Source organism: Numenius arquata, chromosome 8 (assembly GCF_964106895.1).
Source record: "Numenius arquata chromosome 8, bNumArq3.hap1.1, whole genome shotgun sequence".
Classification (NCBI taxonomy): domain Eukaryota; kingdom Metazoa; phylum Chordata; class Aves; order Charadriiformes; family Scolopacidae; genus Numenius; species Numenius arquata.
The window spans coordinates 759,926-830,054 of NC_133583.1; the positions used below are offsets into that span (position 1 = coordinate 759,926).

General features: G+C 48.7%; 2 protein-coding genes across 2 annotated transcripts in view; both read left to right on the plus strand.

Moving 5' to 3' along the window:
- Positions 1 to 2,271: 2,271 nt before the first annotated feature.
- On the plus strand, positions 2,272 to 49,357 carry RAD18 (RAD18 E3 ubiquitin protein ligase). The gene is made up of 13 exons (XM_074152407.1): positions 2,272 to 2,367; positions 2,775 to 2,856; positions 5,898 to 5,959; positions 7,378 to 7,448; positions 14,335 to 14,690; positions 16,841 to 16,940; positions 18,710 to 18,894; positions 21,996 to 22,072; positions 22,858 to 22,918; positions 28,191 to 28,325; positions 31,410 to 31,560; positions 43,537 to 43,599; positions 48,626 to 49,357. Exons 1-13 carry the CDS (start codon positions 2,308 to 2,310, stop codon positions 48,726 to 48,728), a joined length of 1,506 nt encoding a protein of 501 aa, XP_074008508.1. The 5' UTR covers positions 2,272 to 2,307; the 3' UTR covers positions 48,729 to 49,357.
- A 20,514-nt stretch (positions 49,358 to 69,871) lies between these two features.
- Positions 69,872 to 70,129, plus strand: part of OXTR (oxytocin receptor) — a 5,964-nt gene continuing 5,706 nt past the window's right edge. The window contains exon 1 of the mRNA XM_074151407.1: positions 69,872 to 70,129. This exon is cut by the window's right edge and continues 673 nt beyond it. Coding sequence (XP_074007508.1) covers positions 69,872 to 70,129 — 258 coding nt within the window.

A 70,129-nucleotide genomic window follows, 5' to 3' on the forward strand; every position in this document is an offset into this window, starting at 1 on the left:
ATTCAGGGAGGCATAAGGCCAGCAGAGACCATTATGCTCCTTTCTTCTGACCTTCTCCATCATGCAGGTCATGGAGTAACTTTCATGTACAGATGTGTGAATTATTGAGTGCCAGGTCATGGAGCTTGACTTTATTTTATCTGGCTCAAAAATAAGAGTAGCACAAATCAGGAGTAACCGTGGAAATTACACTGCTACAAAAACTCATCTTACAGGAAAAGCCAGGCGTGTGCGCATGGTTTTCAGGTAACAGCACATCTGAGGCGCCAGCAGCTACAAAAGCGAGGTGCTTACAACAGAGCTGTGAAACGAAGGAGGCAAAGCGAGGGATTATTGTTCTGCAGACTAATATATAAAATAGTTAAGTACATATTGTGTACATATTGTGTATGAGAGTGTAAAAATCTCTGCTACAACAAATTTAATCAGCAGAAATATTCATAAAATCATAGAATTGTCTGGGTTGGGAGGGACCTTTAAGATCATCGAATCCAACCATCAACCTAACTCTGATAAAAACCATCACTAACCCATGTCTCTCAGCTCTATGTCAGCCTGTCTTTTAAATCCCTCCGGGGATGGTGCCTCAGCCACTTCCCTGGGCAGCCCATCCCAAGGCTTAAGAACCCTTTCAGTGCAAAAATTTTTCCTAATATCCAATGTGACCCTCCCCTGGCGCAACTTGAGGCCGTTTCCTCTTGTCCTATTGCCTTCTCTTTGGGAGAAGAGACTGACCCCCCCGGCTACACCCTCCTTTCAGGGAGCTGTAGAGAGCGATACATAGCTGTGTGCGGAGTGTGCATCAGAGCATCGCCATAGAGTACCACTGAGAAGGGACTGACATCCCTCGGTGTGCACCCTGTGCCATGGGCACTGCCCGAGCAGCGGCGGCGGAGCCTTGGGGCGGGCCTCGGAAAATGCCTGGCTTCTGGAATCTGAATTGCACCCAGACAGCACCATTTCTGTTGCAGTTTTATCCTATGTGACTTTGGCAATGTCCTAAGTTCCCCCAAACTGCCGGGCAGTTATTAAACCTTCTGAAACCACGCTGGCAGCACTCGGCCATGGTCACCTGCCAGTTTTTCATTGTTTTTCATCCATAAGGCCGTATATTTTTAGCCTGGGTGTTGCGATGTCCCCTCTGTGGAAATCAAAGCGCCAGGCCTGGCGGTGCCTAGGACAGTGGGGATGGTGATGATGCCCATTTCCATGGCAACCCAGCACAGCCCTGGGCAGGCTGAGCAGAAGGTCGTTCCCATAGCAAGGGGCTGACGCACACCTGGACGGAGACAGGCAAACAGCAGCAGGGCTGGCGGGGAGGTGGGGAAGCAGGCTAATTGCAGAGGGAAGTCAGGTAGGGACCATGTCTCCCAATCTCACTGGCACAGCGTCTTGGATATGTTTTAAATGAACATCTCCATTTTTAAATGTGGAGACCCTCACATCTGGCACATGGGGCCACATCTCACTTGTCAGCCGAGCAAACAACTCATCGCCGCGGCTGAGAATTGTATGGTGTCCACCAGCTGTCCATGGGAGGTCAACGAACACGACGGCTGCTCAGAAATCCGTGCCGTTGCCCAGCTGCTTCGCGGGGGCTGCGGTACCAGGCGACTTCCATGGGCGCATTAAAAAGAGGAAAGGAAGGTGTTGAACATGCCCAGTAGATGACGCGCTCGGTGCTGAAAACTTAGTTAGCAGTCGTCCACAGGATTTTAAAATTTCCCCAGTAGGTGCTTAACCAGAAAATGAAACCCGACTATGTTCCAGCTGTGCCGTTCCCCGGTTCACAAGGCCCCTCAGGCCCAGCTCCTGCCCTGGGGGGTGCCACGTCCCCCGCGCCGCTCCCCGAGGCCGGGGACAGCCGCCGTCACCCGCCGCCGGTGACACCGCCTTGGGCGGCAGCGCCGGGCGCCGCGTCGGCCCTTCGCGTTCCTCCCTCCTCCGGGGGAGCGAGGGGCCGCGGCCACTGCGGGCCCGGCCTCCCCTTGCCCGGGCCGGGCCGCCCCGGGGAGGCGGTTACGGGCAACAGAGACGGTTGAGATTAACCGGCACGGCCCGGGCGCACGCTGACAACCGAGCGGCCGCGGCGCAGACGGGCTGAGCCGTCGGCCTGGCCCCGTCCCCGTTCCCCGCCCCGGGCGGCCCCGGCGCCCGGACTACAACTCCCAGCAGCCCCCGCGCCCCCGGAAGCGCGGCCCGGTGCCGGCGCGCAGAGCTCAGCGCGGGGGATTCGGACTCGCTGCCGGCCGGGCCGGGGCGGACGGGCGTGAGGCGAGGTGCCGGGCGGGACCGGCCTGGGCCGCCATGGCCCTGGCGCTGCCGATGGCCGAGCCGCCGTGGCCGGCCAGCCTGTCCCCGCTGAAGGTGCGTGAGGCGCGGCGGGGCCTGCAGCCGGCGCGGCGGGAGGGCGAGATGGCGGGCGGGGTGTCAGCGGGGCAGCGTCCCGCCGGGTGTCCCGGCCTCGGGCGGAGCCGCCCCCGGCCCCGCAGCCCGCGCTGCCCTCCGCGGTTCTCCGCGGCGGCGGGCGGGGGGCCCGGTCCGCTCCTCTGGGCCTGGCCCGGGCCCGGGGTGAGCGCGGCCCTGCCCTGCGGCGGCCGCCGCTCCTGCGGGGCTGCGGGCGAACGCCCCGGGCGCTGGATCCGCCCCGGCCTGATGCGGGGGATTTGCCCGGGCCCGCACTGTGCGAGGCCTTCGGCGACAGGCGGCGAGGGCGCCGTCCGCGTACCGTGTCCCACCGTGGGCCGTTCGTTGACCGCGGCTCCCCCTTGCAGGCGGTGGATGACCTGTTGCGGTGCGGGATATGCTTCGATTACTTCAGCATCGCCATGATCATCCCGCAGTGCTCCCACAACTGTGAGTACGGCCGTGGCGGCGCGGGCGCCTCTGGCACCGACTGCGCGCTCTGTACGTTTCTTGCTCTCGCGGGGCCGGCCCCGTCCTGCCCGTGCCCCGGGAGTTTAGGGGCCTGGAGCATCTCTCTTACGAGGAGAGGCTGAGGGACTTGGGTCTGTTTAGTCTGGAGAAGAGCAGACTGAGGGGGGATCTGATCAACGCCTACAAATCCTTAAAGGGTGGGTGTCAAGAGGATGGGGCCAGTCTTTTTCCAGTGGTGCCCAGGGACAGGACAAGAGGGAACGGGCACAAACTGGAACATTAGAAGTTCCATCTCAACATGAGGAGGAACTTCTTCACTTTGAGCGTGGCAGAGCCCTGGAAGAGGCTGCCCAGAGAAGTGGTGGAGTCTCCTTCTCTGGAGACATTCAAACCCACCTGGACATGTTCCTGTGGGACCTGCTCTGGGTGGACCTGCTCTGGCAGGGGGTGGGACTAGATGATCTCCAGAGGTCCCTTCCAACCCCACATCATTCTGTGATTCAGTGAGTACTGAGGGCAGGGAGCTGAACACAAAACTGTTCTGTCCTTCTCACTGTAAGTCTGTGCCTTCTGTCCCACGATTGACGTACTTTATGGAGGGTCAGTTAAATACCTCACTATTGACTTGGTGGTTGCAGTTTAAATTTACTTGAGTTGTGATACAAATTGCACAGAAACAGCAGTTTTAATAAAACTTGCTCAAGCAGAAGCCAAGGTAAGTGGGTCAATAAAGGGGCAGTGAGGTCGTTCTTCCCTCAGTCCTGTGACCTTGTGGAATTTGGAATTAATGTATTCCATGAAATTGCACCTTGCGATAGGTTCCAGGGGGTACAGGAGTGGCTGAGGTGGGAGTGTGCCTTGGCCTGTGACTCCGTTTAAGCCTGACTCGTCACCCAGCTGGCAGGGTAAGGCAGACAGGTAGGGCTAAAGAAGGTGTACTCAAAGAAATTTTGAGTGAATGGTTTGGGCTTCATACGTCTTTCCCAGGAAATGCAAGATTGGAGAATGACTTTGTGGGGGCCCTATGGGCTGGCTGAATGACAGCAAACTATTGAAAAATGTCCTCAAAAAAGAGTTTTCTCCTTTAGAGTTTCAGAGACAAGTCATCATTTGACTCTTTGTTATTTATTGGCATGTAGAGCAGAGGTTACTGATCCTTTATTTCCTTTAGAGAACACGTAGCTCTTCTTGCAGCTTTGCCAGCGAGGACGTTTGCCTCTGGATGCAAGCTGATAAGCAGCCAGCAACCTTCCCTCATGCGGTTACGGCCGCAACCTTCTGACAACTCAAACACATCGTCTGGATTAATGCACTTAAAACGCCACCTATTCCTACAATTCTTCATTTAAATATCTCTCATAACATCTTGAGGGCGGAACAAAATGCAAAGCTGTATGGGCAGAGAGCATTAAGTGCTATGAGCTAAAATTTTCCGTGCTGCTCTGTCTGCCTGGGGCTGATATCTGCTGGGACGGGGCAGTGGAGCAGTTCACTGAAAGTCAGATTGGGGGGAAGTACATCGCCTTTTCTCACGTTAAAATAAATGCTTAGAATTGTTTTGTTCAGAAACTATAGCACTTCCTCTTCCTTACATTAAGGAGGACTTTTTAGTTTGGCTTGGCAAAACTACCACCATTGAAAACGCAACATTTATGGTGGGGAGCACTGGAAGTTCTCTAGAGTAGCTGGTGTTCCAGCCCGCCTGTGGCACAGCTGGGCTCAGAGGCCCTTAACTTCAGAAAGAATCTGTTTCCCTTCTTTTAACAGATTACACATTTAGTTTTCCCCTGCAAATTGCAGCAAGCCTAAGTTTTCTGCAGTAAATCAAGATTTCTTGAAATATTTTCTACTCGGTTGCCTTTGTGTAGTCTCTTCAGTCCAGTGAGATTGTACAGTTGGAGAAAAACCCATCTGCCTTTAATGAGTGATTATTTGTGAATTGATGAAGATGAAATACATTTCCTTGCAGAATTTTTTCTGTTTCTCTTTTTCTTAATGATTACAGGGCTTCTAGCCATCTCTCTAACCTGTTTGCACCTATAGCCACTTAAAATTCCTCCTCTGCTCCTTCTGGGTGACTGGTGGCACTCAGCAGCTCTGGTGGCAGTAGTCATTGCCCCGGGCAATCAGCAGCTGGAAGGGGAGCCCTGCAGCCCTGCGTTGCTCGGGAGGTGGGCAGGGAAACCTGGGTCTGTTTGCTCATAGAAACTGGCTGTAGCTGTTGGAGGGAGCTCTTTTTTTTTTTTTTTCTGTCATCCAGGATTTTCCTTTCTTTAAATCTGTAATTGAAATTACTCCTGTGCTTCCAGCTAAGCAGGTTTCAGAATTGCTTGCTCAGTTAAAAAACCAGTTACGACCTTCGATGTGTGGTGTGTAAATTGTGGCATCACTGACTTTTCTCATGCCAACTTTGTTTGATTCCTCTTTCTTCTTACAACCTTGCTACTTCTACTTTAAACTCAATAGAGACTGCTATTTGCTGGCAGGGATTTTTATGCTTTCACTCTGTCATTGTCATTAAGCATCCAGTGCTGGTTCTCAGATTAAATTCATACTTTGGGATTCTCCTCTTTTCTCTCTGCTGAAATGCAGTGCTGTGCCTGAGCCTTATAGCTCATGTGGTAGATGTGGTTTTGCAGGTGGGTATGGTCTCTTGGTGCAGATGGAAGTGAACTTTGTGGCACCTTTACTTCTTGGTGTTTGTGCCATCTACAGCAGACAGAGACTGATTTGCTCCCCTGGAAATGGCCGGCTGAGACCGGGGCTGTGGCAGGGCTGCGTCCCCCATGGGAAGAAGGGGCAGGTGGGAGAAAGGGGGCTGGGGACAGAATTGTGAAGCTGTTGTCCTTTCTGCACAGGCCCAATGGTAATCTGAATTCTGTGGAAAAATGATGTATTTTCAATATTGGTATATTGTGGAATCGTTTGCGTACGTTGTACAAAAAGACAATAGACTAGTAAGGATGCTGAACTGCATTTGGAAGAATGTCTGTTTAAAAATTACATATTTCTTTTTCCAGATTGTTCACTTTGTATACGCAAGTTTTTGTCCTACAAAACTCAGTGTCCAACATGCTGTGTGGTAAGTGGTTTTCTTTTCCTCAGATTGTTTCTTGTTTATTTTTTGGCAAATCTCAGGAGCTTTCCCCTTTGGACTATGCTAAAGAATTAGTTTTGGTCGTATATTTCCACCTTTCCTTTGGGCGAGCAGCTCATTGGGCAACGTGTGGTGCCCTTAGAACTGGTATTCTCCTGTTCCAGAGCTGCCCTTCTCCCAGCATAGGCAGAAGTAGACGGAGCATGGAACCTGGGGTTTGGCTGAGAGCTGTGTACACAATCTGTCGCAAAACACTTAACATTGCCTCCACTCTGTTAAAACACACCACTGTTTAAAACATGAGTGCTGAAATTTAAGCACTTAAATTCTCCGTGATTGCGTGGCCTCATTTCATCTTTCAAGGAGTCTTTAGAAGTGTCCACAGACCACCCAGTCCTAAAACTCGCTGACTCTACTGGGTCGCCTTTTGGGGACGAGAGCAGGCATTTGCTGTGAGAATTAGGTTAAAAGCGAGAAGCACTAGAGGCAGGTTCAGCCCGCTCTGCAGGTGGGTGATTATTTCGCTCTGACTTGAAGGCCTTTTTTGATTAAGGAACACAGAATGCAATTTGGTCTAAGCCTGAATCTAACTTTTCATCTTAAACCCGTTGGGCTTTATTGAACTCCTAAAAATGGTAGGCTGCCTCAAAACAATGAATGGCGCTTCAGGAATATTGGCAAAATAGAATATTCTTCTGTGTTTCTAAAGCATGAACCAGACTGGACTTTTCAAGTCTGGAAAACAGATCTGTTTGTAGCTTTGACAGTTTTTAAACATTCAAATGAGTGCAGTCTGCTTGATGGAGTACATTTTACTGCCACCTTGTTAAAAATCACAGGTATTGATAGGAGGAAGACTAATAAAAGCTTTGTAAAAAAGAGCAGAGAGAGACAGCCAGAGAGATAAAAATCAGAAATTGTTTAAAAAGAATGAATTGAATGCACAAAGCCATCTCATAATTCATATTTTCATTCCATAATCAGAAGATTAACATTTTCCCTCATCTGTTTTCATGCCTTATTGCTTAAGGTTCTTATCACATTCATGGGATCCTCGGTTTGATTTTCCAAATAATTAGAACTGGGCTACAATAAAGCATTGTGGGAGACTGGGTACACTGGATTTTGTTGCTTTAGCTTTATGCTTCATTTTTATCTATTAAAGTTCTCAGGAAGTTATTTTAGTTTGAGGTATTTTTCAGGAAAAAATGTTTTTCAGGAAAAAAGATGTGTGCATCTTCATTCCCATAGCGATGTAGCGGGGGTTAGTTCAGGCATTGATTCAAGAAACGTGTTATTGATCACTTGAATGTTTTCTGGGTACTTGATGTTTTCACTGCATTTGAATATTTGTTGTGTTTGGGTTTTTTTTTTCCCTTTGCTTTTTTTTTTTTTGTTAATAGGCAGTCTCAGAATCTGACCTGAAAAACAACCGGACATTGGATGAACTAGTGAAGAGCTTTAATTCTGCAAGGTATACTGTCATTTTATGAGTACTCTCTCTGGTTTGGCGGCTGGAAAGGCGGGTGTGAGTGACTGTGTGTGACCGGGCTGGGACTCCTTGTAGAGGAGCAGAGTGAGGAGCAGTGGAAAAAAAACCCGGTGGTGTCACAGAAATGTTGTCAAAGACAAATGTTTACGCTTCTCTGGTGAAGGTTCCTGTCCGCTCTGGTGATGTGTGGAGGCTGTGTAAGCCTGTTTTCGTTTTGTTCTGGTTAACTGCCCTGTAAGTTACAGCCTCTTCCAAAAGGCAGGAAGTCCGAGCAGATATGTCAGAATTCTATGGGGAAAATAATGGTAATAAAGATTTTCTTCTAAGATCCTTCCTATGTGTGCAGGGGAAATGCTGAACAGAAAGATTTTGTCCAGTGGAAATGGCTCACTGGCAGCCATTCTGAATTCTCTTGGTGAAGTCATTGGATGGGAAAAATGTAGGTATTGAGGGACCACAAATGTGAGTTTTCCTGTATAAGAGAAGTAATGGAGTATTGTGTCTTCACCTGGATTTCTTATCTACTTTTCTGTTCATTTTTAATTCATTTTTTATCTCCTCATCCCTTTGAAAGACAGGAACGACAGAATAAGCGTGACTTGGTAAACACTTACCAGAGCAGATATATGAGATTTCTTGTGTTATCTGTCTGTTTTCTTTTGATTAGAAGCAGCTCAGTGATTTGCCAGGTATTTTATAGATATTCCTGTGTCCATGGGAGACAAATACACTGTCATCTTTCTCTCTGAAATGAACTTGGAGCTTGAAGTCAGGGAGATTCTTGGCTTCATAAGTGATAAGAAGCGGAGTTCAGTTGATGGCTTTGTTTCTTGAGAGAGTTTCTCTGTGATGAAGATCTAATCTTCTGTATGACCACTATCAGATTGAATTGATTTTATTTGAAGAACTGAAATTCTGTAGTTCCATTATTTTAGCTTGAACTCTGACTTTGGTGTTTCCTAGTGATAAATGGATTACTATTTTTTTTTTGGTAATGTCTGATTTCATAGGGAACAAGTAGTGCTGACTTGGATCCATTATGATATTGAATCTTAAACGTTAATTTTTTTTGACTGTTTTAATGGATCAGTATAAATCTTACCAGTCAGAGTAGTTTAATAATCTTTCCTTTTGTGACTTGGAGTTCAATCAATTTCTCAACATAAAGGTAGATCAATAAGACACAAACCGTAGTGTCCTGTTCCGCACTGGGGGGTGAGGTGGGGGAGAGCCAGGGCAGGGCTCTTCCTAGGTCCTGGTAAATTACAGACTGGTTTGGGTGGGAAGGGACCTTAAAGCCCACCCAGTCCCACGCCCTGCCCTGGGCAGGAACACCCCCCACCAGACTAGGCTGCTCAAAGCCCTTTCCAACCTGGCCGTGAAAGCTGCCAAGAACGTTGTTGGTTTCTGCCCTGGCAATGCTGGTACAGAGCTAATCTTCTGTCTCCCCCTCTCCTTCCCCAAGTTTCCTTTTGGCCCTCCCCAAACCAAATCCAAAGCCCGGGGGTTGATTTTTGAAGTGTGCTGAGCTCTTCAAGTCCATCCTGCCCTGACTTTGAGCCTCGGGTAGTTTAGCGCTTATGAAAATTAGGCTTTAAATCTTTTCACTATTTCACAAAATGCAAACACATTTCTTAAGTCAGGCCTGTAGGGAAAGAAAATGTTAATGTTGGTAGTACTTAGCAAAGTAAAAGCTCTGCTCCAAGGTCAGTGTGTGCACGGAATGGAAATCGTTCTAAATAGACCCGAGTGCTGATCCCATTTACCTCAGCACTGAGCCTGGGCACAGGAGTTTGCAGAATTAGAGCCTTTGTGATCAGCAGTGCGCAGTGAGTGCTGTCTGGGGAGTCCTGCTGCCTCCTGGTAAAAGTGCCGGACTCGGATGTTTCCCAGGAAAAGTGAAGATGTTGTGCTGTTCATCGTGGCACATTAATGTTCTATTCTGCGTGAGAGGGTAGAGGAGCAGTTTGGATAGGATTTAGCGTGTCTGAATTCACGTTGTCCTTGTGTCCAGGTGCCCCCGGGGCTGTGGAGCAGTGCAGGAGCGGAGGGAGTGCGTCGCTGTGATTGATGCGGCTCCTGGCAGGGCCAGAGCAGCCTCTGCTCAGCTTCCTCTGCTGCCCGTGCTCTGCAGGCAGGGCTCGCCACAGGGGAGCGGGGTGGGCAGCGCTATTTGTGCCACCTTTCCTTTATGAACAATATCTTTTTATCGGTTGCCATGAGGCCAGCATCTTCAAAACCAGTACGTGTAAAGTTTTGGGGTTGTGCTGAAATTAATTTAGTTGTTCTCTAATAAAGAGATTATTTTGATGAAAATTGTCAGTTTCTGCATCCCCTAATTAGAACATTCAGCAACAGAAATTAAAATTACACTTGCATAAGTAGAAAACTAGTCCTTGCTGAAAATGATCTGTGTGTTGTTTTTTTTTTCCTACACAGGGAAGAAAAATATGTTCTTACTTTCAAGTTTATATCTTAGTTCCTAATCAGGTTACTTGACAGCTGGTGAGTCAGAGCAGTAAACACATCTACTCCGAGCGCTTGAGAGAGCAGGTGCTGTCATTTCTAATACACTGATGACACTTCCAGGAGAACTGGAGCAGGAATTTCAAGGAGAGAAACTGTCCTTTAGTACAGTTAGGACTGTCCTGTGTGAGCTGTTCCTGGGAAGATTCACAACCCCATCTCTTCCCCGGAATTTATTTCTGCGGAAGCGCTCAATTCCCACCTACGTTCTCTGCTTCCGCAAGGGAGAAGTGAACAGACCATAAAACAGGAACCAGGATCTCGATGGAGGACACTGACATTTTTTTGGTGGGTCTTGCAGATCTAAAGAACAACATTTTTGCGCCGTGTTTATACTGTTACTAAAGCAGCAATTAAAGAGGCTGGGTCTTGGAGAAGGATTTGGGTGGTGGATGTAACACTGCATCCAGGGCTCACTGGCATCTTCTTGATTCATCTTCCAGCCTTCAGAGGTTCTGCTTGTGCTCTTAAACAGGTTTGTCAGCTGCAATGTGTTTGCTGCTTTTGTGCCAGGAAAGTAAAATTGTATCTGCTAAATCCTTTCAGAACCGATAGCACTCTGTGTTCAGTTCTTAACAGTGTAATAGATAATGTCGAAAACTGCTTGCAAAACACAGAGCTTTTTGAAAATTGTGTTGTCCCGAGGTTTACCAGTACAATGAGGTTCTAGGTGAGCTGGATGGTCTGGTGATGGTAGGAGTGGACTTCTCCATCAGCTGCACGCTCTCTCTCGTCTCTGCTGTCTGTGCCTGGGTGCCAGCTGAATCTCCCAGGGCAGTCCTGCTTGGCTGGGTCACTCCAATCACAGCTGTCAGAATTCCTGTCAATAATGAGAAATTTGAATAATTCACTCTGGTGTTGAGAGGGGGGAGCGGCAGTTGGTAAAGGTGCTGTCTGAGAGCCCAGGGCCATGCCAGGAGCGCTCCCGGTGCTCTGGCTCCTCCATCCCTGGGGTGCCCATCGGTGGGGTGTGGGTCTGTCAGGGCCACTAGATGTCATCGCGCAGCCAGTGAAGCTGCTCAGCAGGCCCAAAATACCACGTTCTGGAAAAAGCCAGTCTGGGACTTTTCTCTCCTTTCTTGAATGTAGTACCAGCATTTTCTGTATTTTCTGACCAAAAAAAGGCATACAGAGATTTCATGTGTGTTCTGGAAAAAAGTTTTAATATTCTTGTCCTAGTGTTCTTTCCATTGCTTCTGTGCCAGTATCAGTGCCCTTTGGAAAGCCTATTCATAAATCTTTATCCTTCAATACATGGAAAAACTTTGTATGATTACTTGTAGACCAATGCTGTAATTGAAGCAACTTTTATTATCAGCTTATTATTAGGATAGATTTTGGGTTTTGTATTGTTTTTCCAGTTTCTCTCTCTCTCTTTGTTTTATATCAGAGCATATTTTATTGAGATGGTTCTTATTGCAGAATCTGAAATTTCTGTTCAGACGATTTCCCTATCCTGGCTGCCTTCATGCAAATATGAACAAGTTCAGTGAAAAGGTAAACCGATGTGAAGTTTGACTTTTAGGAGCGTTGTCAGCTCGTATGAGCACTCTGGGAAGTACATTTTAGCTAGTGAATACATGTTGTAGAAAAATAAACAGATATCATTGGTAGTTACAAATAGTAAAACATGTTACTTTGACAAGAGGAGGAGTTCTCAAAAGCGCTAGAAAATACACTGAAAGGATGAGGGAGATCAGCTGCATTCTGTAGATGAAGGCAATGCATACAGCCAGCTGGCTAATGGTTCAGAGTTTTGCCTGTTTGGGCTGTATCGTTTATTTTATGGGAAAGCTGAACTGTGATATGATGCCAGATGATTGCATTTATGGATCTGCTTTATGTTTTCTGAGCCACGCAGATTTTAGCTTGCTGCATCATGGGATGCCGGGCTTCTGTGTAACAATGGGTGCTTAACAGCCCAAAGAATAATATGGTGCCGCTGTGTGTTGCCTTTGATTAGCTGCTTCAGTGACAGGCTGCCTGTACGAGAACCTGGGGGAGCCTGAAGAAATAGACATCTTTTTACATAACCAAAAGATAAATTCCTTGTTCAAAAAGGGGGAAAAAATTAAAAAAAAGTACATCTTTGGTGGAACACCCAGCGGCATCTTTTTGAGGATTACACTTTGCCTAAATGTACTAGGGACAAAAGGCAACTAATTTGTTGGCTTTTGAACCTGATTGTAGAATATGCCCATCTGTGATGTGACGCATCTTCTGAGGCTGTAGTTTACTACCTTTAAGTTGAAGGATTCTGTGCATTTATCTGCAGTAAGATGTGATACTTTGCCGATCACTGCTGGCTGTGTGGAGTAGAGCACAGCGTCAGACCCTGCTGATGCCTCTGGATGGAATTACCCCCCTGTAACCAGATGAGAGGCAGGAGCAGGGCTGTGGGGAGACACGCCATGTACATTCCCAGTAACTCGCCCCTGAGCTCCCTGTGCAGCTGATCCTGCGCCAGCAGTAGCTCCACCGCTCTGTGTCTGTGTCAGCTGGGGAATTAACCTCTTCAAAACTTCCAGTCCATATCTAGGCATGAGCAGACAGGAAAACATAGTTTTGCTGCCACGCTTAATTGCACTTGTTTGCACAGCAGAAAGTTAGTGTCTTGGGACAGGGCAGATGTGAATTGCCACTGACGGATGTGGTTGTTGCATCCAGTAATCCAGGAAACTCTGGCTCCACATCGGGCTCCTGAATCTAGCTTGGATATAACCACTGCAGGGTTCTGTGTGCTGAGCTGGGGGCTCTGGGTGTCCCCCAGGAACCTAACTTAAATGAGTATAGTTGTGGGGTCACCTGGTGACTTGCATATCTTTTAAAAAGTTGATGTACATAGACAGTTTTTAACTAGTTGTTCTTCTCAGGTATGAAAAGTCTTTATTGTAAAAGACTGCAAAGTTTTCCAAGTAGTTACCTAACGCTGAACGGGTGTCAGCACAGCATATGTTGGGGAGGTGGGAGCCCGTGAGGGATACTGTGCCTTCTGGTGTCTGGGCTCTCAGACTCCTTAGCATCCTCAAAAGCTGTCCCTGCTCCCATCCCTCCCGCTTACATTATCCTGCTCTAAAGAGAAGGGAAGGTCCTCCCTACGGCACTTAGCAAGTGGGGACAGAGTATCTCTAAGAGGTAACCCATCTCCTCGGGATGTGGAGGACCCTTCCCAAAGCAGCACTGGGTAAGAGTGCGACCTGTGGCTGGTCCATCGCTGGTGTTGGCTGGGAAAGCCCTCCCTCCACCTGGGGTGACACAGGCGTGAAAGCGAGCCCCAGGCTATGCGAGCATCCCTGCCAAGGATGCAGCCTTGAGCTTAATTTATCTTAGATCCATCTGTATAAAATACGTGGTAAAATAAACAAGGCTCTGCAAAAAGCCCTGGGGCAGGGGTAGGAATAAAACATGTCTTTAAGATTTTAATCCATTGCCTGGGTAGAACAACTGTGACTTTATAATTCTTCATATTAGCTCAAAGCTAAAAGTATTAATGAGGCAGGCAGGAGAATGAGCCTTCTGCTGCTCCTGTGTTCCTACTGATAAAATACAAGGTTATTTCTTTGAAGAGAGACTTCCTTTAACTCATGTCTTGCCGTTTGCTGTCCCTGTGGAGGGCAGGGAGTGGAGGGGTGGGTGAAGTGCACGTGGATGGGTGCTGAGTGTTCCGCTGGAGACTGGAGCCGGCTGTTCTCGAGGGCAGGTACGTTTTCCCCTTAGTTTGGGTGAGAAGGGAATGGAGGGTTTGTGGTCTCTGGCCAGTCATCGATGAAATGGGACTGAAGTAGTTGGGGTTACCCGACAGTAAATCTCAGAGCTGGCGAGTGTGTGGTTATCTGCTGGTGGGGTCTGCTCAGTGGGGGGCAGCGAGCGGCGCTGCTGGGGACACCCATAGCGAGGAGGGACAGGAAGAGCACGAGGAGGGACGGGAGGAGCACGCTTTCTCCTGAGCTCTTTGCTGTTGGCAGCCTCTGTCGCAGCTCTACGACACAGTGCTCGAAGCACCCTGCCTTGGAAATGGTCACCTGCCATCTTCAAGTACGGGAGAAATCTTTTGTTCTTTATTCTGTTCCATGTGATGTTCTGAGAGGCGTTTTATTACACTTGAAAAATGTAATTTATTGTGTTTGAAGATCAGGAAGGTTCTGTAGAGCGTGGTGAGGCTCGTCTGGCATGCTCCTGCCGCTGGGTGGGTGGGCTCCCCAAGGGCTGGGTGCGAGTGAGGGGGAGAAGGAGGAAGGAATGGAGGAAAAGCTCCATCTGGTTTCGTTCTGGTTTCTTCTCAAAGCACAAGCTCATCTTGTCCAATGTGCCTAACCGCGTGTTGTCTTCTGGATGCTTCTAGGCAGCAGCTGTTCCAGTTGGTCTTGGATACTCCCCTGATTTCATCCCCGTTGGCCTGTAGCAGGTACTCAGCTGGCAAGAGCCAGGGTAGGAGTCCTGTTTCTTGGCCCGTGGTAAAAGAAGAGGTGCCAGTGATTGACAGTTTCTTGAAAAAGGAGAAAGTCTGCACCTCGACAAAGGCAGACGGCCTGGCAGGAACGGAGCGGAAGATTTTCAAAACTGAGGAACAGCATAACATTTACGGCAGTTCTGCAGAGGCTGATGGTAAAGACAGTGAAGCAGGATCACAAGAGAGTCCCAAGTGCACCCAAAGTCATGAGAAGCCCTCTACGTCGGTGGTAAAAAGAGTCGAGAAAGGTGAGATGCTCAATTTCTGTTTTTTTCCCCGTTCTCTCCCCTGAGTCAGTGGTGGTGGTTGGCTGTATGTGTAGAGTCCCTGCAGTACGTGGCACTTGTCTTGTGTCTCTGCGTCCTTCTGACCTGCAAGGGCACGTTCTGCTGCTGTCCGTTGAGCTGGGCTGGGCTTCATGCAGGTTCCAGCTCTGGTGGGACAGCTCTGCTACCAGCGTGTTCTCCATGAGGACGCGTGGGCTCATGCCAAGTAATTAAACGGAGACAGCGCTTAAGGATTCCTTTGCCCTGAGTAACAGCTCTGAAAAACAACAGTTGCACAACAGGCTTACTCAGTAACAAGTGAAGTCATTTTCTCTTCTCCTGCCCCTTGATGACTAGACAGACAACATCCACGTTCATCTGCTCTCTGTCCTTAAGTAACCACATGCAAGGGATTTTGTGATGTGTTTGTTATTTGAGGGGTGCACCCACAATCAAAATGATCACGCTTTCAGTTCTGTTAATATTCCTATTCATACACTCTCCAGAAGAAAAGTAATCTGCTTTATTCCTCTGTAATTCTACAGTGTTGAGATTAATTTATTTTGAAGCACGAAAATGCCTATTTGTACTAATCAACTACAATAAAATGACAAAATCCTCTTAGTTTTGACATGGGAGCAGCCATCCTATCGACCCAATTAAAAGCTGAAATTAAAATAAAAGACCAGGAGTACAACACTGGTTCTTATTAGTTCATCTTTATCTGTTCTTTTGATTAACAATTTATTCACTTGGAACTCTGTTGTCCATATTTATTCATTAGCTGGGTAAATACTCCTTAGAAATGTAATCCAGTCAGAAAAGTTGCCGTACGAAAATGGCATCGACTTAGCCAGAAGTTATGTTTCCTGGTTTTATGCCTCAGACTTGCTTACGTTAGTAATTTAAAACTCATATGAAATTTTACCACTCATTTATTCTTGAGCAGTTGAAATTTTCACTTGCTTACCATTTTATGGCCTTATTAAATCCTTGAGCATGATTTACATTGAAATTATTTCCACAAGTGCAAAGTAGTTGGTCAAACCATATAAATGAAAGACTTGAAATGAGGCAATGCTAAAGTGGCTTTAGTGAGTGTTATTTGTGCCTTTGTTAGGAACTGAAATGTTAATGTCAAACACAACACCAGGCTGCTCAGAACTAGTGTGTTATGGTACTGTCCCAGCTTTTTGGTTTTTTGTTTGTTTTTTTTTTCCCTTTGGCTGGAGTCTGCTGTCACGGGAGTCAGGAATGGCAGAGCAGTGTTACCAGAGAACGCTCTCCATTCCCACTGCATTTCACAGTGCTTTTCATAGGTTGTTTTTTTTGTTTTGTCTTTTAAATCAAAACCAACTTCCTGTATACTAATGCAGAGGGTGGCAGTTATTGAACTGCTTTCTCACACTCTTCATTTAAAGTTCACCTTTTGGTTTTGCCAGAGTGTGATTGCTGAAGACGAGTACGTTCAGTCTGTGTTTTTTGACTGTCTCTACAGGTAACGTCTATAGGTGCTTCTTGAAAATATGATGCAGGAAGAACTCTGAGTTGGGTGGGACTGTGCTATGGGGCGTTTGTGAGCCTCTGAGCCCATCACAAAATGCAGTTATTGGTACTAAGCAGTGGGTCTGGGTGTGGTGGGACCACGGGTCCCCATGAGGCTGGGTGAGCGCCTGGACTGTCAGTCCTGCTGAGAGCCATGGACTGGGAACGTTATGGTCACGGGAATAAAGTTTGTGCTATACAGCTTTACCATAATGAAGCAGCTTCCTTTCTTTAGCAGTGAAATGCTGCAAAAGTGGAAGACATTAGGATGGAAATATGCTTCTGTTTATATTAGCCCCTAGGTTTCCGTGTAGTAAGTAAGTCCAGATTTTTATTAGAGATCTCATTCCATCTGACTGCAGGGAAGATGAGAGCCATCCTGGTATTCCATAGAGAGGGAAATAAGTGTTCTGGAATAAAAATGAGAGCAAAAAATGAAGTTTCTGGATAGATGTGCCAGGTCTTTTAAAAAAAGAAATCTGCAATTCTGGATTTTCATTTTCTTCAATCAAGAACTAGTTTTTCAGATGCAACATTTGCCCTTCGCTGCAGCACACACTAGTGAATTCCTTCTCCCTTGCTTGCAGTGGATTGCCCGGTGTGTGAGGTTGCCATTCCCGAGCAATACATAAACAAGCACCTGGACAGCTGCTTGAGCAGAGAGGAGAAGAAGGACAGCCTCAGGAGGTAAGGAACCAGAGCTGCTGCCTGCACGTAGCCATCGTTCTGCAGGGCTGAACTAAGAGCCATCAGCTGATGGGTTATAATGCAGGGGATTGTTTGTTTCTTGGTTACCTGCTGCATAGATCACTCTAAAATCACTGTGTAAATATGATTGTGGTGATTCTCCCCTCAAGAAAGTATGTGCATCGCCAGCAGAATTACCTTTTGGCTTTTAGTGGCGAGAAAACACTGGAAAATGTTTTAAAGAATTCAACACGGAGTAAAAGTCTGTACCTATTCTCGTCACATTTCTGCTCACTAGCATTAAAATTCTATTCAGATAACACTCCCATTTTTCACTTGGCAAATTAATTGCTTCCCCCAGTTCAGGTGGGGCCCAAAGACAATTTCTTCACTGGCTGTCAAGTTAAAAGATAAAAATTGCCCCTTGCTCTGCTCACTGTGGTGCTTTCCAAATTGCCACGGTCAAGGTTGTGTCTTTAAGATCTCAAGTTTCCATAAGATTAATGCGCGCCTTGACATTACGCCTCCGCCCTAGCATTTGTCACGGTCGCCACATTCACATCAGAAATGTAGATTTCAGTTTTTTACTTACTAGCATAAATTTAGGCTGTTATTATTTTTAACTGATCACCCTAAGATCTGCGAGGGACTTTTGCTGCGTGGGGTTTTACCGCGTGCTCCTATTTCCAGTTCCTCTGAGCCTTCAATTACAAAGTGATTTTATGTTAAAGCTCTTATTTTGCCCAGTCGTGCTCAGAATGCAATCTAGAAACTAAAGGCCTTTGAAGATGAATAAATAGTAGATTAATATTGAAATATGATGTTACATTTTAATTTTTATTTGGGATGTTTTTAGTGTTTTCTCTGTTCTTAATGAATGAAAATAAAAGCCAATTCTTTCTTTGGTCTCAAGCCCATGTCCCTACAGAATTTTAAACTTTGCTTATTTTATGTAGACTGTGTGATCTTAAGAAAGTATCATGCGAGATCCTTCTCCTTGGGGACTGGCTGTTGCCTGTGAAATGCTGGCTTTTTGGCAATGTATTTATTGTACGGCAGTGTTGTTCGGGGTTCAGGAAAACACATCTCTAGTTCTTCTCTGAGGAATTTTAGCTGTGTTTATTCTCAAATTAGGAGCACACGGCATGCATGTTAACGCTCGAGCAGTGTTTCAGTGGAACTGGTAATTTAGGCCCCAAACCCGCACAGGAGTAATTGCAACAGGTAAGTGTGTGTTCACAGAGAACACTGCATTTCTCAAGGATGGGGAAAAAACCCCACATCAACATTATGACTCAAAACCGTTGTGAACTGTTTTCCTGTAGCTGCCTGCTGTGTTTCATTGCTCTGAATTCCGTGCAATTCCTTTTGAGTTCAGAGCGCAGGTAGGCTTCATCCTAGTGAGGATGAGTAATACTGTGTTTGCTGATGCGATTCTGAAGCCGTTGCTGTAGACGTGAAAAACCGAGCCGTAGTATGTGTTACGTGAGGAGTGTTTGCATCTTTTCCTAAAGAAAATCAGACCAGGCCTATTGCCTTCTGCACTTCTGAATTCTCCTTTGTGGTAGATGGAAGAAGTGTTCTGGCTTTCTGGAGCTGTTGCTGGTGCATCTGCGATACCCCGTGTAACTGGTTGTGCGTCTGTCGTGGCTGAAATGATTCTTTCAAGTATTTCTTACCCAGAAATGCCCCTGTAAAAACGTAAGTCAGTACTTTGGTTTTCATAGGAGTAGTAATTAAAAAAAAGTTTGTTTCATTTCCTTTGGCAGTTCTGCTCACAAAAGGAAGCCCATGTCTAAAGTTGTTTACAACTTGCTCTCTGATCGCGATTTGAGGAAGAAGCTGAAGGAACACGGTCTGTCCACCCAGGGGACCCGCCAGCAGCTTGTTAAAAGGCACCAGGAATTTGTGCACGTGTATAATGCTCAGTGTGATTCCCTAAATCCTAAATCAGGTAAGTTAGCAGTTCTAGGAAAATTATTACTGTCATAAACTATTTGTATGCATTTCTCCTTCTCTTAGTTCTCGGGGCAGGGAGAACAGGCTGGCTTCCGTATCTGGGAAAACTGGAGCTGGAAGAATTTATCTTATCTAAATCAAGATTAATCCGAAACCAGGAAGTTTAAGGAAAACCAGAACCGTGTTGCTGTACTCTGGAAGTATCCAGCAAGGATGTGTTGAAATTCTTTGATACTTCCTGCTTTACTAACTGTGTTCTGCAAAATATTCTTTTTTATTTGCATTTTAGTGAGTGCCTCCAAATGAGACTCTGAGGCTTTTAGTCAAAAAATTGGACACACCTGAGGTTCTTAATAAATGAATGGATTATTAATTTATCTTTTGTTCTGAATTTGTTCTCTCCTTCCTAGACACTGAGACTTTTATATTGTTATTGGATTTAATTTCAAAATTAGATTTCTTTTTGGAGATGATAGGTAAGGGTAGAATGAATAATAAGAAAGTGTTAATGTTTTGCTGGAGTTTATATCAATTTAGGTGTTTGGTGGCAATTTTATACAATTAAACTCAGACTCGATATGGCATCAAAGAGCTGTATGGGATAAGGAAGATGTGTTTTAGGCTCTGATGTGAGTGCAACATTAGCTGCCTTTAAAGAGCAGCCTGTTTGTGTGTGCTCAGGCTTGGAAACGCCGGGCTGGAGCGGGGAGGACACGAGCAGAGGAGGGGGTTTGTGCTGTCGGGTTTTGGAGGCAGAGGGGCTGTTTTTCAGATTTTGAATAGCGTGTGTGAGTTGGAAGGAGAACGGTCCCAGCTCATCTTGTTATAGTCTATTTCACACAAGATGAAAACGTGCCTCTCCTTTAAAGCTGTGTCATTTGTCAGCTCCCCATGCAGTTCTGCCAGTGGTACCAGTAACGGCACCGACACACCGTGAGCGCTGGGGAGAGAGACGCCAGATTTATAGTGATATTATTTTTTTATTTGCTTAGAAGCTTAAGGCAAACAGTCCTTTTAAAGGAATTTCTAACAGGATGATGTCTGCTATTACTCTCCTGGGAGCTGCAGAGCTGTCAGTGTCCTGGAGACTGGTATAGCTGGTTTTGTGTTCTCTGCGCTGGTTTGGGGCTGGGGCTGCAGCGGGGTCAGTCCTGCCCAGGCCAGGGCTGCCTCGGGGGCAGAGAGGTGAGAAATGCTCTTCCTCAGCTCGAGCTCTTTAATTTCATGTTTTACAGAGACTTCAGTCCTGAGGTACAAGTCGGCCATTTCTTCCAGAAGTTGTTAACAATTCTGAGTGTTTTGGCTGTATTGAAGGGCTCAGAAGCTGTTTGGACCAGATAAATTCTTGGTCTCACTGCGAGCGGGGCTGTCGGGAGAAGTGCCCCTTGAGAAAGCTGCCAAATTTAAACACAGTAAAAACCAGTTTGTCAGTTATCACTTAACAAATCTGACAGTACAGGGGAGGATGTATTTCCAGTGAATATTAAAAGCTCATACGTTAACTCTGTGCACGTGTGGCTTTATATGTGATGAGACTGTTGGAAATGCTGAATACCCACAACTTCTACTGTGGCATTTCACAAATAAAGTATGTTTTCAGTGTTCAACTCCTTTATTGAACAGGCAGAACCACCAGACGATGCGGTGCTTTTTGAAAAATAAAGTCTGTCACTGTGGACTATAAATATGAATTTAGCAGCCAAATGTTAGGCTCCTGCTTTTTGAAATCTTGATTTCACTTGCCAGCTCTGGGCTTGGATTGTGGGAGCAAGTGTATGAGAAAAGCGAGTTTGCAACTAGTGCTATTTGCTTTTTCATTTTGCTCCGTTAACCATTTTAAGAACCCGACTCGGAAGGTGTTGTGGTCTGACTCCCCCAGCAGCTAGAACCACACAGCCCCTCGCTCACCCCCTGCCCCGCCAGCAGAAGGTGAAGTGCCCAAGTGATTTAGGTGCCAAGTCTCTGCTTAGTTTGTGCCTAAGCACTTTGGAAAATAAATATAAATGCTTTCTGGGCTCTTGGGGTGCTTCTTCATGTGCCGCTGATGATGGGGCAGCACCAAGTGTCTGCGCCCTCACCTGAGCCAGGCAAATGCGGAGTTTCAGAGGGTGTTAGGATGTACGTCTGCCTTATTTAGGGCACTAGCTAAACTTCTACTGAGCTGTGGCTCAGTACCTGTTTGTAAGGGATGAATTATTAAACTCCCACACTTGAGATGCAGACATGCGTTTCGGTGGTAGCAGTGAGCCTAAGGGCACGACAGCATCGGAACAGCTCAGCTTCTGAGGAAGCAGAGGTGCCAAATTCCTGCATTTGGCTTGAACCAGTTTTGAACAGGTTTTATTCCTTCACAGCTTAATAAGCTTTGGTTCTCTGGCTACTGTACTGTCTAGAGAAAGCGCTTGTTTTGATAAATGCCCATAGCTACCCAGTAGCTCTGTGAAAATGATTAAGTGTAGAAGCAGATTTGTAAAAGTAAGTGTCAAAATAAACCCTGCGGGGTCCTGCATAGCTGTAGTTTTAGTTAAATGTTAACAAACACAGTTATGTCTGTTTATACGCTTCTGAGGTGTCTGACTTAATCGTTGGAGTAGGTTGTAATTCATCTTTGGACTACGGGATTTGGCCACAAGCCTGTGGACAGCTCTGTGCTGCCTTGGAAGGCAGTCCTTGGGGGTAAAAATAAGAGAAACGGTAGATGTCATCCTTTTATCTTCCATTTAAAGACCCGTTATAAAATGGAAACTCTTTTTACAAAAGACATGTCTGTGCACCACAGAAACACTATAGTGTGGCAGAGAAAGGTTCAAATATGGTTGGAAAAGGCTACATTTTCCCATGAATTTAATACAAAGGGAATAAAGAGCAATGGCCCGGGAGGTGGCTGGGACCAGCTGCGGGCACACGTTGGGGGGCACCTTGGCCAAAGCCCCCACCTCCCGAGCCCGGGCACTGGGTAAAGCCACGGCATTTGGGTTTGCCTGGGAGTGTGAGCTTTCGCTGATGGAGAGCTCATGCTGATTTGTCTCCCTGTGATTTAAATTCCTGGTCGTTTCATTCTGTGCTGTTACATCCCTTCCTTGTGTTTTCAAACAGTTGCAGAGGTTGTTAAAGAGCTGGAAAAGAATGAGAAGATTCGGGTTCAGCTTGAAATCAACAAAACCGGTGAAAATGTAAGTTAATGATCTTTGTTCCCAGAGGGGGCTGGCTGGGAGAAACTGCAGAGTGGGCACTGGATGTGTTTGCCCGTCGCTTTATGATGGGAATTCCCAGGTTGCATGTTGGAATTCCATATACCATCTCATAATCAACACGATTTTCTCATACCGCTCCTTTGCCCTGGGGCATTTTTCCTGGACTGCTGATGTTTCTATGCCCAAACCATTTAAGTAGGAGCATGTTTTCTTTGATTGCAATAAAAATTCTTGAGAAATGTTCCCCTTGGTCATATTGGAGGATTTTGACCCTCCACAGCAGCGTGGGGAATATTTTCCCTCCTAGAATTCTCTAGGATTTAGCTAGCAAATTCCTTGCTCCCGTATCAGCAGTAGCGCCTGTTCCTTTCCCATGACATAGGATACTTTTGTGACTTTTGGAGCATGTTTGTTGCACAGCATTAGGAAATATTTTATGGCCCACACATGCTGGGTGTTACATGGGGTGGCTTGGCTTAGCCCTGCTGACCTTGTGAAAGCAAAGCAAGGCACATGTATAGAGACACAGAATCATCCAGGCTAGAAGGGACCTCTAAGATCATCGAGTCCAAACATCAACCCACCACTGCCGATGTCACTATATCTACTTAATGTATATATTGCTGTCGGCGGGTGAGATGGTAGGAGCTGGTGGGGGAAAAACACACATCTGGTCCTTCTTCCAGTTTTAAGTCTCAGTTTTAAAGTATGCAGCTTTATCGTCCCTTTGTTTCTGTAAATAAACGTTTGTGTGATTTCTGTAGAGCTTGACCTTCACAAAGGACCAGACAGAGGAAGAAATAGATGAGATCCACGCTGATTATCGTAAGTAACAGAGCTACTGGGTTTCCCATTACTCAGGCTATTCCCTCCTCCCCTACGCTCTCAATGATCGGGCACTGGCTTTATTTAAAATGCGCCTGGGGTCTGGGTGGTGGTTGCTCTTCCCAAGTCCTCTAACTCATCCCATAGCAGACAAGGTTGTATAAATGTACTCTTTCTGTACCTTCTTTTTCTAGCTTTGCTGTCCAGTGCAGAGTGACATTAACTAACAAGCAACATAGCCACAGTAGTTTATATCTAATATGACATTTCCAAAATACTTTATGGCTGCAGGTGTCTTCAACTGTGTGTTTTTTGCACTTCTACAGTTGTCAAAGTCACCCTTACTGCTAAAAAGTATGTTTTAAGTGAGCCAAAAATGCTTTTTCCGTATTTTCTTTGTATACAGCGATTCTCAAATCCTCTGGGGTTTCACAGTGCTCCTCGCATTCGCTCCCTTCCTCCCTGCCCCTCTCCACAAGCCCTCGCACAGCCCTGTCTCCTCCTCCTGCATCCTCTTCTGCTTCCCCTCCTGTCCAGCCCTGTGAGTTCAAAGGGATCTTTTAAAACGAACACTGTGCTCCTTTGGGTGACCTCTCCCCCTCCAGCCTGTGCAGGCAACTGGGGTTCGGTGCAAACTGGGTGGGTTTTTTTCTGGGTTTGTTGTTGCTGTTTGTTTCATTTTTTCCACCGAGTCCCCTCTGTTGGTGCAGGAGACCCGGGCCTCTGGTGGGCGCTAAACCTGCTTCTGCCCTGGCAGAATAGCTCCATTTTCTGGGGGGAAGTGTAACTGGAATAAATATTTAAGGGAAAGAAGAGACAAAAAATAAGAAAAGTATCACAACGAGAGCTATAGCTCAATGATACAATTTTGTGGTGGGTTTTTTGGGGGGGGAATTGGGGGAGGGTGTTTTTTGGTTTGCTTGGCTTTTTTTTCTGACAGAGAACCAATTCCTGCTTTTCCCTGGGAAAGCACACTTAAACCGTGTTTCTCCTCACTGTGTGCTTAAACTTGAGAACAGTGTTTTCTCTCTCCATGGAAACATCTTTATGATCAGTTTAGAAGCAGACGTTCTTGTGAGAGTGGGGCTTGTGTCCTGTTGCGGTCATTTAGCAGAGAAATAGCTAATGTAAACTGAGTTTCACAGATGATTTCCTGACCCTTCTTGTGTGTTTGTACACACAAAGCATTACTTTGTGCTCCCTAGTGGTGTTTTATTATTCCCAAATTCTTTCCCGTTGTTCCCCCTCATTTCTCCTCACCTGTGCTCTGCTCGCACGCTCACACGTGGCCGTGAGAGTCCGTGAACGTGGAACTGCTTCAGCCCCAGCGGAGCAGAGCAACGAAGGGACGACTTGTTCTGATTATACTTTAGGGTGCATTTAAATCTGCAAAACGCTCATATTTCCTGTCTTTCCTTGCCTTCCTTCAAGCATATAAATTATTCCATAATGCAGCTAGATTTAGCCGTGTTGATTTTAGTTGGGTTTCTGTGAAGGCTAAATAAGGGCCTAAATCTTTAGCAAATTTTTCCCTTAGTTTTTGTTGCTGTTTCTGAGAACGTATTTTTTTTAAGTGTACATGCACTGCTTGTGGTTTTGGGTCTGAAGCGTTCTCCTCTAATTCCAACCAACTGGTTAATAATTACTCTCTTGCCATGCAGAAATCTCTAGCAACACAATGCAGGGGAAAAAAAGAAGTAAAATACTTTAAAAACTATTAATCCCAAATTGGCTATTTCCCCCCACCCGAGGCTTTAGTGGCTGTGTGAGGGACCCCCCCCAGCGCTGCCTGGGCTGGCATTTGGCTCAGGGCAGGAGGTTGAGCAGCAGCATCTGAGGAAGGAGCCCAAATTCACCCTGATTCACCCAAATTCCCTGGGCAGCTGGGTCCCCGGTTCGTTTGTGTCACAGTCCTGCAGACAGTCGCACTGTGTGACTGTACCTGTTAAAAAAACCCACCAGCCCGTCCCGCACCGCCCGCCCTTCCTTTGCTGTCCTGCGTCTGCTGTACGCAGTGTACAACAGGAAGGTGTTAAGGGCCATCTTAATTTTCCAAACCCAAGTATTTCATTGAGTTTATATTGTTAAAAGGATATGGTTTCAAAATTCCAAGCCCCCCAAGTGAATAAATTAGCCTCAGGCAGCTAAACTGAACGTTTAAAATGTAAAAAATTAAAAAAAAAAAAAAAAAAGACAATAAAAAGATATCTCAATGGGAACATACGGTTTTAAAATTAATAAAAAGCGATGAGCAAAGAGGTAAATGGTAACTTGTGTCAGCAAATTATTTCTCATAAAAGCGATAGGGAAAATCATGAGCATGAAAAAAAGAATTGTAGATTAAATTTAGAGGACAGAGATTAAAAGAACTTTTATCAAATGCCTTCTTTTCACTGTAGCACAGATGGACTTCAAAAAGCTTTATTATACAATGAGAGATTTTTTTTTTTTCCTTTTAATGTACAACATTTGCCCCCTAGGTCCCTAATTCATAGCTGAGTTAATGAATTAATTAACTGTGACATAATTTCTGAATAAAAACCCGACCATATACTTTTTGTTCTGTATTTCATATGAAGCACACAACACACTGGAGCTACGCAAGAGCCCTGTTGAAATGCAAGATAAAGCAGCTGTGATAAAACCTTTTTTTTTTTTTTTTTTTCCAGTTCTTACCATCTTTACAATTCCCCATGCTCTTGGTAAATTGAAAATTACACTCTTGGTATTTTTTCTTTTCTTTCTTTTGGTGTGAAGTGTTTTTGAAAGCCCAATGAATATTTTGGCTGGCTGAACCTGGTGATGTGCTGGCTGGGAGCTCTGCTGGAGCAGCTGCCACAGCCTGTGCCTGGGAGCTGCAATTAAACACACAGTCACCTGCACTGGCTCCTTCTGCTCCCCGGGAGCCCGGTGACACCCGCAGCCCGGTGACACCCGCAGCCCGGTGTCAGCATCGTCCTGCTTTTTTCATGGCCAGGCCTTTATTTAAAGAGTTAAAAAAATCTACAGGAAAAGAAATACATTTTTTCAAAAACAAAATCTATTCTGTCGCTGTTTCTTTTTATAAATCTTTTAATTTGCAATATTATTCAGAGGCTCAGTGATTTACGTTTTGTGTTTTAAATATTTGTAATTATATCTGTTGTTGTTTTATTACTGCGATGCCTGGAGTTTTATGGAACGCGCGTGGTATGTGGTTTCAGCGCAGTGATTTACGCTGGGTGTGAGTAGCGCCTGCCTCTGCCAGGACCTGTCTTTTTTTCACTTGAAAAGCTTTGGAGTGACACCATAAAACAAAACAACAAAAAATAGTAATACTGGAAAAACTGAAGCGCCAGAGGAGTTAGGGAATGAGTGTGCGGCGGCGCAAACACCAGCGGCGGGGACAAGAACGTTCTTTTTATTAAAGGAGTTGTTGACCTTCTGTGGCGGTTTGAGCGGCGCGGGGAGAGGGAGCGGGTTTAAATCCATCTCCTTCTGCGGGGCTGAACTTGGTAGGATTTTTCTCTTGGATTTTCCCCCTCCTGCCGCTGCAGTGGGATGTAGATCCTTGATTTAAACGCACCGTGCCCCCTGCAGGGGTGTCCCCTCCTCGGGGCGCTGGACCACCCCGTCCCCGGGTACCGGGAGCCCCCAGCAGGACACAGAGGCCAAGGGGTGCTGTGGGATGGTGTCGTGGTCCAGGAGGCGGTCAGGGCTGTTCGTGGGGGAGCCCGGACCAGGAGGGATGGGGGTGTGAGGAGCAGGAGGGGGGAAGATGGAGAGCTGCTGGTGCAGGCAGAGCGCAGGGTGATGGGGAGATGTGGGTGGGAAGCCGGGGAGTGCCGTGGGGATGGTGGGCTGTTCCTGCTTCTCCCCTCTCCTCACCCCACGGAGAAAAAAGAGGGTGGTTCAGAGACTGGTTGGAAAAAAGACAACAAAAGCAAAGGAACAAAGCAGAAAAGGAATGAGGGAGTCCTTTGTTTCAGTTGGGCTGGGAGTTGATGCCGAAGTACCCAAATCACCAGGAGGTGTGCTTTGCTGTCAGCAGTCAGACCTTGCTGTGTGTGCACCCCGGGGCGAGGGGCTGCCGGCCGGGCTGGGGCCAGCGGGCTGGGGGCCAGGTGGCCTAGTTGCCCATTGCTAGCCCTCGGCTCTCTTTTGTCCTGAGGGTTCCCATGTGCTTTTCTGCCCATCCTCGGCTGGGGTTTATGTCAGTCTGTGCCCCACATGTCGCCTGGGCAGCGTGTGTGGCTCTTACCGAGCAGCGACTTCAAATATTCAGTTCTGTGGGTGCAAAGGGAGAAAAAAAGACTGTGTGTGTGCAGCGGTGTGTGTGATACGAGGTGCGTTCTTGTATTGCACACACAGATCTGCTTTGCTGACAGTCCTTCCAAACAGAGGAGATCCCCGTTTGCTGCCCTGGCTGCAGCGCATCCAGCCGGGAGTGGGGCTGATGGGCTTTCGGGCAGCCCCCGCTCTGTGTTTCAGCAGAAGTTGGTGTGTTCCGTAGGGAAAACAATGTGTTCCCGTCGTGCCCAGCGAGGGTTAGGTAATCCCATCGTCTGTCTGAGGAGAGCGGGTATTTTCCCAGCCTCCGAGTAAAGAATTTGAAGTATCTAGATTAAAAACCAGCATTGCTTTGACTGAATACCAGAGGATTGCTTAAAACATACCGAGTGACGGAAAGTGCCGAGAGTGTGCCAGAGAGCAATTAGAGAACCTGAATCAAACCAGGGTGAGAAGTGTGACACAAAGGCTTGTGACATTGCTTTACTGCAGAAACGGGGGAAAAACCCAACGCAATGTAAAGCGATTTGCAGAGTAGTGTGAGATTTCACTCTGTCTCTCACCGAGCTCCTTGCAGGGGTACCGAGAGCTGAAGCCTATGACCCGGAGCATTGTCCGGGTGCCCCCTGGGCTCTGACAGGCCTGGTGCCGTGGCTACGGTATTAAATGTTGTCACAGTGGTAATGGCAATGCTTAACAAGTTTAGGAAAGAAAAAATACAGACAATATAAAGGAGAAACAAACACAGTTCTTCTGTGCCAAAGTTAGGTTATCATCTGTGCGAGTGTTCCTGGCTACTGGGTAGCTCTGGAAAAGCACAGACAGGGGTTTGGATCATTAATAGAACATGGAATATGTTGCAGGGATGAGTTGGTTTTCGCTTGCTGTAACAAAAGTGTTTTTAATTCAGCATTTTGTGTTTATTTCCGTTCCCATCCTTTCCCCTTTCCATGGCAAACCTTCAGTCCGTGGTGGTGCTCAGTAACACACTCTTACATTGCAGGGAACAAACACAGAAGCGAATTTCAGTTTTTGGTGGATCAAGTAAATAATCGGTGGAAGAAGAGTGGTAAGAGGAAAACAGACAGTGCTCGAATCAAGGAAGATGACACTGTCAAAGAATCGCTGGTAGCCACCGGTGAGTGACGGTTTAATGCTGTGCCCCTCTTCATCCACACCAAGGAGTGAGGGGTTCCCAAAGACACGTTCTTGCCTCCCATTGATCTTCTCCTACAGTCCTTATGGGGAAAACAGGCATAAAAATCAAACGGACCCTAAAAAGATTGACTGCCATTGATTTTAGTGTGATACATAAGCACAACCCATAATAAATACATGATTTGTTTGATTTTAGTGGGGTTGTGTAGAGATGTGCTTGATTGAGGTGTGTATTTTAATGAGCTGGTTGAAATGGGACCTTAGGTTCCAGTCCAGCTCTGCTGAAGTTGCTGAAATGAGGGTGATCAGGGGTATTGTTTGCTGGGTTTCAGCTTTTCTGTGTTACAAATATGCCAGGGAGTCGGTGATTGGGAACTGCAGAACTTCCATGTGGATTGGAACAAGTGTTTATTTGTCCTGAGGTTGAAGCAATAAAATACTTGGGTTTCTTTAGGACTGTTTTTACAGTACGTTGCCTTTCTTTTTAACTCACTTCATTTTGTGTTTATACACTTCTCACAGTGAGAGGGGGAATGCACAACTGCAGTTACTCAGTTCTTTATGAGCTGGGAACAGCATCCAGCAGATGGTTTTATCCAGACGTACCCACGTGTGCTGCTCGCCCCGCAGGCTCTGCAGCCTGGTGTGGTCTGTGTTACTGGCTGCTTTGGCAGTGTACGGATAGCTTTGAGTATGATTTAGAGGAGCATTCCTCAATCTAATGTAACTTGTGGAGTTTTAATCTATTCAATATACTGAGTTTTGGAGAGAATTCCATTGACCAGAGTTGGATGCGCTGTTGTCTGTATCCTTGGGAAAATAGGGCAGTTTAGTTTGTATCAGCTCTCACAAAACCCTGCTCCTCCTCAGCTGAACGGAATTAATCTTTGGCTGTCTCCTCGAGCAGAGCTCTCCAAAATAAAAATAAATGAAAATACCAATATAATAGTATGAATTTTATCCTTATTGTTTCATGCAGACCTTGGTGCAGCGCACAATCCTTTCCGTGTGAAGGGTAAAAATTAGGGAATCTCAAGGATAAAGTTTTTCTTGTTTGATGTAATTTACAGCGATGTTTCTCTTCTGTAGCAGAGACAGAAGCAATGGGTTATTAGATAATGGGCTCACAGAAATATTAATTTCCAGCAATGCTCACTGGGGAGGTCAGGTACTGGGAGTTACTGGGGCTCTGTGTGAGCTTTGTGCCCCTAACCGCAGGCTCTGGGAACCCGAAATAAAGTTTTTCTAAAACAATGCTCGGGTAGAACATAACTTCCCCCAGGTGTCTGAGCCTGGCTGGTGGGGACTGAGGGACAGGGTACCACCTCCTCTGGCTCTCCCCAGCCTGCACCGTGCCCATCACGCTTTGTGTGCACTCAGCGATCAATAATCTTTGAAATTCCAGTTTCTAGTTTAATATCAAACGTCTGCACCTGATTGACTGATGCTAAACCATTTGAAAAAAACAAGAAGAAGATTTATGGGTGAAGGAACAAACACCTAAAGCCTGTTTCCTCAGTGTTCCTTGTTAACAGCAATCGCCTGTTGATTAAACTGAAATTATAGTAGGGGGAAGGAGGAAGACCAGCGGTGGTGTGAGGAGCTGCCCAGTGAAAGCAGAGCTGCTGAGAAGAGCAAAGGCTTGTACACGTTCCTTACTGCTTTATTCAGCTTCTCAGGGAAGTAATGGCATTGTACAGAGTTTTTTTTTTAAAAAAAACTATAACAAACCACCTTTGTATCTCCCATTGCCCTCTACTGTAGCGTTGTGTGGTGTTACTTAAACCTCTCTGAAAACCTCACTCTGGTTTTGGTGATGTTTTAATCATTTACATCATCTTGTTTTGCATCTTTAAACTTAAAATGCTCTATTTCCGGTCTTTATGACTTAGGTTTTTGCTTTGCCTAAGGGGAAGCATCATAAGAATGTGATAAATGTTTGTGATACACCTCTTCTGGGTTGTGTTATTGCACAGGACCTGTGCTATTTTTAACCTATTAATTTCAGAGTTACATGTCAGTAGTTGGCCAGCTGACTCACTGCAATCTGCTGCAGAAACACGCTCCTGATATTTAATTATACACTTTAGCGGAAGAGAAAGGGCAAGCTGTAACCAAATTCGAAGATTGCATAGCTCTTCCGTGCCCTAATTACGGTTCTGTTTGGGCATTTCTGTCAAGCTCGTTTCTGCAGGGGTGGAAGGGTCAGTGGTTTGAGCGGGATATGGCGTGGCTCATGGGGGTGGCCACAACACTTCTTGGCATGGCCACGAGGAGGGTTGTTACCCTCAGTAGGGTTCTAGTGTCCCGTCCGACTTTCTAGTTAAATATCTTGTTTGAAAATATCAGTGGATATGGCATAGGAGCAGTTTATCTTTACATACCGTACTTCCTAGTCTGTGTTTGCTTTCTCTTTAGAGAGGTAGAAGGTATCTTTTCAGAGAACAGTTCATCTTTTTATAGATAAAAGCATTCGACACTAAAATAATGGAACGGTTTTACAACTTGTGTCTGATACGTGTTGACTAGAAAGGATTTTTGCCATTAAAAAAATGGAAATGTCAGTTATCTAGATTGACATTGTCTTTCTTAGATGCATAAGGAAATAAATAGCAATGCTTCTCTTATTGAAAACAAACCTATTAACTCCATCTGTAAAACTTTAAAGCTCTCAAGCTGTCTCCGGCAGTGGCTGAAGTGAATTGGTGGCAGGAAGCAGAGAATGGAGCTGCTCATTGAGTGTTTGCTAATTTCTGAAATAAAGTCACATCTCATGAAATGTGACAAATATCCTTTCCCTTTATTCCTCTCCTTGTTTGTGTTTGAAACTCATAACAACCAGTCTCTGGTTCTTAGAGGATGGAGGGTTTTTTCACTGCAGGAGAAGAAATGAAACCTTTGAAACTCTGAGAGTTCAGGGACAAATAAGTGGGAATGTGCTGTTGGTTTTTAAATACTTTAAAACTTTGTGTTTTTTCTTAAAATCTGTCTCTAGGCTGCAAAAACTCAAACAATAGTATTTTACTTAGTCATTGTTGCTAATCTCTGCCTTTCTTCTTGGTAGAGCATACGGAAGAGCATCGCACAGCCCTCGGAAAGGCCCAGGTTCCCCAGCCAGGAATGCCTGAGGGCAGGAGAAGGGAATCTTGTTCCTCGGAGGAAGGCCAGAGACCGGCCTCTCCTGCCTTCTCTCTGTCGTCCGGGTCAACAAGCAGGTCAGTGAGGAAGAGTCTCTTCTCCCGGGAAAAAATTGCCAGTAACCTAGAGCAATATATATCTAAATCTATCTATCTATCTATCTATCTATCTATCTATCTATCTATCTATCTATCTATCTCCTACTCCATGGGATGGGTTCCTGAGCTGTGGTTGCTGATTCATTCTCCATGTCTCTGGCAATTCAGTTGCTCGAGGGATGGAGCTGAAATACATTTAGAATTCACTGAATAGTTTTGTAATGGCTTGATAGAGGGGTGATAGCCTAATTCTTCATTTTGAATCTTCTTTTGATACAGAAACAGTGAGTGGAATGTCTGTGGAACCAGGGGACCATCTGGTGTTTCTTTTCCACTGCATCATCCTCCCTGCTCTTTGAGGCTTTATTTAGAGAGGTCCAAAAACTGATACAGCCTAAGTCTGGTAATAGCTCTCTAAGTTAAGTATTGCTGTAAGAAATAGAGTTTAAATGGCCCATTATTTTCAGTCAGTGGCAGAATCCACTGAACCTTGAAGTCCTGACAGCCATTCACTTTTCTTTCTTCAGGCATTTAGTTTTACTTCCTCAAATTGCCTTATTTGGCTTCAGAAAATGAAGGATCAAGGAATGCTTTATAAATAATGTAAAATTCTATGTTTTTGATAGTTCAGTGATAATTTTATTGGAAGGAGACTCAGCTATTATTGCTGATAACATCTATCTCATTTTTGAAGGTAGCATTTGTATCTGTTCAAGGTATTTACTTCACGGATCAGAATCTGCTATTCTCCTAGTGAGCCATTGTCAAAGATGTCGAGGATGAATACTTAGATAAATATCCTGCTGCAGTACTGATTGCTGTGGCCCCAGTTGCTGCAGGAAGGGTGAAAAAGCCATTGAAAACAAATACTGAATAACTGTCTTTTGCTATGTGTCTCAAAGCAAGAGAGTGAATCTTGATGATAGTCTCGCTGTCCTGTTGGTAACAGAAATGAGAGGAGAAGACCCCCCTTGCAGGTCTGTGTTACTGGGAAGAAAAGGGCTTCCCATGTGTAGAAGCGGGAGATAATCAGAGGAAGGAGCTGGAGGTCAGGGAGCAGAGCAAGGAGTAACATTTCTTAATTTCCCACCCATGACACCCGTAGGATGTGCCTCTTCCTCCTTGTTCTGCAAACGTTAAGAATAATATAGTGCTTGGCTTTGTCATCATTTATTAAAAGAACAATTTAGTTGTTGAAAAGTTTAACAGAAACAAATTTTCCTAAGTTAATTTTGGTTCACAGAGTATTATGAAGTCAGTGTGGGCATTACAGCTGTTTCCTTTCATGGAGGTAAATATTGAAGGGTGAATGAAAGCCTGGGAAGAGGTAGGGAAGAGGAGATGAACTTGGGACATTAGAGAGCATCAAATGTTAAATGTCTTTGTTTCTACAGGATCAGGCTTTGCTGCCTGTTTCCATTCGCTTGCGCTAAAGGGGAGCGTAGAGTAAATATTTGTCTGTAAATAGCAATATGCTGTCTGGGCAGATCGCTTCTGTGGAGGCAGAAAGGGTCTTTGTTGCTCTTTCAAAATATCGTTATATTTTTGTTTGGCTTCGGACCTGCGTTAAACACCAATAAAGACCTTCCCCTCCCGGTGGCCGTTCCCCTCTTCAGTGGATGTGTCTTTCTGCCTGAATTGTTGCTGTAGAATTGATAAACATAGTACATCATCCTATTTGCTGTTTAATGCGTAACAAACCTGTTAAGATTACTGATGCACTAATTTTATCTAAGTTTCTCAGGATGTCATGCAAATGATGATGGCTTTTCCTTCCCTGTGATGCAGGGAACTGTTATCTCGGTAATTTCTTTACTGTTAAAACAGGGTCCGGTGCCCTGGACTCATGAAGGGACCTGTGCATTGTAATGCCTGGTATTTGAGTATCGTATTTTCAGGTCTGTGGTGTTCAGAGCAGAATGCACAGATGTTGGAAGGACACTGAATCGCAGGGGCCAGGTGACCCTCCGGAGATGGTCTGGTGGCAGCACAGGGGCTGGAGGGGCTGCCCAGGGCCTTCTCCAGTTGGTGAGAACATCCCCAGGGACGGAGGCTCCGTACCCTCTCCGGGCAACCTGCCGCAGTGTTTGGCCACCCCCACAGCACAGAGGCTTTTTCTTACGTTCCGAGGGAATTCCCTGTGTTTGAGGTTGTGCCCGTTGTCTCTTGTTCTGTCACTGGCTACCACTGAGAACAGACTGTCGTCTCCGCTCCCTCCCCTCGGGTGCTGCTGCACGTTGATAAGATTCCCTTGAGCCTTCTCTTGTGAAGGCTGGGCAGTCACAGCTCTCCTGGCCTCTCCTCTTCACGGAGAGTGAAGAGTTAGGAAGAATCCAGGGCTCCAGAACTAGCTCTGTGTGAAGCAGGTGCAGAGCCGCCAGGTGTAAGGACTTGCCAGGGGACACCATGGGTCAGAGTGGCTTTGACATCCTTGGCAGCGTGTGGGGGCCTGGCTGAGCGGCACTGCCCTGGGGGTCCCAGCCACAGCCCTCCTCGTTTGAGCACTGAACCCTTTCCGAAATGGACCAGGAGCTCAGCCCTGGACTGGAGGGGGAGATGCACCTCCTGAAAGGCTCTTGCAGGCTTGCGCTGGTCTCGGGGGGCGAGCATCTCTTCTTGAAGCTGCTCCACCAGGATCTGTACTGGGATGGAATGGGCCAGGGACAACAGCTCTTCATCGCTCACGTAAAAAGGAAGAAGCTGGCCCTGTGGCTTTGTTCCAGAGACTGGTTTTATGTGCCTGAAGCCTCAGCTTTCCCACCTGCAGCTTGGCCGTGGCTGCTCCGCTGCTGGCAGGCAGCGCTGGGGACACGCGTGGCAGCAGGGACCTGTCGTCGTGGGTTTGTGTGGCGGAGGCGAGCAGGATCCCTGGCACATCCCTGGGGCGGGACCCTCCGGCAGAGCCCCCCTGGGGCAGGATCCCCGACAGATTCCCCCAGGGCTAAGGCAAGGCCAGCACCCTCAGGTTTGGGCACCACGTCCCGTTTGCCAGGGCTGCGGAGGATGGATGGATGCAGCCGCTTCATTCTCCTCGTGCCCGCTGTTGCTGTTGCCCGAGAGCTCTGATTGTTATTTTAGTTTCAAAAATAAATGCCTCCAGCTTGGCTCTTCATCCAGAATTTAAATGAGGTGTTCCTGTTCTTCCCGATTTTACTTAATTTATTTTTTTGATTGCAAATTAACCTGTTGGCATTAAGGACCTTGGAAAATTTGGAATTTTAATCTTGCAGAGTGAGTTCTTGGGAGGCAGAAAGGGCTTGTATTAGCTCATCCAAGGTATCATTAAATCTCTGTTTCGCTGCCAGTTTGGTGTGTGAGTGATATTAGGAGTGATTCTCCCCATGGCCTCTAACATCACAGAATCACAGAATATTTTTGGTTGGATGGGACCTTTGAGATCATCGAGTCAAAGTTAAACTTTTATTCTTTACCTTTTTCTGTCTGCAGGGTTTGTATATAAACTTAGAGTGTGGCTGAAAGCGTGTCCAAGGGGCTGTGGGGAGGTTTGCTGTCGGGTGTCAGTGTGTGGCAGTCACTGAGGAGCCGAATGGGCTTTCATGGACCACGTTGGTGGGTTTTGTTGGAGAGTGCGCGTTTGTTTGCACTATGTCTGGCCCGAGGCAGAGTTGTTTATTCCTTCTTTTTATGCGTTGACTCTGTCCAAATGAAATATTTCCATAGACTCCTTGAATCAAACCCAGGCTCTCTCAGCTGCGCAGACCAGAGGGTATGCAGCACGGAGAGTTGGACCTCCTTTTATAAAAACCCATGTTTAATAGTTCCCTGTGGTTTACTCTTAAATTCAGCTCCCGTGGAACAGGAGCAGGGTGACTGGAGTCTGCACAGAACTGGTTTTTCAGAATCTCTCTGGGAGTTTCTCTTTGCTTTGTGCATGTCCCCTGCTTTGTATGTGTGGTGTCTTTTTTATTTATTTCTATTTAAATGTAGGGCAGTTTGCTTAACCTTAAAAGCCTAGCTACTGCCCTGGTCAAGAGGTTCAACAAAGTGCTGGGGTTTTTTGGCTTGTTTTGGGGTTTTTCCCCCCCCCCCTGTTATATTGTGTATTAAACCCAAGTGGTTGGGAGGGTGCCTTTGGGCATCACACGCTGTAGATTCTCATCCCCTACAGCCAACCCCTGTTGGTATGCCTCTGCGCAAAGAGAGGTGAGAACAGCAGCGAGAGCAGAGTGGAAGCTCCGCTCAGGTGACACCTGATGTCTCGGGATGTCCCTCTGGTCTCACCGCAGTGTTCCTCCTGCCACGCTTTGCTTTCCGAAGAACGCTCTGGTTCTCTGTTTTCTGGGAAACAAACAAAGGTTACAGGGATCACCCCCTCCCCAAATGCTGATGAAAAAGAATTAAGTGTGCTTTTCGTCTTTACCGCCCCCGTTGCTGATGGGTGCTGGGACACACCAGCAGTGCAATACTGGTGTAACACGTGCAATGCCCGTGTTTGGCCGTGTCCCTCTGGCAGGTCCCGCCGTGCCCGGGGCCGGCTCCTGCTCCCACCCCCTGTGTGCACATTCCTGCCCTAATCCAACCGGACCTGAGTTACGGCAAGACATTTGGGACTGTAAGAAGTAGGTGTAGTTGTATGAACTGCATGAAATAATGAGGTATTTTGTCACCCTCTGGTTTCCGTGGGGTTAATGTTTTGTTAATAGTAGTGAAATAAATATAGCACAAATCAAAAAAGAATGATTTGGGTTTTGAGGGTTTCAGTCGCATTGTGCTATTGTACCAAGCAGTGATTATCTGAGGCTTGTATTTTATTTCTGATAATAAGAGGATATCCTTTGACAAGGGTAAATGTTTTTCACATTGAAATGTCAAAACTTGAAATATACTTGGAAGTTCAAATCTGCGCGTTGTGTTTTTATGAAGAGGGCACTTCTAAATGGATGGCTGATGTATGATGCGTTAAAAGAAAATGAGGATTTTGAGCAGCATATAGAATATAACAAACCAATCTTGAAATCGGGGGGCTGAAATGTTTGCTCCGTAAAAAGATGCCACAAATAAACTAATGATTCTTATGTTTTCACCTTCATAAGACCTTCTGTCTTTTGTCAATCTCATATCAATATCTCCTAAGGGAGCAGTTGGTCAATATTAGAAATTCATACTTTGTACAACAATCACTGATTTACTGATATTATTCAGAAGTTGATACCTTAATTGATAAGATGAAAATTTTACACCTGCTGGAAAAAAGATAGAGGCCATGCCTGGAGGTTCCAGCGCTGACCCGAATGGGCTGGTCTCTTTGTAAATTGATGATCCCACCGAGAATGCAAAATGTGCGTAACAGATGGACACCCAAACAAAGCCATGACTGCTAAAGGATCATTTGTCAAAGCTATGAGGTCATGAATAAAGCTTTCATAGAACTTCAATGCTCCATATAAATAGTCCCATTGCATTCTTTTGTTCTCTGGGACTGAAGCCAAATTTTATGCAACTACTTAAACAATAGGAAAATTAGAAATGAAGCTAGGTGGGACAATGATAAACGTGGTTATGAACTATGTAGAGGAAATAGTCTATTAAAAGTATTTTATGTAATGGGGATAATATTCTGGTTTTTGAACGAATTATTTTTCTTTAAAACTTTGGGTTAGAAGAAAGCGTCAGCTCTTGATGACCAGAGTGAGAGACCTGCACGAGCAGACAGTATGTATTGTTGGCCTCGTCTGAGATACTGAGGTGTGCACGAAACACAGTGACTTCATTTTCAAATCCTGCTGGAAAAGTGCTACGTCCACAGCTTGGATAAATCTCTGCCACTGGAATACAGGGAGCGGCGGCAGCGTCTGCCAGGGGAGAGTCATGCCCAAGGAAGGGGCCTCATTTGCAGCAAGTGGGGCATTTTGGCATTCGGTTCAGGAGCTATCGATCAGGATCTGCCATCTGGCTTTAGCTGGTCACTCACTCCTGGATTTATCTGCTTTGCAGAATTTGGGCTGGAGAAGGGTGGAAATAGGGAGCTGTGTCTCAGCTGTGTGGAGCTCCCTGGATGGCATCGATCCTTGAGACCTCACAGGAGCCACTGGTTTGTCTGAGGCCGTGGACAGGACGGAGCGGCTGGAAAAGCTGTGCGAGCTCTGCCCCGGCATCAGCCTGAGCTTAAGGAAAGGCTGGTCCTGGTCCCTGGGCTGGCCCTCACTGTCACATGAGAAACTATATGGAAACGTGTTGATCAGAGGAATAACTGCCTCCTTCAGTACATTTTTTGACTTAATAAATCTTGAACTGCGTTGGCTCAGAGATGATGTATATTACAGTGTCAAATAGGAGCGTTTTGTCTCTTGATTTTTGGCCTCAAATTTGGGTTCATTATGGAAGGATGATGATACTTCTCTGCTATGTTGTTGATTTGTACCTTTCTTCCAAAAACTGTGAGCCGTAACAAATGGCCAAGAACTGAGGCGTGGTGGAGAGAGCCCCGGAGAAGTAATTTCAAACAGAAGCGGCTGATGACCCCAGATATGGATGGGGGACAGTGATTATCCGTGGCCCATATCCAGGGGGACACTAGTCCCTGCTCCTACAGCCATGGGGCTGGGACATCCTTGAGCCCTGGAAACAGAAGTGAGAGTTCCCCAGAGTTCTCCAGAGCTTCAGCCTGGGTGTCCCAACTGTTGCAGACTCCTAAGGAAGCAGTTGATGTTGATCCAACACATCTTTTCCTTTCTGAAGGAGACCCTCAAAGGCATGTTCCCGAGCTGCGGAGGAGGCCACTGAAAGCCAAGAAAGCCTGGAAAGAGTCAGGAAAACCAGTGGAAGAGTGGAAGCTGTGTAAGGGTTAGTACAGAGGAGAGCCCTCTGTGGGGCATCCCGGGGAAGGTCCGAGGCTGGCAAACCTGCTGTCCTTCAAAGCCGGGAAGACAAAGCCATGGCTGGTGGTGCCAGGGTGCGTGGTGTGAAGAGGAGGGACTGTTGTGGCGAGCAGGTAATGTTGGACGTCACGCAGGGCTTGGGGCCACCCCAGCAGCCAGCTCCAGCTGCTTATCCCCGACAGGTCAGCGTGGAAGCAGGGCTGCACGGCGGAGACAACCGTTCTCCCTCAGCCCTTGTCACTGGGCTTTCACCTTCCAGTGGCACTGGTGAGACGAGACAGGCTGGAGCTCACTCCTGCCAGCGCTGAGGGAGGAAGGCTCGGTGCACGTGCCAGAGCGCGGTACATAACGCAGCAAGAAGGGCTGGCTGAAGGACACGGGCTCTTCACCGACAAGCCAAGAAGGAACTTAATCTGCCTTAAAATAAACAAATTCAGAGAGGCGTTTGCTCCTTTCATTTTTAGGACGAGACACGTTACTCACACATCATTTTAAGGTGATGTGTTTATCTTAAAAAGTCTGAGGGGAGTCAAATCCAAGTGCTGGTCAAGAAAGGGATAGTTTACTCTTGGCTGACTGTCTGTAAGTGCCCAGAAGAAACGAACCCTGAGGAAGAGTTGGGGAATGGCTGGAGTCACTGGGGCTGCACCTTCCTCAGCCCGGAGACGTGACCCAGGCCGGGCAAGGACACCTCTTCCCACCCTGTCACCTTCTCCCTCAGCCCGTGGCGCCTCGGGCAGCTCCGTTTCAGAACCTTAATGGTTTTGCTACAGAAATTTGCTCGTCTGGAGCTGACATGTAAAATCTTAGGACAGAGTAATGACCTTTATTAAAGAAAAGGACAGAAAACCTCTGGTGGGAAATTGTCGTGGATTTGGAGTCTGGATAAAGCGCTAAGTGGCGGTTTGCTGTGTCTGGCCCCGCTCTCGGTAGATACCTGTGGGGTACTGAAAAGGCAGAAAATACTGAAGAAATGAACAAAACTGTTCTCAGTTCTATGATTTCTTTACCCCCCCAGGCTAAGATTTAGAGAAACAACATATATAATGAGGTAGCTGTTCCTTTTTTTGTCTAATTAATTTTCATCAGCTTAAGTGAATTCATTCAATGATAGGAAGAGCTTAGGAGCTTTCTCAGGGGGAAGAGAAAAAAGAATTATTTTAAAATATGAAATCACTTGGTGGTCAAAGTTTCTTTTCCTTCGTTGAAAAGTTTTTTGATAATTGTTTTTCAACTCTCTGGCATATTTAAGGAGGCTTTTTTTAATTTGTAAACAGGTTTTTTTCCCTGCATGTGGAAAAACAGTATATAATTACTTCAACTGAAAATCAAGCAATTTCTCAGTCTTTGTAAAAGAAATTGATGTTTAGGAGGGACTGGATGCAGGGAACTACTTTGTTGAGTGGCTGGCTTGGAACAGGGGGTTGTTTGAAGAAATTCTGGAGCAAAGGGGGTTTTAGCTGCAGGTGGAGGGTCCCGGCCCCGCGGCTCGGGTGATGCCGTCACACACAGACCCTCGCCCTCTGGGCAATTAGAGTGAGCCTTGATTGGGCTCCCTGGGACCAGTTACTCCTGAGCTGGTGGCCCAGTCCCATCTGCACAGCTGGGTGAGGTGGTAACTCACTCGGGGACGTTTTGTGCTCGGTTTTAAGATAATTTGGTAGGCACAGACCGGGAATTACACATGCAAATCACGAGCCTGCATTATCGTTCTGAGCCTTAGCCAAATTTTTTCACTTTTATTGTTTTGCTTGTTACGCAGTTGGTGATAAATGGTAATAATGCTGCGTTTTCAAGGCAAGGAAGTACATCGTGTTCAGGCATCAAACCTGTTCTTTTTCTATTTTAGGGGACTGGAAGCACCCAAATAGCCCCTTGTCCTCCACCTCCTATTTGTTTTTAAAAAAATGTAAGTGGAACATCGGGGTAGGAATTAGAAGTATGGTAATAACTCATTCCTTGGGCATCCAGTTTGTGGATTGAAAATGAGTTTTTGACAGACTTACAATTTTGAGAGTAAAAAAAATGCTGGATGTCCAAACTTTCCCCATCCGCTATTGTTTTTGCAGCGTGTTTTGCCATGTTTTTCGTTTGAATGTTTCATATGAACTTTGTTGCTGAAATAAGAAACGTGAAGGGTTGGCTGCGCCCCGGCTCGGGCTCTGCCTGCTCCGCGTCCGGCTACGGTGGGCACTGGTACTGGTAACTCCTGAGGGGATAAAGCGCTTTTCCGTATAAATGCCGTCACTGCTTTTGATTGCAGGTGACTTTGTTTCTGTATTAAAACTACTCCCTTGAGTAATGTTTGTAATTCGACAGGTTTGTTCAGCAGTTCTTGAGAGTTCCTAGGGAACCACTGAAGAGTTTCTAAAACTGCACGCAAAACTTTTAAATCCATTTTATTTCAAAATAATTTTCTCCATGTGGCACCGGTGCTTTGTGTATATTTTTGGTATCTTTTTCCTTTTTATCTTTCTCACTAAATGTGCATGTGTTAAAGGTTTCTCTCATCTCATCTGGTGGTGGCGTTCACCCTTGAAGTCCCGTTGGTGGTTCTGTCATTATCGCCGCAGCGACATCTGATGAATCTCCCTTTGGAGGGGAGAAAGGAACAGGAGGAGACAGAAGGGAGAACAATCCTGCCACCTTGGAAGAGTTGCATGCCGTTTATTCATTTATTTAAGAAAAGCTAAAAAAAAAAAAAGCAGGGCACTGGGAGCCACCGAAAGCGCGTGTGGGGTGAGGAGAGCCCTGGTGACAGGGACAGACGCCGTGGCCGAGCAGTTCTGCCGGCTGCCCGCCATCGGTGTCCCCATCACGTCACCGGGGGCTCGCGGGGAATGGCCGGCGTGCGCCCAGATCCCAGCGCGCCCCGAGCCTCCTCGGCTGCCCCATGACGTTATTTGGGTTTAAATTCCTCCCCGTGTTTGAATTGTTGTCTTCTCTCCGATGATGCAATATGTTATGAGTATTAAGTGTTTCGATTAACTTCTGCCTCCCGCTCTTGAGAATCTGCCTGCTCTCTCTGACAAACGGGGATAATGGGCTGTAAAACCTTTACAGCCGGTCCAAGGCAGCGGGTGTCCAAGTGCTGTCCCGGGGTTTGCACTGAAACCTCCCAACTGTTTGTGTGACATAGTTTGTCGGGCTATTTCTGCAATAACGTACAGACCGGTTCAGCTGCCAGGCGGCTTTTTGAAAGATAGTTTCCAGAAAACAACATTTTCTGACGTGTTAGTTGATTTCTGCAGCCCTGCAATTTGGCACATACTTGAGAACTTTGCAATGGTTTGTATGACGGAGCCAGAACACGCAATAGAGGTTATTTATCAATAATTGACCAGAGGTTTGTGTTCACTTAATTGAGATATTATTAAAATTTGACAAAATTTTCTTCTTGTTTAAAATATAGGCTGAGGACATCTGTGTAGTTTGGTTTTTTTCAACTTTGTGCATGTGAAAAGGTCCGGCAGACATCACTGAGCTCATAGTTTGAGTTAATGAAATACGTGTTTGTGTACATTTGTGCATATATCTACACACGCGTGGCTTCTTCCAATGCCGCTGCAATAGCGCTAGCTGAATTTTCTAATGCCCTGATTTAAGTCGCCTCTGTGATGACTGTAAAATACATGGAAATGTAGCAAATAAAATTCTCCTCCAGCCGAGCCATGTGGGTGCCTGGAGGAGGTCCCTTCAGCGGGTCCTTCAGGAGCTGGTGAACCCCAGTTTCTGTGGGGGGAACGAGCACAAGGCAGCCCATAAATTAACCCATAAAGGCTTTCTGTGTGTGTGTGCTTGCCCGTACAAAAGCAGCCTGGGATGGCGTTTTGGGCTCTCGCCACTGCCGCCGCTTGGAGCTTGCTGAGCACGGACGGGAGCTGTTGGTGCCCCTGTGAGCCAGGCTCCAGAGTTCAGCTTATTGCCCAAAACTCTTGTTGGGTAGTTGTTCTTCTTTGTTTATTTATGTAGAGTTACCATCTGAAATCCTTTACATTGAAGGTTCTCCCCTGTCCCCACTGGTACTGAGTTTGACCTGATGTGTTCTGTATTGTAAGCATTAAATACTGACTTAGAAAATAAGTAGTTTATTTTCCTTATCCGGTTGGAATGTAAAATTAGGTGTGAAGATGAAAAACAAAATAATCTTTTCAAGCAGGTTAAGAAAAAAGTTGTGACGCATTTAGCTCGGTTCAGTCCTCATTCACCTCAGCTTGCAGTATCCAAGGCACAGAGATGCTTTATTTTCCTTTGCCTGAGAACAGCATCCATTAAAGTTTTAAATCAGTTATTTTAATTGAGAAACAAATAGCTTTATGAAATATGTCTTTCGATGGTCAGTTGTATTCTTTTCAGAGTACGTGATCAAACCACAGAGCCAGGACACGCTGCGCAGGGGCAGACAGGGGAGGTTGTTATGACCCCGTGCAGCGTGTGCTTTCCTCTGTTTTATGCCTTTTCTCGGTTGTGCCTTTCCCTCAGGCTCTGACGGGGAAAACTGCCTTCCAGCAGCTTGGAATGAGCTGCCTCTGCCCTGGGAGGAGCTGCTGGGGGGGCTGGCAGAGGCCTTTTGTTCGGCGTTTGTCTGGCCGGGCTGATGGTCTTGGCAGTGTGGATTTTTGTCACTAACGATTTCAGTGTTTAGGTTTTTTCTTGGATGTTGATTCATTATTTTTTTTTTTTTGTTATGGCCCAAATATAAGCTTACACCTAAGCCTCAAGTTTTGAGGTTTAAAGCACCTTTACTCTGTGAAATGTTGTACTTTGCCACCAAAGTATCTTGCAAATCCTCTCCAGAGAAATTGTCTGGTGTCTGTGAGCACAAAGGTGTTGTAGTTACCAACAGGCAGACATGAACAGAGAATTGTGTGTTAAATAATGAAAATAGGACCTGGTAGTAACTGTGAAAATGATGTGATTGATGTCCTGAGGCAGCACTTTGTGGACTGTGCTGTTGGTTGAAATTAATCCTTGTTGGTTGAAATGACTTCTTGTTGCCAGTGCTGGGGGGGGGGTCTGTCTCATCTACAGCTTCTGCTGCCCTCGCTAAATAGAGCCCTTCTGTGCTGTAGCTGTTGCTAAAATAACTGAACGTCTGTTTTATTTTCCCCTTCAGCTCCAGCTCAGACATTCTGAGAGATCTGCAAGGGCCTGAGACAAGTTCAACGTCCTCTGACAGGTAAGTAGGGTATATGGGTGGAGAGGTCCTTGTGACTGGTTTCGGTCAGTGGTTCCCAGTTTGCGGAATCCCACGCGTTTTCTGCAGGAGGGGCAGGTGTCTCTGAGAAGTCAGGTCTTGGTGGATCTCCGCAGTTGTGGGAGATACAATTTGGTCTGGTTTTGCATCCATGGAGAATAATACCTGGGTGCTCCAAGGATCTGCAGATGACTAGTTGAAAATCATTGTTCTAATCTAAGTGATTTTTATGGAAAATTAAGACAATTTGATCTTCTATTGTATTTAAAGTTACATTGTTGTCAGTCTCACCTACGTCTCTGTCAAGTTGAACACACTGGAATTGGACTTACTTCAGTTTGAAGGGAGCAGTGCCTTGTTTTTAAAATCTTAGCACCTTATTTCTTAAAACCAAAAATCCCCTCCTATTATGTAGTGCTAATATTTAAAATTAAGGTCTAGCTGTGCAAGGTGCTGCACAAAGACGTCCTAAGAAACCATCCAGGAGTTCCTGAGGTGACCCAATGCAGCATGAAGACAGAGAGGAGATACAGGGGTATGTGGGGGTGTTGAAGGCGTGCAGTTATAGTGATATTGGGAATAGTGTTAGAAGGGCTGAAAAGCTTTGTAGGGATTATACAGAGAGACGGGAATGGAGGCTGGTGGAGTCTGTAGCACAGTCTGCCCTTGCAGCTGAAACCAGCTCCATCTGGGATCTCTTGGAATGTCATGTACCCTTTGGTGGTTGATCTGAGGGGTGCGATGAGAACCACACTGCATTGAATTCTCTTCGTCTGCTTTATAAAGAGTATTTATGACACAATTTTCTCTATTGACCATCACATACATATGTGGTCAATAGATTGTGACAGCTCTTAAAATTCATGATTAATGACAGAATCATAGAAGTAACATTTGAAACTCTCTTAAAGCATATGTTTAGATAATCTAATGGAATTTAAGGAGCTTTAATGGAAGCACCAATAAGGCCTTGGTTACAGTGGTGTCAGAGGTCAGTGCTGGAGTACACCGCTGGAAAACCAGAGAGGAATCATACAGCCTTTCTTGTAGAGAAAGGCATCACTGTGGGAAGTGTTTTTGAGAAATGTAAAAGCGGATGGCAAGGCTCACAGTCCTCACCCTCCCACTCCTATTTTCCCTACCTTTGGAGCCTGCCACCTCCAGACTTGCAGATGGTGGACTATAGTTTCTTCATCAGCAGAGTGACTTGCAGTATTTTGGTGATGGTACAATCAAATTACTCTCTATTGTTTTTCTGTGCTCCCTGAACGCCCTTCTGGAGATGCCAACTGGCAGCATCGTTTTCTGCAGCACGGGAGGTGATATGCTGTGCCTTCAGGGCTTGGCATCTGCGGCTCCTTGCATGAGTTGGGAAAACATGTTCCTCAGTGGAAGAAGAAACGGGGATGTCAGTAATGAGAACTGCACTGGGGTTTGTTACTGGAGCGTTTCTACCTGGCAGTAGTGGATGTTAACATCAGTTACGATAGGTATCCGTTGCAAAATCAGTTCTTCCTTTGATAATTCCCTTCACCCAGGAAACTTCCCAGTCGTTTGGTGGGCTTAAGCTGAGTGGTACTAAAGTTAGGCCAGGTTGGTAAGTGCAGAAAAATGATAAGTTCTACAACATCCACGAAAGCTGTTCTTTCTGTTCGTGGCAGAGCCGTGTCCCGCGGGATGCCCAGTGGTGTGGTTGGGAGTACACGAGGGCTTGGCTTTGCCAGGGTTCCCCTGGGAAGGCACCTCCGGCACCCCACAGCACGGGCAGATGCTCTGCCTCACAGCCAGCCCGGATTTTATGGGAACTGAGTTATGCCAGAAAGATACCACCTCGCTCACTTCATTTTTATAAGAGTTAATAATCAGGCGTTTGCAAAACAAGAGAGCCGAGTGATACAGAAGCTCCAGTTTTTGGCTTTGTGTTTTAATACGCTTCTGAGCATAAGGTGATTACCAGCCTGCTGTGGAGAAATGTAGGCATCAGAGCTAGAAATGGGCAGAATCCAAACCAGTAAAGCTAGCCTTAAAGTAACTGGGATTGCAGCTTCGTTCTGTGTCCCAAGTAATTTGGTTTTGCAGGGGTGGAATTCCTTTTCCGTTTCTCTAGGTCAGTGTCACACTGCTTCACGGGGTGACTCCCGGGCAGGTGTGTGTGTTCTCAGGTCTGTTACTGGTTGGGTTTTATTCTGTATTGGCATTTGAGGCACAAACTGGTTGTAGACTCCTCTGGAGTCCTGGTACTGGGTGCAGATTCTGTCTCTTTGGCCAATTTAAAATGTTACTCACCAAGAATTAGTTATTGGTTTATTTCTGGGAGGCTCAGGAAGTATGAAAGCTGTAATGAAAGAGGTAGTGACAGTGACAGTGAGGTGTCCGGTGCTGTCCGGCTGGAGTGGGGTGCCTGGTGGGTCCTGGAGCCGGTCGTGGGGGTGCAGCCGGGTCACTGGTGGTACCTCCCGACCTGCTCGGGCTCCAGCATCACACGGGCATCTTGTTTAAGCGTCCTCCAAACCTACATCGGCAGCTATAAATGGTGTGAGCAGCCCCAGGGCAGACAAAGGGGGTCTTTAGAATGATTCTAATCAATTATTTCTTGGAATAGGTTTCTGTGACCCGTATCTTCTCTGGCTTAGTGGTGGTTACGAAGCTTTAGCTTACTGAAAGTTGTAATTAACTTTCCCCTTTTTTCAGTTCCCTTTCTTTTAAATTATTTTTTATTTCCATGGAAAATAATTAAGTCCTCATTTAATTCAATGTTAATTTTTTTCTAATGTTTGCATCCTAGCTTAAATTCAGCAAAACAAAAGTAAAAAATGTGAGACATTTCATTACAGAACAAAATCTGGATGTAATAAAAGGAGAGTAGAAAGTGGTATCTGTGAGGCCATCCATAAAGTGGATGAAATACTTATAAATAGAGGCAGGATTGTAAAAGTATTTATGGAAGTAAAAATAAAAATCAGTTGTCCTCAAGCATTTTAAACTCCAATAAATATAATTATTGTCAGCGGGATATTCGCGATGAGATGAAGGCTGCCACGGAGAGTTTGCTTTGCTATCATCAGCTCCAAGGACATTTGGAAATACTTGGAGATAATGTTCTCTGGATTTCGATAGCTAATCAAGTGTAGGTTTTTATTTACTGGAGGAGGAGGATGCTGGTCTAAGACAGAGCGTGGTGCTGTGCCAGAGCACGTGTAAAACAGTGCAGAGGGCCACAGCTCTGCCCGTGGGGTTGTCCATAGACGGTTGTCCATCCAGCTCGGGATCCTTCACCTTTAGTGGCCAAACCCTGTGCTCTGGAGAGGGGTTCGTGTATCACCTCCATGTCTTGCCCTGTCCCTAAAGAGCATGCTGCTCCAGGGGCACTCATCATAACGACCTCCTAACGACCTAACCACCGTGGCTAGGCTAGTTCATTTCCCTTTACTCAGTCCTACAGCTGCGGAGCTGGATGGACAACTTCTCCTTGATCTAGATTCTCCTTGATCTATAGTGGAAGAGAGGGCTCCTGGACCAGTGATGGGTACGATGGGTGCAAAAAGCAACAACTCCCGTGGGTTTGGTTGAAAACAGCTGTTTGGAGCTTAATTTAAAGGAAAACGTAATCTGTATCATGGCACTGTTAGAACATCCGTGTACCCATTTATGAAGCCTTTCGTCAGAGAACCTGTGTTCTGTTTCAGCGTGGGACTGCCTTTGGCAGCACTGGGAGATTTCCCAAAACTCGGCCTTAGCATTGAATTTAAATGGTGCAAAATTGTGAACCCCAGCAGAGAAGGTGGTGGCACGTATAAAGGGGTTTTGTGAATATCTAACTTCACTGACTTTTAAAACCTTAACTGCTGCTGGGTTAAACTGGGCGATCCTCTCCACCGAGTGAGTGCAGGGGATGGAGGGCAGAGCTGGGGAAGGCCTTCGCTTCCCATCACACAGTACAGAAATCCCATTTCCCAGCAGTGCTGGGGGCTGGGGAGGGTCGGAGGGGGTCAAGGATACATGTCTCTTCCCTGCACGCCACAGGTGCCTTTAATCCCCCTCCAGAGGCGCAGCCTGGATCCGATGGTGCTGGGATTCCTGCGGGACCTGGCTGAGGGTCGGGAGCTGCGGGAGCTCTGCTTCCAGCCTGAGCTGGGAAACACGGGCTCTTCCCTTCCAGTCTGTGTCCTGTGACAGTCAGCAGGGACACGGGCTTCGGCATTCGAGAGTTTTCCGTTGTTATTTTCAGTTGTGAATTATCAGTTTAAGCCAAATGAATAATCCCTGCAGGATGGATTCATCCTAGGACATGGTGAAGAAAAGAGTGCATTTATAAGGACTGTTTGATTAGAAATAGCCATTGGTGGGTGAGCGATATCTTTCACGTCAACACTACGTGGAATTTTAAGCTCTGAGGCTGAATGATGGAAATTAGCTGCTTAATTTAAATATGGCTAGTTTAACTTTTTTTTTTTCCTTTAAAATTAACTCTGTGACTAAAAAGAAAACCCTTCTTTGAGTTTCCAGTGGAAAATTCTTTGTCCATAAAAGAGAAGAGGCTCTGGCAAAGAGAGCGTGTTTGGGGATGGGAGTCCCACGCGCTTTCCTTCTTGGGTAACCGTGGCCGAAGCCGCCCGTCCTGCCCCTCGGTGGCTGCGCCGCTGGGGGGGACTCTCCTTCAGGCTGACCTTTTCTGATCTAACGCAGTCGTGGTTTGCTCAGCGCCGGGGGCTCTTCTCATTTATGGACAAGGAATTTGAAAGGTTGGGGCTGCTCCTTCCCCTCCCATCTGGTCCCTGGCGAGGGGGGGAGAAGCATCACGGCGCCGTGTCCTGCAGGCTCAGGGTGAGGGGGCTGGTTCGTGGGTGCCGTCATCATCTTCAAACAGGAGGGCAGAGCAGGATTTCACCATCGGCAGTGGCACACACGTGTGTGCCCCCGCTTTAATACAGCCTCCAGTAGCCGCTGTGTTTAGAGCATCTTCAAAACCCAATTTTCCTTTTTCTTTCTTTTTTTTTTCTTCCCCCAGCAGCAGTGTTCTGGAGCTGAGAGGTAACAAAAGAAAGTCACGCCAGCCCCGAGTGCGGGAGGATGATCAGCTGCTCCCCGAGAGTAAGCGGCAGAAGAGCTAGTGCTGCGGCCGTGCGGGGCTTCCCGCTGCACGACAGACACACCGCGTGGTGACTCCCAGTTCTCGGTGTAGCTGGGTACTTCCTAAACCGCTGAATTTTGGCATAACTATCATTCAACCTGCCTTAAAATAACCAGATGGGTGTGCTGCTGGGTTTTGCTTACAGCGCTGTGGCCGTTGGACTTTAAGGTTGGGCATGGAGTGCCGGGAGCTGCTGGAGCCAGGAGCGGGTCCCGGGGGCTGCGCGGTGTCACTGTCCCCACTCCTGTCCCACAGACCCTTGCTCTGCCCTCTTGGAAGTGATGGTGGGATGGCATTTTCCTGGGGATCTGGCTGATGGGGATGCTCCGGTTCCCTGGCTGGGCTGGGGACGGGGCGTGGGGGGAGCTGAGGGACGGGGCGCACTTCTCTTCTACAGAAATACGCTTTTTTTTTTTTTAAATATATCCATGTAAACTTACTCATTTAGTATGTGTCAGTATTTCAGTTTAAACTCATTAAATTTGAAAGAAATCGGAAGGTGGTTGGACATTAAGTATTCTGGCTTTAAAATAAATATTAGCAATAAGTCTTATCTCAGAAAATGATGAAGTTTTGTAACGAAATAAAGCAATGCGTGAAAATTAAAGTAAACCAGAGCAACTGGGCAGGTTTTTGAAAATACAGCTTGTGAGCAAAATACATCCCATGCACAATGCTCCGAGATGTTCCTACTGAGCCCCGGAGCTCTGGTCGCAGCCTTTCGTCAGGAACTCTGCAAAGAAAGCACAAAAGCTGGTGAAGACGGAGGGTTTCGTGTCTCTTGACTTCAGGCTGGAGCTGAAATTGGGACTGGACATTTTGCTTTCCAACATATTCCTCAATGATCTGAAAGGTCCCTTCCAGCCTCAACAGTTCTGTGATTCTGGGATTCAGACCACGGTTCCCAGCAATATTTTGTTTGGAACGAGCTAAATCTGTGGCAAATACAGACTGTACTCGCTGCTCGAGGTGAGTTGATGCAGAGGGAAAACGGGAAGCTGATTTTGTTTGTTTTGGTTTTTACTAAAAGCAAACCTTTTGAAAGAGAGTAATTACTGACTTCTGCTTTTGGGGCTGCCTTTTAATTATAGTAATTAATACAAGACAGATTTGAATTTTGTGCAGTTAACCAGAGAAGAATAAAAACGTTTGTGCGCGTAGTGGTCAATGGAATTCACGTCGATGGGTTTACCTTTGCCGCTGAGCATCCCTGGGAGGATTTTATTGTCATGTTTTGGTGGTATTTGAGTTAGCGGCACTTCATTTTCTTCAATGCGGTAACGATATCCCCTGTCATCTGCAGAGAGCAGCTTCAGAAAGCTCTGTCGGTGCTATCGGAACCGCAGAGGTGGGATGGAGCCGTAGAGAGGCCCGTGAGTGTCCCCCTGCTGAGGCTGCAGGCGGTGGCCGATGCCCCCGATGCCTGGCACGGTGGCCAGTCGCTAAAGGAAAGTTGTAGTCCAGGCGCCCGGTGCTGCCTGGGGTCCTTAACGCTCCTGGATCCGCAGGAAAGGAGGATCCTGCAGTGCCCAACTGCCTGGGGGCTTTCCTTCTCAATACAGAGAAGGGGCTATAAACGCCTTCCATCAATAGAGATACTGCTCGTGGAGCTTTGGAGCAGTGTCCCTGGCAGGGACAGATGTGCAGTTACTGACAGTGACCGCTCATGTGAGATGAAAATGTATTTCGATACCCAGTAAGGAGAAAAAGTGTAATTTATTAGGCGAGCATGGGCTAGAAAGTACTGAGAAAAAAATCAATATAGGGGTGAATAAAGCCCTGTGAAATGTGAGGCACCCACTCTGTTGGTGGGAGCTCAGGCGAGCATCCTCCCGGGTGGCTGGAGCCTGGCGAGGGGCTTGTAACCCCCCAGGGCAGGAGGAGAAGCTGCCGTTGGGGCCGTGGGGTCCCAGAGGGCAGTGGAACGGTCCTGACTGTCACGGTGACTCCAGAGAGTGTCCCCTGACACTTGGAGAACACAAGAAAAACTGTTGCCCTTGAAGCTGTACTCTTTAATGTGTAAAAAGTTGGAAGTTTTGGAAATGACTGTTTTCCTTCTGTTCTTTCAATGAAACCATGATTTCTCCCAGCAGAAGGGCAGAGCTCGGCCCCTCTTCGGTGTGCGTTTCGAAGGGTTCCCTCCCTGTCACCCTGGGCAGATGTGGGGAGACATGAACCTTCCTGACAGCGCTTTAATCTTCTGTGAATGTTTTGCGTTGAGACCCCTCTTGTCGTTTGCAGCGAACCCCGGGGCGAGCTGCCCTCCTGGGGCTGTGACGGGCTTTCCCCAAAGAGCTGTTTGCAGTTCAAATAAAACCCAGAATGTTTATTTATTTCTTACGTGCATCCACTTTGTTCTCTGCAAATACAAGCCTTGGATGGTTCCTCCCTCATTATAAATCACTCATGCCGTTCTGCGCTAAGCCAGGGGCAGAATTTCAGGGCTCAGCCCGGGCTGTGGGATGGTGCTGGAGTTTTGCGTTGGGGCCGGTGGAAGGCGGTTGTGGCCAGCGGGGCTCAGGGCGGCACCTGCTGCCGCCATCCCTGCCGAGAGCGGGCTCGGGGCGTGCTGGTCCCTTCCGTGGGCTTCTGCAGGAAAGCCTCTCTGAGCCAATGAGCCATTTGTCCGTGTGTTTTAACTCCTGATTCTGACTCTGTGCAGCCGGTTGGAGATCCCCTCTCAGACGCAGTGGGCAGGCTGTGCACCGAGAAACCACACAGTGCCATTGTCACTAAATCCCGAGTCCTGCTCCCCTCCAGCAGCCACCTGCCTTCTCCTTTCTTTAGAGGATGGGGTTTAGGAGGGGTAAATGCAGGGCAGGTTTATCTGGTGTAGAGTTGCACTTTGTGTCACTATTTGGTGCACCAGCAGCAGGGCATCGCGCAGCCCCCGGGAGCTCCCCTCCCCGGGGAACGCCCTGTCTGCGTCTCAGGGGCCACTTGCTTGCAGGGGTTTGTGCTGTTGGCCTGTGGGAAGTCATTGCACGATGGTTAGAAATAAAATATTTGGCTTTCCTAGAGAGTCTGGTCTCTGGCGGGGGCCGGGTGGGAAGCCCTGCTTTGTACAGTAACGGGGAGTGCCACAGTCATAAAGCAACCTCATTAAAAATAGTTTTCCCCGAAGGGCGCGGAGCCGCCCGGGCACCCTCCTCCCTGAGCGCTGGAATCCCCGCTTACGTGGTAAATCTTTACAAAAGCCTTTTAAAATCTTTTTCAAATAATTGCGTTATTAAACACTTAACGCGCCTCCTGGTTGCAGCTGAGCAAATAATTCACGGGGAGTGTTTAGAGAGGATCTTCAGGGAGGTTTAACCATGTTTTTCTCACAGAACTTCCACGTCTACTCTGTAAGTGATTACCAGTTATTTGTTGTTCGAGTTGGTTCGCGGGGTTTTTAAGTGGTGTTTTAGCTTCTGCTGTGATGCTCAGTCCTTAGACAGGTCCTTGCAACCAGTTCAGGGGGATATCGAGATGCGAGCTCCGCTTTTGCGCTCTGAGGGGCACTGCTGCCTGTAAGTACTATCAACAGCGAATTTACCATTTGTCTGCTGGAGATACTTGATTGCTCTCTGGGGCTGGTACCCGCTGTTCTCCCTCTCGTGCTCTCCAGAAAGAAGAGTGACAGACCCTGATTGCAGCTGGAGGGATTCCAGTGGAGGCTGAGAGGTGGGAGGGATGCTGACCTGCAGGGTTTCCCATCTCCTGCCTGCCCTGGGTGAGCATCCCTGAGGGAGCAGCGGGTACGGCTCAGAAAACGCCTCCCAACACTTCCAAGGATCCGCATTTGAGAGGGCTGGCAGGGCCCCCGTGATGAGCAGTGATAATTACTGCTTTTCCGTGTCAGACATCCTCCCAGGCGTGGGAATAGCTGCATCCTGCTTTCGCTGCCGCAGACAGCGCAATTTGTAATACAAATTACTGACAATTACAGGAAAAAAAGTCAATTTGCAGCAGCTGGGCATGGCGCAGAGCTGAACCCATAGCAGGTTGTTTTTACCACGAGTGATTTGAACCCTTCAAAGCTGCCGGGGCCTGAGGTGTCGCTCCTGCGGGCGCTGCCGTCGGGGCACCCGGGTGTTGCAAGAAGAAAGGGAGCTGGAGCGGCTCCTTCCAGCCTCCCTCCTCCTGCATTTGCCTGACGAGCATTCGGGGTCTGGTGCTCCGGGGATGCTCTCTGCTTGTGGAGATCGTCGCCTGCTTCCCCACACCCCCATCCGCACCGCTGGCTCCTCCGAAATGGGGTGTTTTGGCACTCGAGAGGATGCCGGAGGGATGCTGTTGTGCCGTGGCAGTAATGGGAAATGCCGAGTTAGGGCAAAACCCAGAGTTCATTATGGGGCACTCTCTGTTTCCCCGCGGTACCATCACACGAGTCGCTTCCTTATAGAAATGGGCTGGAGGTTGGGGCAGAGGCGTGAACGCGGTGGGTTTATTTTCCTGTCAATATGGCAAACATCAGCGCTATAAAGTCGCATAGATTTAATTTCCCCCCCTACCCCGTAACCCGGGTGCGATCTGTTTATCGCAGCACACTCTGGTCCCCACAAGCGGGAGAATGCACCGAGAAGGTCCCTCTGGTGCGGGATGAGAAGCGGCTCTCGGGAGAGGGGCAGGAGGTGCCAGGGATCTGTGCCCCGGGCGGCGCTGGCAGGACCCGTGCGTGGCATGAAGAGAGCACTGAATAGACTGGGGTTTGTCACCACCTTCTTTTGAAGCTCCTTTGAAGTTCCTGTCTGGAACCTGGTCCAAGAAATCTCTTTTCTCTCGGGCTGCACTCGGCAAGTTTTCTAGCAAATCCCTTTTTCACCGGCCTCAACAGGAGGACCCCACCGTGCGCGGGTGCCTGGTGTGCTGCTGAGAAAGCGACTCCACAGGGTTATTGCTCTGCAAAGCCCTTCTCTGCTTCCTCCCCTCCCTCACCATGCTGTCCCCTCCATCAAACACCCGGTGGGATACATGTCACCTACGCAACCCTCCGCCGCTTGTCTTCTGGCCACCATCTGTCCAATGGCAACGGAAGGGCTGTTCAGGCGCAGGCAGGAGCGCCAGCGGTTGGAAGGGGAGTCCCACCACTGGGTTACGGTTGAAGGTAACAGAGCTGGGTCTCCTGCCTTCCCTGGGCTTAACTAATGAAGGGCTTAACGAAGAGCAGCACGAGGTGAAGCCCGAGTGTGCCAGCAGAGACGTCACCCGGGTGTTGTGCCGGTGACCGAGGGGCTGTTGGTGGAGAGCGGTGTTTCCTACACCTGCTCCTGCAAAGCTCCGTTAATTGTCACCAGTATTTCAGCAACAGCATCACCGTACCCTGCACGGATTCGGGGTTCTTTTATTTTTGGTGACTTGTATATTTTTTGAGTGCTGCTGGGAGAAACGCTTGGCTGCTTTATTTGGTGCCATTCATCACAGCAGCTGAAGGAAGGGTACTTATTTCAGTGGAGCTCTTGATGGCTGGCAAGGAATTATAAATAGCCGTAACGCTGAAGACGTTGGGTAGATTCATTCACTGCTGAGGCGGTGGAGTTTTTCGTGTGAAAATGTCATCTTGTTCCTCGGGAAGATTCCTTAAAGTGCCCCGTCTCTCGGAAGACCTGCGCGGTGCCTCGGGACGGGCCCGGAGAGGCAGACGGTGCTGCGGGGCTTGGGGGGATCCCAGGGCATCCCGCTGCCCCCGCTTCACCCCCGCCCTCTGCAGCCTTGGTCCCCTCTGACCCCGGGGAAGCCCCAAGCCCCGCCGCTGGGTCCTGGTGTCGGCGGCTGCCACAAAGGAAATAATTTATTAGCAAAGTGCTTGTAAAGAAGCCGCATTAACGAACCAGACAAGTCTTGTTTCCAGCTGAGGAGCAGCCGGGCGGCGGTGACTCACTGGTGCTCAGTGGCCAATACGAGCCACTGAGGGCTCATAAACTCATCGCCGGGCGGTTCGATGGCCCAGCAGTGCTGGGGACAGTGTCCCAGCCAGTGTCCCCACGCCATGTCCCCCCAGAGGGGAGAACGGTGTTTCCTACACCTGCTCCTGCAAAGCTCCGTTAATTGTCACCAGTATTTCAGCAACAGCATCACCGTACCCTGCACGGATTCGGGGTTCTTTTATTTTTGGTGACTTGTATATTTTTTGAGTGCTGCCTTGTTTAGTGCCATCACCAGGAAATTAAACAAGCCTGCAAATGAAGATGCAAATCAGCTGTGTTCATTTCAGGGTGAGCCCATAGGGCTGGGGAGTTACTGCAGCTCCTCAGAAGTTTGATGGTGTAGGTGAGCCTCAGTGTTAAGGTGACATCCCACCGGCTGGGACATCCCTGGGACACGACCCGCTGGTGCTGCCAGGTGAGGTGGGTCCCAACGTGCCGAGCTCTGGGCAAGCCCCACGAGGAACAAGCTTCTTGCCATGCTTTCCCATAACTGCTGTCCTGGAGAGACCAGTTTCCTCCTGGGGAGTTTTTCCACAACTGGCAAATCCCAGACCTGCAGGTTTCAGGTGCTGGTGTGGAATCGGCGATCCTTCAGTGCAAATTCAGCTGTTGCTGACCCCTTGCCACGTGCCACCGGGTAAGCTGCTAAACCTCCTGTGTTAGCGGAGCAATAACATCGCAAGAGCTTTGGGGAACCAGCCAGGAGGCGGCTGGGTGGCGACTTGGAGAGCCATTGGTGTGCGGGGATGAAGCAGGTCATCAATTCCGCAACATCTTTGATCAGTGAACTGGTGTGGCTGCAGATAATTACATTGCCATTGAAAATAAGCTAAAGGAGCCATGCCACCACAATAATTGGAGTGTTAAGATAATGAAGCAATTACTTGGTGTGATAGAAGAGAGAGAGAGAGCAGCTATGACATGTTAAACACAGACATAAATCAAGCTGGTTTGCTGACAACTCGCTGAGATTAATTTTTTTATGTCATGTATTGTTGAAGTCACCATTTAAAGTCAACACGGGTGGTTTTGCTGAAGACGGAGGTTTTGTGTTCACTCAGTGTATCTGTTGTCAGCACCTTCGCTGGTGTTCTTAGAGACTTCTGGGTTTAAGAAACCGCTTTGGGATCTTTCATGGGCGATTGGTGCACCACCTTCTCCCGTGGCTGTGTCACCTTCTCCCGTGGCTGTGTCACCTTCTCCCGTGGCTGTGTCACCTGCTCCCGTGGCTTTGCAGGGGGTGGGAAGCGTTGTGAGACCCCAAGGGGTGGGCCCCACCAGAGGTTTTTGGCACGTGGGGCAGGGACAGCCACACTGCAGAGCCGTGGACCCACGGTCCTGTGTGACGATGAGCACGACGAGCAGAGATCAGTGGAACATGGGCGTGAGACAGGTTTTTTTCTCCCTTTCAGTGCCAAAGGCGGGCGATTTCATTTGTTGTTGACAAACCCGAGCGGGTGTTTGGGCGAGTGGAGCAGCCACGGAGGTGAGGGTGGAGGTGGCACGGAGCAGACAGCCCTGGAAATACAGAGGCTTAGGAAAAAACCTATGGATTTTGTGGCCGGTGCCTCTCATTCCTGTCCCGATGGAGCGGGGTGCCTGGGCAGGACTGGTGGCCACCAGCAGCAGCTGTGGTGGCCCTGCCTGCAGGGGCCAGCTCCGGCCACGGGTGAGCGCTGCCGGTCCCTGGGGTGCCATCAACGGCTCCCCCGGGGCTGTCTGCTGCACATCTCTCACCAGCTCTAAATTCACATAAATTGGATAACGTAAGGGAAAAAACAACACTGCCGGAGGAGACGCAGTGTCCTCACCACGCTGTCCTGTCCCCTCGCTCCCTTGGGCAGCTCCACTCCTCCGTCACCGAGTCAAGGGGCAACTGGGGAGCCGTCGGGGACTTGCGAACAACCGGGCTGGGGACAAAAGTCACGGCGAAGAGGAGCACAGGCAGTGCTTGGAAGCGGTGACACGCAGCGAGAGGATGATACGCCGGCTCCTGCCTCGGCATCGCCTCCGCTTCGGCAGAGCCCAGCGTGTCCCAGCCCTCAGCCCCAACCTGGGGCCAGGGGGAAGGCGGGAAAAAACACAGTTATTCTGAGAAATCACAAAGTGGGTCACTTCGTTCCTCTTTTTCATTAATTTTGACTGGCATCTGTCCCATCTTATAGTCACCCGCGACGAATGCCTCGTGCTGTGTGGGGGGTGGCGAGCAGAAAGCCTCGGGAATGGCGGCTTCAGGCACAAAATCCATTCAGCAGGAAATTAATTTAGTCACGGAGCGGTCCCTCAGGCCGGGGCAGGAGGGCAACACTTGAAACAAAATAATCACAGACACAGTAAAAATGTCGTGTGTCCCCCCCTTCCAGGGTGTCACCGGGAGCCGTGTGAAAGGCAGCGGCTCCCGGGAGCAGCAATATCGGGGTCCCCTCCGGCTCCCACTGCCCATCCCTCTCCCAAACGCGGTGGCCGGGGCGGGGGTTATTTGGATTTCCTTGGCTTTGCAGGTGACGAGGAGTTTCTATCAGGTTGTTTTTCTCAGGCAGGGATGTCTCTGGAAGCAGAAGGAATCGCCGCAGCCTCTGGTAGCTGGGGCTATTCCCTAAAACCATTTCCATGTCCCCAGGAGTGATCGGAGCCTGGCATCCCGGGAATGGGGGCTGAGATGCTCCAGCCCAGGCTGACCTGGGGAAAATGCAAGGGCCACGGATGATCAGAGAAATTGGGCCATCGGTCTGATTCGGAAACAGAACTACACCGATGGCCCAATTTCTCTGATCGTTTAGGTCTGATTTCTCCTGTCGTCGTTTTGCTGTTCCATGTTGGAAATAATAGAATAGCAGCCGTGTTTGGTAGGTGCTTTGGAGTCTGAACAAGACGAAAAACGGTTTAATTTTCTGAAAATTGGTACAGGGTCAGGTGATTTGAAAATTTTCCATCTCAACTTTTATCACAGGGGAAAACTGGTTTTCCCAGCTAATGAAAGCTTTTACAGAAAGTATTCGCTTTCTTTAACTCATGCTGACTTTTTTTTTTTTTCATTGACTTTCCAGCTCTAATGCCTGGTTGAATTTTTGATGTTTTGGTGGTTCACATTTTTTAAGACAAAAAGGCAATATTTTCTGTGGCAAAAGCCTATTTATTCACCAGTATTACAGTGGGCCTTGCAGTGAAGGTCTGAGATGCTTCAGCCTGGAAATGTGTCCGATGGTGGTTAGAAAGAACCTTTTCTTTTTTTTCTTCAGTTGACATCTGGTGAGGCCCCATCTGGAGCACTGGGACCAGTTCTGGGCTCCCTGGTTCCAGAAGGACAGGGAACTGCTGCAGAGGGTACAGCAAAGGGCTACAAAGATGATGAGGGACTGGAGCATCTCTCTTAGGAGGAAAGGCTGAGGGACTTGGGTCTCTTTAGTCTGGAGAAGAGCAGACTGAGGGGGGATCTGATCAACGCCTGTAAATACTGAAAGGGTGGGTGTCAGGAGGATGGGGCCAGTCTTTTTTCAGTGGTGCCCAGTGACAGGACAAGAGGGAACGGGCACAAACTGGAACATGGGAAGTTCCACCTAAACATGAGGAGGAACTTCTTTCCTGTGAGGGTGGCAGAGCCCTGGAAGAGGCTGCCCAGGGAGGTGGTGGAGTCTCCTTCTCTGGAGACATTCAAACCCCACCTGGACACGTTCCTGTGGGACCTGCTGTGGGTGGACCTGCTCTGGCAGGGGGTTGGACTAGATGATCTCCAGAGGTCCCTTCCAACCCTGTGTGATTCTGTGATTCTGTGGTCTGAATCACGTCTCTTTTTATAGCCGGGCGGTCACGCTGCGGTGGCTGCAGCTCCCAGCCCGAGCCCAGCGCCTGCCTGGGTTAAGGACCATCGTCATGCAGGGCATGAGGGAGCATATTTTGCTGGTTTCCCAGAAAAGCGCGCCTCTCTCTGGGGATGCTGGCTGTGCGTGGGCTCTGCTCTCCCGCCGACATCCTGGGAGCAGCCCGAGGGCTGGAGATGGCTCTTTCTTGCAGGGCAGCACTAGCCCGGGTGGCAGCTCTGCCCGGTGTGTGCCGTGCCCGTGCCCATGCTGGGGGGGGCTGCAGGTCAGTTTTTTTGCCCGAGAAAAGGCAGCGAGGCCGATGCATTGCACAGTTATATCTTCCAGGATGCCACGTCCCCACTGCTTGCTGCAGCTTTTAACACTTGGGAAAATCAGGCTGGGGCTGGGGCTCTGGTCCCACAGCCCCTGGGAGGGAGGGTTCCCCTGCCTTGGGTCTGCCTGGCAAACCCTCGTGTGGCTCGTCCCCGGGGGCTGTCACTGCCCACCAAGCGCTCAGTTCCATGGGGGAATGGCCCTTCCTCATCCCCCACACTCTGGAAAGCCTCTGGTAGGGGACCGGAACGTGCTGAGCTTCTGTTCGCACTTCGTGACAATTAATTAACGTGCCAGCTGAGTTCCCTTTACCTCGATAATGGATGGCAAATCCCAGCCTGGTGTTCTGATCTGCTCATTAATCTCTACGCTTGTTTTAGTTTCTGTGGATGCCCATTAAGACACCTTTGGCTGCCAGCACCTCTTACCGGTGACAGGCTGGATTCACCTGAGGATGCCCCGTCACTCACCCTGATGGAAAGGGCCTGATTTAAAAGCCAGCTGAATATGCCTGGATGCATAAGGAATAATCAGGATAAAAAAATATAAAATTAAATTACTTCATTTGGACTTAGTTTGCATAGGTGAAAGTCGCTGTGCCTGTGGCAGCTCCTCTGCTTAGGGGCTTTCAGAAAAATTGCTGCTGTCTTGTACTCCGTTGTGCTGACTTTTAAAGCGATGGTCATACATGAGAAAATGCAATTGGAGGTTTAAACCGCCCCGCCCCCCCCCCCCGAAATCCACATAAAACAGAGTGAAAAATTATGATTCCATAGCTTGCCCTGTTGGAAGGACCATTGAGACCCGTCCCCTTTGTCGTGGCTCTGGGAATCCGGTTGAGGAGGGTCCCACACAGCACAGATCGGGGTCCCGTGCTCCAGGGTGTGACTGCCCACTGCCAACACACGCCTCGCATTGAAATCTTTAATCAGCAGAAGTATTAGTTTTGATATTAGGGATTTTTCCAGTCGAAGCCTTTCTTTATAAAGCAGCTATTTGACTTCCGATGTTAAAAAAAGTATCTGGGTGAAAGTAGTCCATGGCGGGTGGGTTTCAGTGGGATCTTTCCATTTTGCCATATTCAGTGCAATGGGCTGAAGGCAAAAGTGCCTGCAGGTTCTGGTATTTGAATAGGAATAACAGCGTGCCCACTGCCTTGCGAAGCAGGGGTCAGCGCTGCCGATGGGGGCAGAGACTGGGATCTTGCAAAGTAATTAATGCGGGAGATGAGAAAATGGAGTGTAAAACTGTGACCATCCAGGGCACGAAGATTGCAATGACTGGGGGGAAATGCATGTCTTCTTGAAAGTTTGATGCCACGATCCTGAAAAATGCCCTTAAATCTGCCCATTTGGTGCACGCTGTGGTTTTGGGTGGGTTTTTTGTGGTTTTGCGTAAGTAGTTCACACATTTCTCCATGCAAGGATTCAGCTGAGAAAAAGTTTTGTGATAAAATCTTCTGTCCTGGTTAGTTTAGCCGTGGCAGAAGTATTGAGTAGTACCTGGCTGGAGTAACAAAGGCTGAGTAGCGGTACCCTGCAATTCCGTGATTATTCCCAGGAGGTCTGAGCTGTATCTGTTCAGCTCCTGCAGGCCCTGCCCTGACTTTGGGGGGTTTTCCTGGAGCTGCAGAGCCCCATCCCGCAGAGCCACCGCTGGGTGCAGGCCTGGGCAGCAACTGCAGAGCCACTTCCACCAGCCAGCAAGAAAGCAGCCCGAGTCCTGCATCCCGCCTCCAGCATCCTGCATCCCGCCTCTAGCATCCCACACCAGCATCCCGTACCAGCATCCTGCCTCCAGCATCCCACGCTAGCATCCAGCATTCCGCATCCCGCCTCCAGCATCCTGCACCAGCATCCCGCCTCCCACATCCAGCAGCCGTATCTGGGGCACCTGGAGCACCTGTACCGATCAGGGCTGTGCACGTGTGTGTGTGTGTGTGTGCGTGTGCACAGTGCTGGCACACAAGCGGCAGCTTCCCCCCTCGGCCGGGGCAGGGGCGGCGGGAGCACAGACACAACCGCTGTGGGCTTTTTCTCTGAGGTGGTTTTGTAACCGACTGTCATAAATCGGGCAGCCAAGAACCAGCAGCCGGGGCGCTTTCCTGCTCATATAAACCAGATGTTACTTTATTCCTTAAACGCTGTCCTCAGCGATGGCACGTACCTGAGCCCCGCGGGAGGCTGAGCTTTGTGGTGGCGGGGAGGGAACCCCCCGGCTGGCTCTGGCTGCCGTTCTGGCCAGGTTCTGCTCGGGATTTGAGGGGTCTCCGTCGCAGCCAGGGACACGGCTGGTGGGGTCTGTGACCCTGCGAGGGAGGCTGGAGGTGGGCAGGGGACAGGCAGGGACCCTGCTGCCTCGAGGGTGGTGTCTTTGCCAGCAGGGGTAATTAATAAATGATCCTTCGGTTTATGGAGGGTCCGTTTTGGTAGAGGAACAGATATTTTGGGATTTGAATGCCTTACTCAGGTGTGGGAATTTAAGCTAAATCATCACCGCTGCCTGGTGGGCGAGCCTAACACCAGTTATTTTCAGTTTGGAAGAAAGTAAATAATCATGTTTTTTTTCCACAGCCCGGCGGTGGAGGAGTTGCTGCGAGCGCTCTGAAGGAGAGGAGCTGAATTCAAAATGCTTCCATCAAATTGGTGAGCTGGCTCAAAATCAACCACCTGAAATTAAATAAAGAGGAGGACAAATTACTAACTTTGGGAAGGAGAAGGTAAACACATTACTGCAAATGGGGAATAATTAGCGAGGCAGAAAAGTTGGTACAGATGTAGCTGGGCTTCATTTTCGGAGTGAAAGCTTGCTGCCCTGGTTAATGATTTGGCCCCGTGGATGCATTCCTGGAGCCTGGGCTGGTGGCTGCACGGCAGGTATTCCGTGTGAGGGAGTCATGGCAGGGGGTGTGTGAAAACACACACACTCACACCCCCCCTGTGGACACTTCTAACGTATGGCTGCCTCACACCTCTATATGTACACATGTATATACTTAATTATCTTGAGAAGGGCTGCAGTCCCTTTCGTATCCCCTGGCATAGATTTTGCTGAAGTGGTGATGAGCAGCAAAGCTGATTCACTTTCTTTTGTATATGAATTAATTTTATAATTTACATATGAGTATGTATTCAAATAAGCAGACATATATTTTTTTTTCATTTTTGTTCTGGATCCTCTATCTTTACCGGAACAAGGTAAGATGTTATGCTCAAATAGAAGTGTGCCTTGTTTTAATGGGCAAAAGTGTTCTTCTTGAGTTAGATTGATGGCTGGACGAGATGATCTTGAAGTTCCCTTCCAACTTAGATGATTCTATGATTCTGGAGCTCTGTGTGTGCTGGACTGGAGCCTGTTGTAGGGGGCCAGCGCTTGCACATCACATTAAATGAACGATTCATACCTGTGTGCATGGCAATATGTAGTTGGTACCTGAGGTGCCAGGAGGTGATGTTCAATAATATGTCACTTCGTACCTTGATTTTGCAGATGCCATAAAACTCGTTATTGCTGCACACGCATTTTTCTGATTGCTGCTGGTCAGGGCCTTGGCCGGTCAGAGGCGGTGGTCACTGGCCCAGCGTAGCTGGGGGCAGCAGCCCCTGTCCCCGTGGGTCCCACTGTGCCCTTCCGAGCCGGAGCAGCCTCGGGGGGACGGAGACAAGGTCCTGCATCTCACTGTGCTTGTTTTGCTTTTTATTTCTCCTTGTTGATGAGTGAGCATTCAGGGCAACTGAAATAAATAGCATGAAGTTATACAGAAGTACAGTAAAAAAAAAACAACAAACCAACAGAAAAAGTAGTAAAATTATTATGCAATCTCCCAAAAGCTTGAAACTGAAGTGTCTCTGTTAAAAAACATATTTTTCTATATTTCCACCATCCTGTATTAGCCCGGCTTGTTATTCCCAAGGTCTCTGCAGGCTCCATTGATTTTTATGGGCTTTGAGGCCGCAATGGGATGGATGAAGCGAGAAACATTTCAGCATGAACGATGTCGTTCTGGAGCCGCATATGAAGCCTTCAGCCAGGCGGGCTCCGCTCCTGCAAGGGGGAGCGTGGAGGGGTGTTTATTGCCATATGCAGAGTTATATACGTTGGGTATCGCATGTGTAAACCCCCCCTTTCCTCTCTCCCCGGGTGACCTCTCCCATGGTCTCCCCCGCCTGCGGTAGGTACCCCCCAGCCCACCGGCAGAAGATGGGAGCCTGTGGGCTTCCCTGTAGAAACCCTGGAATTCTGCCCTGTGAAGGTCTGCCACAGCCCGAACAGGACTCTCTGGATTACGGGATGAGCCTGGATTACGGGATCAGCGTGATCCATGGCCAGCTCCAGTTTAAATAGGTTTAATCTCCCTGGTTTGAGCGGGGCGTTGCTGCTGCGTCCCCGGGGAGAGCGGGAGGGGGCATCCTTCTGCGGCTCCTGGCACCCACCAAAAACTGCTGCATCTCCAGAGGCTCTGGTGGGGATTCTCACTCGCAGTGCTGCAGTATGAACGGTAATGAGTATGGGAACGGGGGCTGGTTTAATGCCAACAAATTGAGACTCTTTTTCAAGACTATCTAGAGAAGCTGAGTGAGCTCCTCGGGCTCCTGCGCGGCCAGAGGCAGGAGGGCACGGGGGAAGAGGCTGACAGTTTTTAATAAGTAAAGGATTTCTTTGAAGGAAATGGCTTGAATCCCGTGAACCTTACAGCAACATGATGTAAAAGGGTCTTAACACCGAGTTCTTTGAGGAAGCTCAGTGTTCCTAGATAAACAAAAAAGAAGGGAAGAGAAGAAATGGTCTCGATATGTGGCATGAACTCATGCAAATTCTCTTCTTCTACTGGAAATGCTTTCTAAAGCTCAAGACTGCAGCATCCAAGTTGTTCCTCCCTTCTTCGTCTGCCTGTGTGCAAACCAGCTCTCCTGGCTCTTTCTTCCCTCCCAGTAACGCTTTGATGATATAGTTTCCAAAACAAAACCGCCGTTATCAAACAGCCCTGTGCCGAGCCCCAGCGAGCCCGTCCCTGCGCTCACCGAGCAGGAGCGATGGGCTCCAGCTCCGTTTCCCGTGAGGTTATTTACTACAGTCAATCTGAGGATTAGTTTTGGGGTTTGGTTTTTTGATTTATTTTTTTTTTAAATTATTTTTTTATTTAACTAACGAAAATACGGTGACCAAGGGCACAGCTGAGGCAGTCAGATGATGTAAGTGGTGGTATGGCATTACCTAAGAGTATTTTACCTGCATCTTAAAAAAGCTGGGCAGCACTGTAGTGCGTTGCCACCAATCGGTGACACCATTAGTGCAATGAAGTTTTAATAAGTGTTCAGGACCAAATAATTTTGTGTGTCGCTTGTATTTCCATGGTTTGTCTCCAAAGACTCGTTGATATAAGCCTGGTACATTTTACGGTATTTACTCTGCGTGTATTCCTCTGAAAACCAGCAATAGAGCAAGCGGATAGCTATGCGGGAATTTTATATCGTACTTGGGGATTTACTCGTGTGCACATTCAGGCCAGACAGGGAAACACTCATCATTCTCTCTGCCCGTAGTATATTCCCAAGCCTTATCTGATGCTCATGACGTTCAGCAGCTTTTTATTGAAGCACTAATCTGCCTTTGCCAGGGAGGTGTGTGCATGGGACTCTGTATTTTCACGCATCTCTGTATTTTAGTAAATTTACCAAAGTTGGGCCTCTTGCAGACTGAGTGCAGGGGGTGAGGACTAGGAAAAAATTCTAGGATAAAGAAAATTTCCCATGCAAAAGCAGCCAGATAAAATATCCTGATGTTTCTAGCTTGCAATGCCTGCTCTGGGCCATATCCTTACACCAGGGTTCATGAGCGGCTGCAACTCCTGCTGTAAAACAGTGGCCTGGACTTGAAGTTTTGCCAGACCTCTTGTATCATGGGGACTATAAAGTTGGGATTCAAGATAGCTATTGGAAAAACAGCTATTTCAGATGCAGCAGTAAACTGAAATGCAATTAAATTTAGCTTTGTGTAGCTTTTGTGCTTTTGATTATTCCAAAGCATGTATTTTTAAAATAAAAATGTTTCCAACTCTATGGCATCATCGAATTTTTAAAGCTGGAAGGAGCTTGGGGGTGACTCAGAGGAAGAACCCTTTCAGTCTCACAAGATTCTTCGCTTTAGAATCACGTGTGTTTGGTTTTGAGTTGTGGGGCAGCCGCCGCTCCGCCTGAAGAAGGAGCGAGGGGCTGCGAGGGGTGACGAGGGGCTGAGGGACACCTCCTGGGGCTGCGAGGGGTGACGAGGGGCTACGAGGGGCTGTGGGGCCGGCGCAGGGAATGTCACCGTGAGCGGGACGTTGGCCCGAGCCCCAGCGACGCGCTGGGCGTAGGTGGGATGTTTTGCTGCGACAGTTCCCTTCGCTCTCTTCCCACCGCAATCAAAACCTTATGGCTGGATCCCTCAGCCCGACCGTGGCTGGCCCCTGATGTCCAAGGCCATGGGGCTACTTCCCCGTCACTGCTGTGCCCCGGGCGCTGCCAGCGCAGCAAGGGCCTTGTTTTCAGCCATCGCCTCTCTACTGAGCCCCTCGCAGGGTTTTACACTCCGTAGTTTATGTGGGAAAACGGAGGTATGGAGGGAACGATGGCCTCCTGTGTGCGAGTCTCACGCCTCCACCCCGGGAAACCCCCCAAGAGCGGCATCCGCCAGGAATGCAGTTTCCAGCTGCAAACCCCAAACTGCACAGACACACAGCAGGCAACAACCCCACACAATTAACAGTAAAGCGTTTTAATTCCGCTCGGTGACAGCGTTATTGTCTTCACAGGCCGGGAGGCTGAACTTGCTAGCCAGCTCCGGGAGCCGCAGCCACCGCACGGGATGGGTCCCGGCTCCCCGTGGAAGAGGACACCGTCACTGCTGTCCCCACGGGCTGTGCCCGCAGGCACGAGCTGTGCGGGACGGAGCCGCTGCTCGGTGCCATCTGTATTCGCTCAAATTAATGCTTATCGGCGCGATGAAGTGAACTCTCGTGGCAGCTGGCAGTGGCAGCGTGAGTTTATTTTGACTGGACTTAGTGGTTTTTGAGAACCGATTGGAAATTTTCCTTTAACAGAAACTGAGAAAAATAAAACAAGCAAGGGAAGGTTGAAAGGAAGAAAAAAAAGCTTGAGTTTTCTGCTTATTGCATCTTTTGCTCCCTGTGCCCCAAGCACAACTTGGGGGTCACCCTCTGCAGCTGTGCCCATGGCAGGGCTGGGTGTCGCATGGGGCCGGCAGTGCTGGGGGGCTGCAGGCAGGTCAGGAAGGGGGAAGGTTTCCTCGGCAGGACCTGGAGAAGCCCCCGGGGCAGGTGTGGGCTCCGAGGGAGGGTCCCAGGATGGGCAGTTTCCGTGCAGGGTATGGGGGCAGCAGCCCCGGGGAGCTCTGCCGTGGGCAGGAGCTGTGGGCAGCGGTGGCCGGGTGGCTCTGGGAGCTTGGACCTCCTGGAGCTGCCAAAAAGCTTGTTTGTTGGTCTAGTGAAGCAGTGATTTCCTCTGCGAGCCTTGCCCTGGCCCTGGCACGTGTCAGTTAGCGTTGGGAGGCTGTCAAAGGCTAATGGCCAGAACCAGAGCCAGGCAGCGGTGACTGTGACGGCGCAGCCCGTGGTGGGGGAGCGGGCAGCACGGGGGCTTGATTTGGGGTTTTGTTTTCACTTTTTATCAAAGTGTTAGTGCTGCGTCAGCCTCAGTGGCTCCTGCAAGCCCAGGTGACAGGTGGGCACGTGTCCCAGAGCTGCTTCAAGCCCTTTAGCCATTCTGGGGTCTGGGATGAAATAAGCCGGGCAGAGCCCGCTGGGAGCTGGGCTGAGAACGCCACGGAAGGGGGATTGCCGGGACAGCTCCATCCTCTCAACCTGGCTGCTGCCCCGGCACCGCGTCGGGACAGGAACCTGCTTTACGGTTACTGAATTTGTTTTCAACCAGAGAGGTTTCTTTTTTTATTTCTTCCCTTTCGTGCATACTAAAACAAACATCCTAGCTGCCAAACTGACAGCCAAAAACCAGGGTCACAGATGAGAAAGTACATGGAAGAGTCGGATGTTGCACAACTGGAAAGGTCGGTGCCAAATCCCTGTGAACGGTGTCTCCGAGCTGCCCAGGAGGGAAGCAAAACTCTGCGTGGATGGGGATGCTGTCGGCCCTGGTTTCCCTGGCCATGTCTTCACGGCCGGGCAGCGGGAGCACTTTGGCTGCCTCGGCCAGTGGCAAACCAGTTGAAGGTGCATCCAAAGCGCTGACTGAAGCTTATCCAGCCACAAAGCCGTGGGAAATGGCTGCTGGGGAGGTGTCTGGCTGGGCAGAGGAAGGCGATGGTGATGGGGAAGTGTGGGGCCAGGGGCTGCCGCACCATGGCCAGGGGTGCATGTGCCCCTGGGGTACCTGGCAGCATCCGCACCTCTCTTGGAACTCAGTCCCCTCCATGATGGGGAGGGGTAACACTGCAGCCCCCTTCCAGGAGGAAGCAGAGATGCTCCCTCATGGGCTTGGCCGTACCTCGTGTCACCGGCCCCTGCTCCCCGCTGCAGCTGCATCCCTCCCGTCCGGGCTCTGCTGCCAGCAAAGCAGGAAAGGACCCTGCCTCTGCAAGCACCACAGGAGCAAAGAGCCTGGCCGTAGCCAAGACGCTTAAAGTAAAGCTAATGAAAACCTTCCTTAGCCTTTTAAATCCAATGTTCCGTCCTCGAGGAGTATGATCTTTCACCTCGACAGCGAGCGGCTCGCTAAGCCCCTGCACTTCTGAATCAGCGCAGTCAGAGCCTTAGAAAACACAGCCCTGGGAACAGTTTGGCATTGGCAAGGGGACAAACGGGATGAATCCTCGGAGAGCTCTTTCACAGCTTAGCATTTGTGATTCACTGTTGAGATAAAATGTGTTCTGCAATTACACACTGCTCTTTGAGGCGTTCAGCTGCAGCACGTCTGAGCAGCGCAACTGGCGTAAGGCTCTTTTCTGCATTAGAAGTGGTTCAGTTCTAGTCTGCGAGGAAATTAGTGTCCGTGTAGTTACGAATGACACCTCCTCCGAGGGAGAGAGGAGCGGTGCCTGCTCTGTCTCACCTGAGGCCAGTATCTCAGTAACGCTGCCCTCCCAGCTGGGTCCCAAAGCAGATTTACCACCTTTTGGTGCCCTGCAAGATGCTAAAGGATCTGTGCAGAAGCCAAGGACAAACCTCTCCTTGACCCTGCTGGAGCCAGGATTTCACCCACAGTGCTCCTACAGAACTCTCCCGAAAAGGGCAGAACAATGAAAAAAAAGCACTGCACATGGTGAGTTGTTATCCTCAGCAATTCCCACAGCCGTTTTATTGCCTGAAGGAGGAAGAACGTGAACCCTGGAGGGAAGAACTTGCCAAAGTATTTAACATTTCTACATCTTGCATGGAGCTAAAGGTTCCCAAAAATCTTTAAAAATAACTGCAGAGATGTTTATTCAAGGCCTAAGGCTAGGCTGAGTAGAGTTTGGGATGTGGCTTTCCGGGGAAGGCAGCAGAGGGGAAGGAGCACCAGCCTGGGCTTGGAGTTCAGGGGCTGCAGTGGCCAGTCCAGGTGCTTCCCGTTGAAGCCACCTTTTTGGTTAGAAGGCCTGGGAGTGACTCGGTGGCTGGTGCTGCTGAGCTTGGGGGGGGGGAGCTGAGGGGGTTAGATGCTCTTCTGAACACTCCTGCCGGCGCTCCCGGGTCCCTGCTTCCCCGAGTCTGGGGAAAAGCCGTGAAATGTGCTGCTGAGCCCACGGCACACTGCCGTCCTACCTCAAACCAGCACACAAACCCTGGCAAACAGCCACTTTTTTTTTTTTTTTTCTTTTATAGAAATGGTTTAATGATACTTTAAAATAATCCTCCTGAAAGAAAAAAAATAAAGATCTTGGTGGTTGTTTCGACTGCCGAGTAACAGAAGTGCGAGCCCCCCCTGAAGGCAGCGGTGCTGGCAGATGCCGGGGGCTATTCGCCCGTGACCGGCAGCTCCGGTCCCCCCCCGGCTCTCGAAGCCCCCGCCGGCGGAGCCCCGAGCTCGGGGGCGTTTCTCGCTCCCGTCCCACGTTCCCTCGCAGCCTCTCTCAGACAAAAAGAGCGTTTTTCCTGCTGCTGCGGGCGCCCGGGCTCCTCTCCAGGCTCTCGCTGCCGGACCGGAGCGTTACACCGGGAAAACCGCATCTCGCCTTAGTCGCCCCGCACCGGGCCGGGTGTTCCCTGCTCTGAGAGGCCCGGCCCGAGGCTGCGGACCCCCGAGGGCCGGGCTTCAGAAGAGGTGAGCCGGCCCCGGCTGCTCTCCCACCCTCCGCGTTCCGTACCCAGGCCGGGGTCTGCCCAGCGCGGGACGGGACGCGGGGGGCCTCGGGCGAGGGAAGGCTGGTCGCCAGCGGGGTTTTGCAGCCCCATATGGTACCGGCGCCGCCAGCCCCCGCCCGTCACCGTGGGAGCGGCCGGCGGCCCCCGGTCTGCCGCTCCCTCTCGCGGCCGCCGCTCCCAGCGCAGCCGGCGGGCAGGGGCCGGCCCGGAGCCCCGCACCGCCCCGGGGGGAAGGGGTCCGGCCCCGGAGCCCCGCACCGCCCCGGGGGGCAGGTCGTGCCGGTGGCCGGGCAGGGGAAGCGGGGGCCGCCCCCGGAGGGGCCGGAGGTGGGAGCGGGACCCCGGCGCTTCCCGGGGGGCTGCCCGGGCGGGTGGGTGAGCTGGCCGCTCCCCCCGGCCGGGAAAGGCAAGGGGAGAAGATGCCGCAGCGGGGTTCGGGTGTGGGGAGCGGCGTCTCCGGCGGCGCTGGGACGGGGACGCCGCCGCTCTCTGCCGGCCCGTTCCCGTAACCCGCCTCCTGCGCCTCGGTTTTGTCTGGGGGCAGGAGCCCGCGGAAACGTCGGGTGCCCGGGGAGGGGAGAGGGAGGAGCCGCCGGGAGAGCCCGCCACCCCCGGGGACGGGGACGGGGACGGGGACGGGGACGGAGGGTCGGGCTGTTCTCGGAGGAAGGCAGAGACGGAGCAGCGCAGCCCGGGGAGGCGAGAGCCGCAGCGGGGACGCGTTCGTAGAGGATCTGCCACCCACCCTCTGTGCCACCAGGCTCTATGTGGGACGGAGCTGGCCATGGAGAAGTTGTACTTCGCGGGGAGCAGCGTATGGACGATCAACAGCTCTCTGGGGAACGGCAGCCTCTGCCTGGAGAACCAGACCTCCGGGAGGAACAGCACCACCGACCCCCTGAAGAGGAACGAGGACATGGCCAAGGTGGAGGTGACGGTCCTCTGCCTCATCCTGTTCCTCGCCCTGACCGGCAACCTGTGCGTGTTGCTGGCCATCCACACCACCCGGCAGAAGCACTCCCGCATGTACTTCTTCATGAAG

What these genes read in the sequence shown, in the direction of transcription:
- RAD18 (XM_074152407.1), top strand. Translation starts at nt 2,308, where the DNA reads ATGGCCCTGGCGCTGCCGATGGCCGAGCCGCCGTGGCCGGCCAGCCTG. An exon ending in TTCCCTAAATCCTAAATCAG is followed by an intron (nt 18,895 to 21,995) that starts GTAAGTTAGCAG and finishes GTTTTCAAACAG; the next exon opens with TTGCAGAGGTTGTTAAAGAG. An exon ending in AGAATCGCTGGTAGCCACCG is followed by an intron (nt 28,326 to 31,409) that starts GTGAGTGACGGT and finishes TCTTCTTGGTAG; the next exon opens with AGCATACGGAAGAGCATCGC.